At 41.0% G+C, this 66,349-nt stretch overlaps 1 protein-coding gene across 2 annotated transcripts; it reads right to left on the bottom strand.

Annotated features, from left to right (window-relative positions):
* Window positions 1–17,347: 17,347 nt before the first annotated feature.
* RAD23B (RAD23 homolog B, nucleotide excision repair protein) lies at window positions 17,348–51,954 on the bottom strand. 2 transcript variants are annotated; one of them, XM_054053814.1, is made up of 10 exons: window positions 45,476–45,517; window positions 42,365–42,446; window positions 39,621–39,700; window positions 37,319–37,557; window positions 33,752–33,807; window positions 29,811–29,938; window positions 25,003–25,126; window positions 23,652–23,779; window positions 23,064–23,240; window positions 17,348–20,054 (listed from the first exon to the last, which is right to left on the bottom strand). In XM_054053814.1, the coding sequence occupies exons 1-10, from the start codon at window positions 45,500–45,502 to the stop codon at window positions 19,941–19,943; spliced, it is 1,155 nt and encodes a 384-aa protein (XP_053909789.1). In that variant the 5' UTR covers window positions 45,503–45,517; the 3' UTR covers window positions 17,348–19,940. The 2 variants fall into 2 exon arrangements, with proteins under 2 accessions (XP_053909789.1, XP_053909788.1); XM_054053813.1 differs by lacking the exon at window positions 45,476–45,517 and adding an exon at window positions 51,705–51,954 and having other exon boundaries at window positions 17,352–20,054.
* Between the last annotated feature and the right edge of the window lie 14,395 nt (window positions 51,955–66,349).

The raw sequence follows: 66,349 nt of genomic DNA, 5'->3' as shown, positions 1-66,349 counted from the left end.
GTTTAAGTGTTTTGGTTAGTAAGTCATTCGAGTGTCACTTTGCAAAGTCTTTTTGTGTAACCTGGTGTTATTAATTCTGATTTTACTGGACAAATACAAGCTATGGTTTATATTCCTTTCCCACCTGTGTATATCACTCAACGCAGTTGTATTACTCAATTAATACCATTTCAAAGATTGTATTAGAGAAAATAGGCCTTCAAGTTGCACCTGGAAAAAATTCAAACCTGGAAATATTTTGAGTGGAAAATTTTGAATGCCACAATTGAACCCCAGCAAACCAAATTGTAAATAGTAGTTAAAACAACCTACAAAAGCTCCTAAAAACAATCAATTGCGTTAAACTTTATTTGTGTATAACTAATGCAGAACTAAGTCCATTATTTGATCTTCTTAAGGGAGGACAGGGCTTTAACAGCACCTTGTTGTGATGCACAACAAACTTTGGGTGGAATTGAAAAAGCCATTGCTCAGAAAAAAGCCCATAAACGACTTGATGGTCATCCAATATGTATGTTTTTGTTATTCTGTGTCAGGCATTTGCTGATCATAGACTTAAAGGACTGTTTCTTCACTATTCAGTTACATCCTAATGACACTCAACGCTTTGCATTCACTTTACCCACAATCAATAGAGAAGGAGCTGATTTGCGCTTTGAGTGGACAGTATTGCTGCAGGGCATGGAAAATAGCCCCACTTTGTGTCAGTTGTTTGTGGATAATGCTTTAAGGGAAATAAGGCGTGCATGGCCACAAACCATGATCTATCACTATATGGACGATATTCTTTTTGCACAGAACCAGCCATTTACCACTCAACAAGAAAAATATTTGGAGACACAACTAACCACACATAAATTGATTATAGCAACGGAAAAAATTCAGCGTTCCCCTGTTTGGAAATATCTAGGATGGAACATAACGAATTCTCAAGTACAACCACAAAAATTAACCTTTTGCACCTCGCTTACAACAATTAATGATGCTCAACGACTTTTAGGGGACCTGCAATGGTTACGACCTATAGCAGGAATCACCAATGATGAACGAGATGTTTTGAGTCCTCTTTTAAAAGGAACTGATCCAGCACGGAAAATTACTTTAACAATCGAACAACAACAAATGATACAACGCCTTAGTGAAACTCCTGTCGACCGCACAGTGGACCGTATAGATCCCAACTTGCCTGTGGACCTCACAATTCTCCAAGAGCGATCCCAATTTATCAGAGCCCTTACGCAAATAAAGAAAAAGGGGGAGATTAGAGTACTCAAATGGATCTTTACAATGGATGCATCATGATCTGAATGTGGTAACAGACTCCATGTATGTTGCTAATAAAGTGAATCATGTAGAAAATGCTCAAATAAAAGAAATACACAATCAACGCTTGTTTGATTTAATTCGACAACTACAATCAGCTATCCGACAACGAATGTGCCCTTTTTGCATAGTACATACTAGAAGTCATATGTGGACAGAAGGACTTGGAGAAGGAAATTATAGAGCAGATCAACTCGTATCTTTGGCCGCACCACTGAGTGATTTTGTGAAGGCACGAGAAGCGCATAATGCCTTTCACCAAAATGCACGAGGACTACATCGACAATTCAACATTACAATGGAGGAAGCAAAAGGAATTGTTCGCGCCTGCCCTACATGCAGTCATCATGGCCCTGGGTTAGGAATAGGAGTCAATCCTCGGGGATTAAAAGACCTAAATGGATTCCCAGTAAATGGACCAAAGCAGCAATAACTCAAGAAGTCAATGACCAACAGATTGATTCTTCCGATGAAAGAAGACAAGCAGAGGGTCAATGACAAAGTACTGTTGATTGTAAAACCTATTATTGAGAGGTTAAGAGGCTATCAAAAAGAGATTGACGACATAGTTGAGAGTTGCACATCTTTTGAAAATATTATAAATGGGATAGAAGAGATAGCAACATTTAAAGTCAAGGGACCAGCTGAGCAGAACTGTCTTGATTGCAAAAGGCCGCAATGTGTAGCATGGGTAGCCTTACAATGCGGAATGTGTAAAGAAATATTTTGGATAAGGCAAAAATTTTTGAGAGCACTATGGTGTCCAAGTTGTGAATTTAAATTTGTGTTTTATAATTGGCAGAGAGAGCTGCGGAGACAAACTAAATTACCCATGCCCATTTCCCTAACCTTGTTTGAATCACCAGAACAAAAAATATTGGCCTTTTATCTCTTTGAGGCTGAGGCCTGTGTAAGGAGGATTCAGGCCCAGTTTAGTTCAAAAATTTTAACCTATTGTTGCTCCAAGGAGGTAACATTTACAAGACATTCACTATTTGGTCCCATCAAAGGGAACTTGAAAGAAGAATTGTTTAGAGCGATTGCAAAAGGGGGACTGTAATCATGTTTATAAAAATTGATCACGTTGTGTTGTTTGGCGCACTAATAGCTATAGTTTTGGGGATAACACGTTTTAATCAGCCAAGAGACAATATTTGGGTAACCTTTACAAATCAAATAAACCAGTCTTCACTTTGTCTTAGCTTAGGAGGAGTAACTAATCCTTTTCGAACTTGTTTAATAGATCTGCCAGTGTGGAAGTCTGAGAAGTTTTGTGGCTTAGTAAGCAATGAAACATTGTGTGGAAATCTATCTGTGGTTAAGGTTTTAGATGGAGCGATTAATGGAACTCCACCACTTCATGATGCCTATTGGCAGTGTCAATTAATACTGTCACTTAACACCACCTTGCAATCGCCCCCTGAAGAGTTAGACCTTCTTGGGAGTGCTAATGCCAGTCTGTCAGGAAGCAACTCAGGAGGATGGGTTGACTTTACTCCTGTAAGTGACACAGCGCCCCGACCGTGGCTTAAACACAGGGGCGCCTGGGCTACTTTGGACTCTAATTTAGATTGGTTTAGTGTTCTTGACCAAACATTTGATAAATGCAATGCCAGCAAAACTGACACCCCAAAAAGGCTACCGAAAGGCATCTTCTTGATTTGTGGAGATAGAGCATGGAATGGCATACCGGCACAACCACAAGGAGGGCCTTATTATCTTGGCAGACTATCACTGTTTCACCCTAATATATCTTTGATCATGCAGTGGAGCCAAAATATGAACAGGAAAAAACAGAGTGTACATGAACTCGATTGTAGCTCCTTAGGGACTTTGCGGTTTTGGAGTGAATTCAGACAAGTTGCAACTGCAGTACTATTACCCGGAGCAGCAGCTAGAAAAGCAATGCGATTAATCGAGCAGCTAGGTTGTTGGGCAAAAGACGAATTGAACATGACATCGGAAATTCTGGACATGCTCACAAGTGATGTACAAAGCGTCAATCATGCAGTGTTACAAGATAGAGCTGCCATAGATTTTTTGCTTTTGGCGCAAGGCAATGGGTGCGAGGACCTTGAAGGTATGTGCTGCATGAACCTGTCTGATCACTCCACATCTGTACATGCTAAATTAAAAAGGTTACAACAGGGCCTTCACCAACTGAAACAAGAAGATGGATGGGGAGTAGACAATTGGATACAATCAGTATTTGGCTCTTTATCACCTTGGCTCCTCTCTATGATTAAAGAAGCATTGCGTTGGATAGGCCTAATATTGTTGCTTATAGTTGCATTTAAGATAGGCTACAATTGTATTATGCGCAGCATAACAAAAAAATCACAACACTCTGCTTGTTCAAAAAGAAAAAGGGGGAAATGCTGGGAAATGGATTGAGGAATGGTTAAATGAACAAGGACATGATTCAATGGAAAAGCTTTGTGAGACACCTATTGTATAAATGGAAACTTTGTTAAACTCTGAGTGTGGGTATGGACTGAAAGAACAGTAAGCATGCAAGGAGGAACCTAATGCTTCTGGATTTGTTACTGAATTTATTTAATGTGTTATAGGCAGGGTAATTAGTAACTTACTACTGCAGGAGTAAACAGTCAGCTCAGCTTCCACTGAGCATCCTGCTTTGGTAACAGGTCCTGCAAAACAAAAATCAAGGATGGCTGCCACTGTATATCAAAAAACCAAGAACAGCAGCTACTCAGCACCAGTTGTCACAAGAATTGTTGCAGTTTCTGGAGAAAAGCCTGGTCACTGCCATACTCCAGAGATTATTTTAATGATATCCTCCTACCCATCAGAAAGGTTGCAAGGATATACTTCCAGGAACCTTTCAAGCTATCATTCAGCAATGCTGATGGCTATCATTAGATGACCAGTAATAGGTTAACCTCAGAAAACACTGGTCCTTCTCTCTGTAATCTTAGTGGCCCAGTTATGCTGCAAAGTGCCTCGAACGTATCAGTGTAAATGAGAAGAAAATTTGGTCAAAGGGACATATTTTCTACTAAAATAGTCATGTTTATTAAGAAGATGTGCAGTCAGTGTAATTGAATTTTTGTTCTGCTGATTCTTGCATTCTTACCAATACGCTTTAGTCTGTCCTTCATGTGGTTATGACACACTCAGGAACTGTTTATGTGTTTATATATAATAATAATAGTTATTATTATTATACTTTCAACATTCAGAGACTTCAAAGATTCCAGGTGAAATGCTAGGTCTTCACATCTTGGGCCAGGCCTTAATGAGGGACTCTATATTTTGAGGCACAACTAATTGCTAGCATAAGTAATAGCTACAGTGTGCATATTCAAGCACCTCAGAGCAGCCATAAACCAGACAAAATCTTCTACATAAGCCGAGAGCTGGAGGGCTGAGCTGGTTTATGTCATTCCCATAAGAAACGAACAAGTCACTGAGCTGCTCTTCAACTCTGAAAGCTCACTCATAATCACAAAACGGTCTCTGCAACTTTTGAGTCTCACAAATACTAGTCTGTTTAGATTTCTCTTAGATGATGCAACCAGGTCCCTGATATGAAAACTGATAACTAAGAAAGGGAGAGGAGCCCTCAAATGCTTAAACATGGCCACAGCCACCATCACGTGCTGCAGAAGAGTGGCTTTTCTCTACAGGCCTCCTCTCAGCTGTTTGCTGCTGACATTTCGCCTGTTGAGCCAGTGTGTGGTGAAACCTGAGGCTGAGAGACGTCCATATTTCAGAAGAGGAGGCATTCAGAAGAAGCTGTGGAACTGGTTCCCCTTCAGCTCCACTACAACAGACTTTCCCCATGACCTTTTTCAAGCTATTTAATGCTGGGTCTTTGCAGGATAGTTATAGGCTTCAAGAAGAAAAGTGGTGATTGCTGAAACTTTAAAATACCTTTGAAAAATCACACCAGACTGCCATTCGTATCTTATAAATCTGGCCTTTCATCTTTGCAACTTATCCTAACTTATAGATGGGGGCATGCAGAATAATGGAGACACAATTATTTCTCAACCCCACCACACAACAGAGAATTAGAGTACCAGAACAAGACAGAGTAATCTACGGCTGCCTGAAGTGCTCAGACATGACGGGGACAAAGGCCAGAAAACAAAGAACAAAAAGAGATTCTGACCAACAAGTTTCTAGGAAGGAAAGATGAAAGACTCACTCCAACTCCCACTCAAGTGAGTGGGAAGACTCTCATTGACTTTAATGGAAGTTACAGGATGGACTTGTTTGTGTTTACCTTTGTGAAGCAAGGGGCATGGATGCAATCCTGCAGATAGGCCTGGGAATTGTCAGAATCAGATATAAAGAGGGGTTCACTGCAGATGGACGGGGTAGGAACAGGATTTCTAATCTATTTGAAGAGCAAAACTGTACACCTGTAACAAAGCATACCAAGTTGCATACAAAACTTCAGTGGGAAGTAGTGGAAGCAACATCAGTCTCACAGCTTTGGTGGAATCTAGTGCATTTGGCATTCATAGAATCATAGAACAGTTTGGATTGGAAGGGACCATAAAGGACCACCTAATTCCACCCCATCTGCCATGGGCAGACACATCCCACTAGATCAGGCTGCCTAAGGTCCCATCCAACCTGGTCTTGAACACCTCCAGTGATGCGACATTCACAGCTTCCCTGGGCAACTTGTTCCAGTGTCTCACCACTCTAATGGTGAAAAAATTCTTCCTAATGTCTAGTCTAAATTTGCCCCTCTCTAATTTATACCTGTTCCCCCTCATCCTATCCTCACAAGCCTTTATGAATAGCCCCTCTCCAGCTTTCCTGTAGCCCCTCCAGGTACGGAAGGTCATTACAAGATCTCCTTTGAGCCTTCTCTTCTCCAGGCTAAACAAGCCCAACTGTCTCAGCCTGTCCTCATAGCAGAGGTGCTCCAGTCCTCTGACCATCTTTGTAGCCCTCCTCTGGACCCACTCCAACTGCTCCATATCCTTCTTATGTTGAGGATTCCAGAACTGGTCACAATACTCCAGATGAGGTCTCACAAGAGAGGAACAGAGGGGCAGAATCACTTCCCCCGACCTGGTGGCCATGCTTCTTTTGATGCAGCCCACTAATTAAGGTAAATTAGCCAAGATATAATGCCCCTTGATACCTGTGCCCAGAGCTGTGTCTGTAAACCAAGCCACTTGAGACTTCCAAATATAAAGTGCTCCAATAAATACGCTGTACAAACAACCAAGAGTATTAAACAGTTTTGGTTAGCTGTCAGCCCACTGGACAGTTTTATTGGCCTTTCCTCCTTCCACTCCTCTGTCCCAGCCCCACACAACTAGACTGGAATATCATTGGAGAAAGACGGCAGAGGCAGAGAGAGGACGTATCCCTATCAAAGTCAGCAGCAGCGAGCCACATTGCCCCTTGTAAACTTGGCTGTGTTAGTCTGGCATTCTTCAGACACGTGCCTGGGACCAGGAATGTTGCCTGCACGTATAGAAGTTGGCTATCCCTGACTGAGATGAGTAAAATATCTCTGACTGACTAACCAGACCGCATGTACTGACAAGAGTGTCACCAGCCAGAAAGTAATTTCAGCCATTCATTAACACCCGAGAAGCACACACAGCAAAGTAATCCACTATGTGGAGAGTGGAAAAAAAAAAAAAAAAAGGAAAAATAAGAGTGCCATTTATTAGCAAGCAATGAGATTACACTAAGAATTTCTAGAGGACCAGAAACCAGTCTGGCCTTCAGAATGTGGCACTATAAGAGACACTAATGTAGAAGAAAGAGAATGAAAACAGAACAGATCTGCATTTCATTTTGCTGATGTGAGTAGACCCTTCGAAGTCTAAGGGCCTACTTAAATGAATAGCTCAGTATTTGCAAGAGGAGGGCACTAATGTGCACTTTCTTAACATTACTTCATCTGTAATGCCAGTAATTACAAACAAAATGCCTCATATTTAACAAGACCATCTGTCCATACTATCACACTCCTTGTATGAACAGTTACTAGATTGCCATTTCCAAATTAACTACAAAGTGGTGGCTTCTACTTTATTTTAAAGAACACATTTAATGCCCCACATACTGACCTAAGTAAAATGACTCTTTTAATGGTTTTGGTTTGTTTTTTTTTTTTTTCTCCCTTGATGTTAATGGTGTAAATCACCAAACTATCTCTCAGTGACACATTCCCAGCTGGGATGAAGGGATATGAGTCTCCTGACCAGTAAAATTATGATAATTTTATCAGCAGATGCTCTGGCTCTTGCAATATCCTTTGTTGCTCTATTGCAAAAGGCAAATTAATGGCTCTGTTTGTCAGCCCTGTAAACTCTAAACCCTGTCTGATTCTTATTTACACTTAGCCTTCCTAACAGGGCTCTGGCTTTGAAAACAGACCTCCAAGAGAAGTGGAATTTCCAAGAGGGAACCTCAGTCTTTGTTTCAGTTCCTCCTGTTCTGCAAAGGGTCAGGAAAAGATCAGTATGATCTGAACACAACAGCCAGCATAACTTTGCGAGGATGACTGGAACATTCGTAACACACTACTTCATGGACTGCTGACAAAACTTGCAGAAGGGTTAATGGGAGATGTTGAAAAGTTAAAAAAAATGCCCCAAATGTAATTATGCAACACAGATCATTCGATCTTTCAGACTGAAGGACATTGCATCTTTATCAGACACTTTATTATTTTTAAAGGCCTCTTTAAAAAGCTCTACTCAAACAGCAGTTGGGAAAACTCAAGTAGCTATTTGAGATATCTGTCAGCAAATAAACAAATGGCTCAGTAATGGCTGTTCATCCAAAAATTTTGGATGGGCTCAGGCAGTTAATGTGGAGGAAAGTGTCCAAAATAGCACAGAGGGAACTGATGGTGCCAACTTCATATGCCACTGAGGATTTAGGATTCAGTTCCAGGGTTTGGGGTTTTTCCTAAGAGAACCTTGTTTCCTAAGAAGTTGTATCAATGAGATTAATATGTTCAAGTATGTTGTGGTCAGACTTAGCCATCTCAAATCCTTCCACAAACATAATCAACAAATTTGACTGGGACAGAGATTTGCAGCCCCAGAAGTTTAAGCAGCCAAAGACAAATCCATCATACAGAAAAGCAGACTGTAGCGCCAAGTCATTCATAGGCAGCTAGAAATCAAAAAAACTGACAAGAAGAAGAAAAGCTTCATAAACATCTCAATATAGGTAAAAGACCCATGAGGGCTCAATGCATATTAAGTGACACAAACCCACATGTGATCAAGCTTTATTATTTCTGGCACTCCAAGGACTACTTGGTGGGGGATGATTTGTTTTTTTGTTATTTCAACAAGTAAAGACCACTTCCCCAGTTCACTATCAGATCTAAAGCAGTCTAGTACTCAACTACAGCAACCACTTTAGTCAGCTTCTTCAGATAAGAGCAGCGATGATGCAGGCTAACTTAGTTATAGGGGCACAGATTAGGCCACATTATCAGTTAACTTGTTCTTTACCACTAATCTTGTCCTTTGCTGTAGTTACTAAAGATTTACTTCAGGCTAATTTCCAACTATAGCCAAATTTTTTCTTGCCATGAATAATGAGAGTCACTGGTGCTGATGTGATGACAAATGATCCAGCTGCCAAAAATACATACGAGTGGTCCACTTTCAAGAAAGTTTTCCAGGGAAGTGAAGTCTTTCCAAAGACACCAAACTGTCACCAAAATGCCCATGCAATCTGATCTATCATTTGAGCACTGAAAGCCCTCTGCTTTGTATGAACCATAAAGCGTAAACTTACAGTGAAGCTGAGACGTTATTCAAGTGCCCTCATCTACCATGCAGGAAATCCCATCTCATGTTGACAACTACCGTAAACAAGAACGCTCACAGATCAGCTTGTTCCTCACATAAGCAAGATTTCCACAATTATTACTGGAATTATTACCCATTTCTTGTCAGAGTGACTGTTTGAAAGACCATCTCTATACAGGGTCCAAAAGGCAGGGAAAAAAAGGAAAGCAGCTGAAGCTTTTTAACTCATTAATACAATCAAAGAGATGTATAGAGCACAGGCACCATGCAAACAAGCCACTGCTTTACAGCATATAAACTCTAAGAAGCAGACAAGACTATTTTCAGGCTCACAGGTTGGCAGCAAGGAGTAACCCAACAGTGTGAAAGACTTAGTCCTATAGCATCAGAGTGTATCTGGAGTCCTTCACAACATCAAGTAAACTGTTCTCACACCAACATGAGCAGTATCACTGTTTCTCTGTCAGAAAACTCTGTACAACACAATAATGTCTGGTTAGCAGATGGGTCTTCTGTATGTACCGAGTACCCATCCAGTGCATAACTTGTTTCTTTCAGTTACTGCTTTCTTCTCAGTCTGCTCGGGCTCAAATTTGGACAGAGGCTAGGCAGTCAGGCAATCAAAATGCAGACCTACATTCAGGAACGCAGCAGAGTACTCTCTTAGCCTGAATACTTCTTCCTACATCCACCATGGAAAGTTCATTGATTTGTCAAAACATTTCTAGCACTCAGGAATGAGCACAAGAAGTTTATAGGCTCGAGATAGCTTGGACTCTATTCATTAGCAACAGCGACAGGCTTGAAAAGCAAATGCCTTCTTCGCATTTTTTCACAGCTAGAGAGATGCATAATAACTTCAAGACTGTTAATGAGGAGACCTTTTGAAGTGAAATAGTAGACAGACAGTTCCAGCACCTCATTTGGTGGTGTTTCCTGCCCTGTCACTCTGGAACGGGAATTCCTTCTCCCACCCTCAATCTGTTCTTAATTATCTGTTCTTAATTATCAGGTGGCAAATCCTCTGAGAAACTTCCACATGGACAGTGCTTTTCGTATCATCATTTTTCATTGAACAAAGTGCTCCAGTGGCATGGAGACCAAAGCAGTTCAACCTTAAAGGAGCAGGAGACACATTAGCAAGCATCTCGCAAGCAGCAAATACAATAACTGCATGGATGGACAGGAGCTTTCACGTTCTGCCTCCTAAAATTTTTGATATACACACTCTTTTACACCTTGTGGATCGACAGACTGACTCAGGATGAGAAATGCTTCATTCTTCATTGTAGACAGCCGGAGTGTGCAAGTTTGAAAGCATAAAAACTTAAGGAGAAGTCATGACAGAAGTAGTCACTGCACACTAATTAATATGTGGTGAAAGAGTGGTTCTGTTTCTAAATTTTCAGTACCTGCTGTTACAAGAAGTAGGACAGATTTCCAGCTCTTCCCAGCTTACATCCAACTTGTTGACAAAGAAAATGAATTCTATTTAGAAATTCCACTGCGCTACTTCACATGTTGCTAGCTGAACTTAAAGATAACCCCACAAAGTAAATGAATCCATCTTGGCAATCCGCCACAGCAGCCCCACAGATTGTATCAAAGGAAATGACATCTAGCTAGACACCAACCCAGAAGAGAAAATGGGAACAACTAGTATCTGCTGTGTGCATCTGCTTTGTTCCACACTCACCAGAATGATCTGAAAACCCAACACGCTGGGTCACTAGGAAAGAGTATCCTATTTCTTCGAGCAGAACAATCCTGGCACATAATTTTAAAGCACTGCCTGTTACAGTCAACAGGGACTCTGCTACGTGCTTTCCCTTGCCTTCTGACAACTCATCCAAAGGACTGAACAGGCTTTCTCCTTTAGGAAAGCCTGGGAGTCCAAGTCACTGAAATCTGTATGTATTCATGATTTATTCTACTAATTTCTTCCCAACCCAGATCGTTCAGCTGTATGACTGATCTGAAAATAGGAAGGGCTTTCTAGTAAAATTTTCTAAAATTACTTCACTATGCTTTTAGAAACTTCAGGTTCTTACTCATCTGGATGATCTGCTTAAAAAATCTTCACAATTAAGCTTTTTGGGAGGGCTATTGTCTGTAGAAAGTAGATATGTCACCAATACTAACATGTTTCTAGCTGGATGAGGAGAGATGGAAAAGTAAGTCCACCGTGGAAGCAATAATAAATAAATGAATGAGCAAGTGCTTCCACACCGGGTAAAGAAGGTCAGACAATTTTACAGTAAACAATAAAGAGATGCATTGGTCATTTATATTATATACTATTCAAAAGTAATTTTTTTTTTCAATTTACAGTAGATGTCGCACATCATTGGATAAAATTATCATCTAACTACCTGGTTCCACCACTTGCTTTCCTCGCATGATAGAAGCTAAGAAAGAAACAAATTTAAGCCTAATCTAACTTGTGTTGACATCACTAATAATTTTTTGAAGAACTAACAGTATCATCCAAGCTTGCTTTGATAACTTCTACATGGTCTGTTTAAAATACGAAGAGATACAGGATGAAGGTGGCAGAAATGAGTATTCAAATGCTTTTTACCCAGCCTCTACACTTAGAAAAACAAAACAAAACCAAAACCCAAAGGACAACAGCATATTGAAACTGAGGATAAATCTTCACAGAAATAATGTCCCCTCCTGAATGGTAAGGCTGCATGATAAATTACTTAAATCTGAGACACTGGATCAATCGGGGACCTCCATAGGATTGTATGTGCACGCTCAGGGCTTCAACCACTCTCAACTTGAAAATCTCCAATGATGGACAGCACAGCCACCATGGTTCTCGTGTTCCATCATTTGACTTAAATCTTGCTTCATTATAGTATGAACAATGTCCTCCATTATTCAAATTAGTTTAGGCACAGATGATCCCGAAACCCAAAATGACCCTGTGTGAACAGCATATCCATCTGCCAACCATGGCCAACAAGGTTGCCCATGTGAAAAACTGATTCAAATTCCATCTCTTAATGGTTCACAGACGGTGGTCAAAGCCACGCAGCATTTCCACTTTAACCAAAGAAGCATCCTGTAACTGCTACAGGATATTATCTTTTCATGCAGAACAGGAACAACAAGATGACAGAAACTTTGTTACTAGCCTTCACAGGTATTTATTGACAGCAGATGACAGACGACGCTCCAGATTGTCAGGACTCACTTCTAGAGTTCAATGTGCCATACGCTTAGTGATTGATACCTCATGGTCTGCACATATCTACAAGCAGGCCCACAGAATGCTCCCAAACAGAAGTGGAACATCTCAAAATAGTACATAGCAAGAAGAAAAAGTGAGAATCATAGAATGCTTTGGGTTGGAAATGACCTTTACAGGTCACCTAGTCCAAATTAGTGAGGAAAAAATGAAATTAATACAAATTCCACCAATGGAGAGCTCAAGTTTTACACACTTGTAAATGAAAGTTATTGTAGAGTCACAACATAGCCTCATTTGGTTTTTGTTTGTTTTCACAAACCTCAATGCCTCTTTTAACCAAACTCTGATTCCCTGCTCTCCCCTCCTTTTTCACTGGTACTGCTCAAACTTCAAGCCTACAGATTTCAAGTGCTCTAACTTCCACAGCAGTAAAGAACAGCCACCTTCCGTGACTACAACAAACAAGTGGTTTGTGCACAAACAGTATAATCATTATATTCGGAATAGGTCAGATAATTGTTTATGTACAGATCAGAAACATTAACTTGCTAAATATAAGCTTTCAAATCTATTATTTTGAGTTGGGCATAATGGATGTAGTTGAGGCTTCCAGACTTCTTGCATCACAGCAGCTCTGCCTGGGTACTGAACACTGGAAGCCAAAGGAAAAAACTCAACCCTCAATTTTTCCTCTTCCTGCCCCAAGCACAGAGGTGCAAAAGAAAGAGATCACATGCAAGAATGTCTAAATACATTGTAACCCTATAAAAGGAATTTTAAATTTGAAAAAATAATGCAATTCTCTTACCCCAAATACTATTTTTCAAAACAGCAGAACAGTTTTTAATCTGAAACATACGTACATCAGGAAAAAAAAAAAAAAAAAAGACAGTCACAGGCAGACATCATGCATGGAAAGTTTCCATACAGATCATGTAAAGCTGAAAAGTTTGAAAAAACTGATCAGAGGATCTTAGAATAGGGGATGTAAATCAGAATTTCATTTACTGAAGTCAGCTTTCTAAAAAGTCCCAGAATGGCAAATATTTCCAAAATCCTCTTCCAAACTCCTTCACAATCATTCTTTTGTGTGTAAATGTTAGTCCTTTACAGTATAACAGCACATACACAGTATAACAGCACATACTCCAATCAAGCGCAGGACCAAAGTCTAGCTTATTCTCTCAAATTCAAATGACTGTTTCCTACCTCTACACACATGCTCTCTGAAGCTTTATTTACTCTCAGATTTACATACTTGGATTTGGGATAACAGACTCCATTAAGAAGTAGCACACATACTGGTATCATCAGGTTACACTCAAGTTTGCAGAACAAAAGCGACGCTATTTTGAGAATAACAAGTCCAATTCTGACACTGGAAGCTGCATACACATTAGTATGTCTATAAAAATCCTCACATAAACAAGAAAGGTTTCTTCAGGCATCTACCCTCTCTAGTCACCTCATTTGCATATTATTAGACTCTTAAACCCAGGACTTGAACTTTGCATTTTCAGCACAGCTTCACAGATTGCTATAGTAACCTGGCAAACATTTTACCTTCTCCTGCCCCGAATGCAAAAAGAATCACTTTGTCCCTTTCTCCCCTCTTCTCACAGTTGCCCTGTAAGCCAGTCATACAAGAAGCCTGCTCAGCTTTGCATGACCTCTACTCACACTTCTGTAGCCACTGATTTGACAGCTGAACTGCTCATCCATTTCAAACTACCAAGTGTAGCCCAATCCACAACTACAAAATCTGACTGTTAACACAAAGACAAGCAACACAGTGGCTGGGGTTAGAGATGAAGGGACAGCAGGATTAAAACTTAGCAACCTCTACTTCCATGTGATTGAAGCCACCGCATAATGGGGTGACCCTGATACTGTTTCTACTAAAGCAAAGAACTGTACCCCTTTTCAGGGCACTGGAGCGTCTATGAACACATGAAGCTGCAGATTAGCTGAATCTAGTAAAGGGTAAGTATAGAGAAAACTTGGTTTAATTTGTCTCAGTCTTCTAAATGAGACTTGTTTTCATCTCAGCATAAAGCACAACTCCCAAGGAGAAGCTACCTAAGAAGACAGACAAAACTAATCTCCCAGACACGTGTAAAATGTATGCACTATTCCATGCAGGCTATGAAGATGATGTAACAGCCAAGTAGTGAGTGTTTTTCCAGCTGGAATGACTAAGATGATGACAAGCTTGAAGTTTCTCCACCTGCAAATGACAGTCATGCAAATAACATCTTATGACAAAGACAACTATTTATGTAGGCACAGTTCAATCACTTCAAAATAAGACATTCAAAAGGTATTATTAGGGCATGTTAAGCCTTATTAACGTATAATACAGCACACTAAAACCACCACAAACTCCAGCACTGCAACCATGAAAAAAGACTGCAGCATCAGTGTCTTCAATTTCAAAATTGTAATACTAAGATGGCAGAATTCTGCCCTTGCACTAGAAGCCCCATTAGTGAAACCTATTTTTCTTGCCACACTAGCTTCCACCAGGGTATTTCTCTCTCACCAAAACCACCACCTTATGCCTGCCTCCTGATGGCACGAACACCAGATACAGTGCATCAAACGCACAACTTCAACTTCAGCCTCACTTTGCGTCACAATGCTAAAGTGACACAACTTTTTCCCAAAAAAGGCTCAGGTCTTATTCACTTAAAGAAGAAGTCTGTGACCACCTCAGTACTCGTGACTTGCATTCTTAGCTTTCAACTAGCCTCTTCTTTAAGCACTGTAGAGAATACTGTGACAAAGGTGACTCTTTAAAGAGCCTGCAAAGCAACAGATAATTTCCAACAACTCTGAAGCAAAGCAAATTCTGAACTGACTTCAGAACACAAGGCTACTCTCGTTGCTAGCAGCAGCAGCAAAGCCACCACTGAATACTACTTACATGTCTCTCTCGTAGACAGTCATGCCAAACAACTGCATTCCGCAATAATAGCTCTTCATTCCACTATCCTACACCTATCACTCTTCTTCACAGCAAACTGAGAATAAATGTTTTAGGAATGTGCATTTGCCACCAGTTTTGATCAGTAACCTAGGCACTGCACACACACTTTAACTAGGTGTAGAAAATGGTCTTTTGTGTATTTTACCTCCTTAATATTTGTGAACCCGTGAGCCAGTTACTTCAAATTCTGGGAACTGTGAAAGCTAATACAGCTACATATTCTTAATTTGCAAGAACTTAATTTCTTACTGCAGCTCAAAAAAATGTTGATTCATAGCCATATTTCATATATTCTAATAGCTTCTCATATTAACCCTGATGCTCCTCTGAGACTGAGTATTCCTAGTTTTTGCGGCAGCTTCCCACAGGCCACAGTTTACAGTTTAAGAAATGTACTCATGGGTCATGAATTACATTTTCACTCGAGACATAATCCCACCATAAACAGTTGTCCAAATGAACTTTGCAGCATAGCTCCATCGGTATGCTGCATAATCCTGCCATTTACCAAAAGTGAATTTGATATTTTACATGGAGATACAAATAAAGCAAACATCATTATTACAATGAAATGCACACTGAAGGTGGACGACTCATTTCTCTCACTTGAAAGTACAAAGCCTACTTGAAGAGGCTGAAAGAGCAGATCAGGCCTTAATGTAAATCACAGCGAGAAGTAAAAATTAAATTCTTTTTTTTCTTCACCTTTAAGCAGAAGAATCTCAGTGCTGTTAACACTACCCAAGAACTAAATGTTGTCTGTGTGATTTATGTCAAGGTACAAACTGCCTTGTTTCTTTCTATTGCTCTCCTCTTATTTTAACTTACTGCTCTGGGTTAGAGCTGTTTTTAGAAGCAAACTGCTAGACTAAAGATCTATTGGCTGAAACAGAACCCACCACTTCTTTGACTTTGAAGTCTCCTTGAATATAAATGTTTATCTGATTCCCGATTTCTTGATAGATCAAACTGTTGTTTATCTAGACATTTAGTTCGTTACCTAACTCCCAATTTGGTCATGCCACAACCACTCCATTCCTCTGAACCTGCAACATACCCTGTAACTCTTTCAGGCATACTTTTTCACAAACACCTCTTCCAGATGCAGACTCTTCCTCTCAACCTAACCACCCTAAAGAGGAAAAGTCCATCCTAGGTATTCACCACTCTGTTTGTTTTTTTTATTCCACATAGAAGACTGACCATTTCCTTATTCAACACCTCAACTGCTGCCTCTGAAATCTTGTTCTTCTCTTCCCAAATAGGAGCTCATAGCACTCAGTTTGCATCTTACATACCTCCTCCAACAGTGAAGGGGAAAGGAAAAGGAGATTTAGGGTAAAGACAAGGGACGGGGGAGGGAAGAGCATGCTTAATTCAAACATATAATCAAAAATACGTACCTAGATTTAGAAGATCTTGAAAAATTCTACAGATCCATAGACACTTGGGAGACATTGCCTCCTCTTTTCATTTGTAGCTGCTGCAATTTTTCTGAGTCAAATGCTTCACATTACAAGGACAGCAATGAATCCCTCCCCGGGATGGCAAACAGATCTGCCTCAAACACTATTTGAGAACTTGGCTTTGTAACCCCCCCCATTTCACACACTGATGTGTATTCTGAAAGTAAAGTTCAACCTGACACTTCAAAATCAGAGCTACAGTTTGACTTCATGAGTGATTACCTCTCATTCCCAAACAGTTCTCTTAGCGTGGTAAGAAAAAAGCACCTCTTTTGGGTTTCAGCTAGATTCGTAAAAGGATAACAGAGAAGGTTAATTAATGAACCATAGCATTAAAATACAGGTGTATAGAGGACAGAAAACAGACAACTATAGAATTAATACAAGTTCAGAGTAATTATTTAATTCCAATTGTGCATCATAAATAGCTTTTCACTAAGCAGATACTTAGAAGCTTTACAACAAAAGTAAGGACTCCACTACCAAAATCTAGGAAGAAATACTTGTTTTTCCTCACTACTGTTCACAAAACCCCAAGGAGACTGCTCCCCAAATCCCTAAGAGATCTGCAGCAAAGAAGCTTAAAAGCACTCTATGTAGACAGTTCCTGGTAGTACTTGGTAGAAGATGAGGGACAGCACATGCAGGCAACTTTTTCAGCTTATTTAGGTCACACTTACCTTCTCAGCACCACACAAGTTCCACACCTTCTTGCCTTTTGGCTGAAACTACAAAAAGGTGTATGATTCTCCCTGGCAAGTATCCCACTATTCAACAGGTATGTTTTTGCTAGCATGTAAGGTCAAACACCTGTCATTCATCAGCAGTCATAAAAACACTGTTCCACTGCTAAAAAATGCGAACTGAATTACTCGTAAGGCTTCCGCCACAGCAGCTATAAACCCTCCCTAGTAGACAGCAGACAAGTTACAAATAACCAAAAGTATTAGCTTTTTTAGAAAGATCAAGCTGAATGGTCTTTAATTCAAACAGATTTATAATAAGCAAACATTTCAGAACAAAAATTGGAGGGAACAGACTGAGACACCCACATTCTTCCTTTACTCTCCATCACCCTAAAGAAGGAATGGTTACTTCTGATACCAGTTTGATCAGTACGGAAGACTCACACAAATTAGAAGTTTTTGTCTTAGTTAGGTACTTGCTATGTAGTAAAGGACATTCAATGAGTCCTTTTATCAATTCAGCATTTTTCAAGTACCTGGCAGCTGGCCCTTTACAGGTAACAAATAGCCCCTTTTTTGCCTGCAGGGTGTTAAATCAAAATCCATCTCTTCCAGTCCATAAATACACTGACACTCTTATTTAGCTGAAGTCTACTGGCTGACTTTGGTGTTAAAATTCCCTTCTCTAAAATGAAAGCAGCATGAAAGATATTTTCCATTTAGCAATATCACACCTTCTACTGACAGATTTGGATTGTGCTACTGATGATTTAGATGCTATACACCTATGAAATTTTAAAAGAATAAAATCTAAACAATTGAATTACACATTATCTAGAAAATCACCATAAACATGTAAGGATAGAAAGAAAAAGGCTTTAATACATTTCACTATTTTGTGCAGATAATCATTTAACAGACTATAGCCAAACAATGAAGAAACAAAATACAAATAGAAATGTTTCAGTCTTTCTCGCTCTTTTTTCTCAGAAACTTAACTTGTACTTTGAACTTAAGTAGTAATTAAAGACACTGATACACAAACTAAGCAGAAAATCATTCTTTAGTTGTACCACTGAATCATTAACATCATTAGTGGTAAAACAGCTCAGTGTTGTAGTACTAATAATATTTTATTGGCTACTGTAAAGATAAATTTATAATTCACATAATTGGAGTACAAAAGTAAAAACTCAAAACATCCCCAAGCTCTGTTCAGGAAGTGCTACATACGATAGTTTTAGATGAAATTAGAATTTGTTTTCATTGTTAGCATTGCAATAACGGGCAAAATTGTCTAAAGGTCAATGTATATTAAAAGGAAGATTGTTACATTTTATGATGACAAAACAAATAACAAACAGGTACCAAGTTGTAATATTAAAAACTCTATATAATCAGAGCTTATTTTCAATAAAAACATATGCGTGCAGATTCTTCTTCGTTGGAGTAATTTCATTACTTGCTTGATATCTCAAGTTATCAACTCCTCTTCCTCATCAAGTGAATTAATCCAAAAAAAGTCCCTACTGAACAGAAACAGCTTCAACATTACAACCATTACAAGAGTAAAAGAACACCAATGTCTTCACATGTTTACAGCTGTACTGTAAAAGCTGGTTCAATGGCAGGAAGGTGAAATTTTATTTGGTCAAGTCTCATTGCAGTGGACAAAAATGAAGCTTGCACTTTGTTTGCTGGCAGAAAAGCTTACTGAATTCGCAAGAGCGCATATAACAAAACCAAACATGCAATCTATTGGTTTTAAAACTTTTACTGCAATATAACATTGAAAAGAAATTAGATATGTATCAATCTTCTCCACAAGAAAAAACGTAAACAGTAGAATAATTTTACCTGTATGTATGTAACTTCTCAGATAATTTGAGGGGGCAAAAGAGGGAGTGGTACTTTTAACTGAAATGGGGTTTCATTTTGGAAAAAAAACCCAACCCTGATTTACTGCAACTTTGAACAAAATACTGTGCTTCTTGTACCACTTTATCAATCTGAAAAAGCAAAATAACTACCCATATCTTGGCATTCATGTTTATGTTTGCTCAGATCTTTCAGGTTTCACAAAGCTGCTATCCAGTGTTGCCATGAAATATAAACTGTAGAACCTAGATAGCATGGGCTACTTGCAATACCAATGTCAAGTAAAAAGAAATGTGAAGCAGGGCATTACAATATATTTTTTTGCAACAAGCACAGTAAGAATGAAAACCTAAAAAAATTTACCTACAGTTTATAGAAGAAACTAATTAACTGCAGAAGCTGATTTTTAGTTGTATATTAATTTACACTGTGTGATTTTCTGCATCTGCTAATTTAAAACAGACATCTTTGCTGCTTTCTCTTCTATATTCTCTTCTCTCCACTTCCCCATACACCATACACCAAGTATTATGAATATAAGCTGAAATATCCCCGACAATCCAGTGAATAAAGTTAGTGTAATGCACTGGTGTGAGGTGTGAAATAAAAAAATGTCTCTCAATCTTCATCAAAGTTCTGTTGTAGAAGAAAGTTGGCAGCCAAGTTTTCATTCTTCTCACAAGCAAAATACGCCTGTATCACAAGTCCTTCAGGAAATCCTAATGCCTTTAACTGAAGAAAAGAAACACATTTAGGAAGCGCATTTTGTACATTAAGCTTCTTAGTATGTCTACTATCTTGAGATGCCACTTAAGCAGTTACTGCCTTCTTGAAACAAACATTGCTGCCTAGCTCAATACAGCCTTTAATGAGCAAGGAATATGAAGGTGTTGCTTCTGCCTTTACCATATAGAATTCTCATTTGGAAATGTGATTTGGACAAGACTGATGGAACACCATAAACCCATGACACTTCTCTTTCCCTGCCACAGTAAATTACAGACTGGGGTGACAGTAATATCAGGACACATTCCACTGCTGCAGAAAAAAACCCCAATGCCTGTTATAAACTATTAATCATACAAAGCTCAGTTTTTTTTAATAAAAGTTGCCTGAAGCAGAAGGTCCCAGAGTGTGATCAGTGGCAGGTAGCCCAACACATCACGTTAAGCCACACTTATACTTGTTTCAACTGGACTTTCACTTTTTAAAGGAATGACTATACATCGCAGCCATGAGAAGTAAATAATCTGTTTCTTAGTCAAGGAACTAATTAATGTCTGGGACACAGTGACAACAGGGGATGAGAACAGTAGAGAAGAGCTTATTACTATGCCTAGGGAAATGGGGTTCTCTTGCATGTAAAGACATTCAGCAAACCGATCTTTGTTTTAACCAAAGGCAAGTACATACAACCATGTGGAGATGTTCTTAAAATCCTCACAGCACCAACAAGCCCTTTTACATATAGGGCAGATCAAATCTCTGTAAGAAATTATGTCCTATTACCCCTTATCAACCATTCTTAGCTTTAGTTTCATCCTTATAAACAGTGTGAATGTGCCAGTTGTAGTACTAAGATACTTAAGTTTTGAGGTGTGTCTTTCATGAAAGGAGGAGCAGCATACTGCTCTCTGTCAGGTTGTGGAACATTTTGTAGAGGTAATGCACTACTGCATAAAATGGATTTGGAAGGAAATACAGCGACCAAAAGGGTGACCTGTCAAGATGTACACAGGCACACAGTTTTGTTAGTCTAATTTTACCAAACTGTCAGTTTCCTTCAGATCTAGAGAAATGACATGGAATCATAGAATCACAGATTATTTTGGGTTGGAAGGGACCTTAAAGATCACCTAGTTCCAACCCCCATGCCATGGCATGGACACCTCCCACTAGACCAGGTAAATATAGTTTTTTGATATCTCATTTTAAAGCCATCTCTTCTGCAAAAAGATAGCCTTGGTTACAAAAGAAACACACTGTGAGAACCCACTCATCCTAAGAGAAGACATGATAATGAGTTGGGGCAGGACCACCTAATTCCACCCCATCTGCCATGGGCAGACACATCCCACTAGATCAGGCTGCCCAAGACCCCATCCAACCTGGCCTTGAACACCTCCAGGGATGGAGCAGCCAAAACTTCCCTGGGCAACATATGCCAGTGTCTCACCAGTCTCATGATGAAGAAATTCTTCCTAATGTCTAGTCTAAATCTGCCCCAGAACCCAGCCCTGTTTCCAGCCTCTTTGTGAGGCAAAGTGCCACAGCACTACACCTTGGCTACCAGTTTCCAGCTCTTCATTTAGCAAGATGCTCATGCTGTCACCACAGCATCATCTGTTCCAGAACTGGACACAGTATTCCAGAGGAGGTCTCTCCAGAGGAATAGAGGGGCAGAATCACTTCCCTCGACCTGCTGGCCACGCTTCTTTTGATGCAGCCCAGGATACAGTCGGCCTTCTGGGCTGCGAGCGTACACTGCCAGCTCATGTTGAGCTTCTCATTGACCAGCACCCCCAAGCCCTTCTCTGTAGGGCTGCTCTCAATCACATCATCTCCCATGGCGTATTGAAAATGGGGATTGCCCTGACCCAGGTGCAGGACCTTGCATTTCACCTTGTTGAGCCTCGTGAGGTTCACACAGGCCCACTTCTCCAGTCTGTCCAGATCTCTCTGGATGACATCCCATCATTCTAGTGTGGCAACTACATGACTCAGCTTGGTGTCATCTGCAAAGTTGCTGAGGGTGCACTCAATCTCGCTGTCAATATCATTGATAAAGATATTAAAAGAGGATCGGTCCCAATATGGACCTCCGAGGGACACCACTCATCATGGATCTCCATCTGGACTTTGAGCCACTGACCACTACTCTTTGAATACGACCATCCAACCAGTTTCTTATCCACTGTACTGTCCACCCATCAAATCCATATCACTCCGATTTAGAGAGAAGGATGTTGTGGGGGACCAGGACACCTGTATTAGAATTCTTCTTTTCTGATGATTTTTACATAACCTTTTGTTTTGCAGCTGAAAAAGACTGTCTTTGACATAGAAAACAATAACACAGTATAACGTAAGTCTTTGCAATCTAAGAAAAACCTCAGAGGCTTTGCTATCTTCACAAATCCATATATAGTCTGTTTTACACATAGTATTTATGAATGCAATATACTGCCCCCCAGTGTATTCTTACAGACATGTTTACCTGTATTTTTAGAAAGCTGTAATTAACTAATTCTCCTGGACAGACAAATAAATTAGTTAAGTAGCAACTTCAACTAATCTACTTAACTAGGAGAGCTCTTTACTATCCACTATCCAAGTACTTCGCAAACACTCCTCATGCAGACACACCTTCATACCTGGAAACCTATCACAGCATGATCTAGAACAGTACCACCTCATGCTTTTGCAAGAGAAATTACTGCCCAAGTTCCTATTCCCGAGGGAAACACATTCAATCAATAATTACAGAAGGCCTTATATCACTTAAAAACTTTGCATCTTCTAAGTAAGACAGTCAACAGATTTTAGACTCAGTGGCAAGCAAGAAGAGATGCGATCCGGAACAAGACTACAACAGCTATGAAATAACAAGCGTGCGATATCAAAAATTATGCAGAACTACTGAGCGTAAATAAAGTTTAAGTTAATGCATGTCTTAAGCATGCACCAGAGTAAATACCCTACAACAACAGCTAAGCAACATTTCCAAAAAGAAAGGCTTACCCTTTCTATAGCTTCTTTTTCCTGAGGTGTTACTTGAATGTAGTTCATGTGGCCATTTCCAGCTTCAGCCACTCCTCCAGTGCCAGCACCATCATCACTGCCACTTAAACCTTGGCGGGACTCTAGAACTGGCTCATTCAGCATATGAATAAAGTGTTCCTGGTGTTGGCTTATTTGCTGTGACGCAAAGGAGAATAAAATAAATATACTGAAATAAAGCATGTTTAAGCCTGCCTACAGGCAAGTAAGAACACTTACTTTCATTGAATTAAGTAGTCAAAAGAATATGTAAAAATCACATACAGAAAAATTATTAAATCCAACCATGAGAAATGCAATTTCATGTTTCAGTTCAGTTGCAGTGACCCTTCCGTCTTCTTGATGCCCTTTTGCATCTCTAGTCATAAAAAGAACTCAGACTCATTTCTAATATCATAAAAAATACGTTCAATACATACGTTTGCTGACAAGCAAACAAAAGAATATTGTAACTTCTATTAACACACTATCTCAGTTAACATAAACATACCAGTTTCTTGTAAAGCTAAATCAAAATTAGCAGCATCATTTTGTTGTTTCAGGATTCACCTGCAGCAGTTGAGGGTTTTCCCGTCCAATCTGCTGTAGCAATGCTGGCAACAGAGAAGGATTTTGTTGAATAATTTGTCTCATCTGCTGGAACTGAGGCTGATTTCGTAAAAACTCAAGTGGATGTCCTGAAAAATCAATGAGATAACATGTTTTTTAAAAAGTTACCAAGACTCTTAATAAAATACATACCTACACTGTAATTGTAGATAGAAAAGACATTGACATGGACAATATACCATTCACCAAAGAACAGAAGAGCTTTCTTCCTCACAGTAACTTATTCTAGCTTCAAGCAAGAGTTCTTTATACTAAGGTTAAACAATACACTTTCTTTTCAACCAGCATTCTCTTAAGATCCAACAGCCTTGTCTCCTTGATCACCAGACCTTTCCTCTTTACGTCTCATCTCTGAGTAACTTCATTCAGACACCTACCCAGTCTATTGTCTTGTCTCTACGCCTACAACAGAGTTCCCTAGCTCCTGCAACAGGGCAGGAGTCTTTGAGTTCCCATAAATCCAATACTGTTAGTTACTGCTTTGAATGCAGCAGTGTCAGAAGTGCTCTGTAACACCCCATTCTCCCCATTCTCTCCTTATGGACAACGTGAGACTAACCCTATAGCTCAGGAACCAAGACTGGGAGGGGAGAGAAAAAGAGATGGTTACAGAGCACATTCTAGCCTGTCACAGTGAGACAAGGCTCAATTTGATTGCTTCACTCAGTACAGGCTGATATGTGCTCAAATTCAGACATTTTCTTACTCTCAGTTGGAAAATGTTGGTGTGCAGAAGTGTACAGCAAGTTAAAATCAAGACAACATGCCAGTCCACAACACTTTGTCCCTAAAGTTTTTCTTAGCTATTAACATCACTGTCCTTAAGCACCCCTCTGTTCGCCAGACCTGCCTCCCTGCAACTTCTGCCTCTTGCCAAAGATCAAGTTGGGTCCCTCAATGGCACCCATTTTTTTGTTGGTAGAAGATGCGAAAGCTAAAATGGAGATTCTCAACAGCCTTTCAGAAAATGATTCGTGGAATTGCATACAACATTGGCAGCGTTGTATGCAGCCATGTCAACTCACAAGGAAACTATTTTGAAGAAAACTGTAGTTGATTTTTTGAATTTGTTAAATAAAAAGAGTTAGAGACTTCATGCTTTACTCCAGGTATATCCCATGCAACAAGCCATTCGTTCCAAGCAAGTACCACACTTAAGGAATTTCCATGTTACAGGTCTTATCCAATTCACTTTGACCAGTTCACAAGCACCAAAAACTAAAATTCATTGATGCAGAGAATGCCTGAGCACCTGTGTTTATGACGTCCTCTCTAATATAACCCATCTTACCTCCTAATGAACTAGTAGTTGTAGGTATAGTTGCTACTGCTGCTGCCACTGCTGAAGACTGAGAGGGACCAGTGCTTGCTGCTTGAGGGGGTTCAGCCACAGTCTGATTATCTCCTGGTATACCCTAAAGCCACAGATGACATAATTACCTACAGAACACTTAAGTGTATTTTTTTTACTGCAGTTATTACATAGTTTTCAGAACAAAGGCAAAAAAAAATTATTACTTTCACTGCAAATACGAAGTAAGATGATGTGGAAGGTATGCATTAACAACTGGATGAGAACACTGTGAAAAGAGTAATTTATTTTTTGACAAGAAATATATGGCATTTGTATAGTGCGGTAGTAAAGTATGCAATGCATCAATTAAAATATATTTTATTCCATAAACAAACACTTGCTTTGAATCCTGTTGTAAGATATTTGACGATGAAAAAGTTTTTAACTAAATAGACTTAGAATATGTTACAGCGTTATGAAAATAAAGTAACGTGACAGCAACAGAACTGTGGTACACAATGCTAACGGTGAGATTACAGATGGCATACAGTCTGGTAAGAAACTGAAGAGATACAAGAGCATGGGTTTTTGGATCGCTTTCCTCAATACAACAGTGTGACAACTGTTATTTATGGTATGTCAAGTATGAAAAGGCCTGTAATGTTATCAAATATCAGCAGCTAAAAACTAACTTGTATTTTGCTTATTTTCCACTTTCAAACAACTTTACAAAGGAACTAATGGCTCAGGGGGATGAAACTGGCAAATCTAAGAGAAAAATTATAGTAAATTAGAATGTGGGTTATACAAGTGAGATAGAACTTACCCTACAACCATTGGAACTCTTCAACCTTCCTGCCCTAACCATGCCTTCCCCATCCATACTGAACTCCTGCACTAAATTTATCCTTTCCATCCTTCTACCTGAAGCCTATAAACTTAAGCAGCCTGGCATGGGACAGGCACCAGGAAAAGATTTCTGTAAGACTACAAGCCCAAAAGAGGCGGACTCCAGAGAGCAGTAATAGTGGAAGGAGCTATGTTAAACTCAGCCTTAAAAGGGGAACACTATACAACATCCTCTTCGTAACATACCTGTGCAGCAGAAGTTCGCCATTAGAACAATCGAGTATGTCAAAACAGAAACTGCGTAAACAAGGAGGACCACTGAAGGAGAGATTTACTGAGTAAGCCAGCTTGCTTTGCATGCTTGCTAACAACTTTGCCTTTGATGAGGAGCTAAAAGACTGATAAAAAGGGAACAACACATCCCAGAAGGTGCATAAAGCTGGTGATTGCCAAAGTCAGCACAAATCTGTGGAAACTAGAGGCAAGATAAAGGTGGCAGTGGGAAATTGTGCCCACTGACTCAATTCCAGACCAAAAGGACTTGTCACCCTCCACCCACAAGGAACATGCATCATAATTTACACAGCAAGCAAGGCTGACTTAAATACATTTAGCCAATAATATATGATATCCTATAATCTGCAAGTGCAATTTTGGGTAGGCTTATACTAACCATGTAACAAGATAAATACATCGTAATGTCTTCAAGTGATGCATTAGCTTTGTAGAACACCACCTAGCATTCACCTCTGCGCAGACATGAATTAAATGAATACTTTGACTCTGTGCTTTGACTGGCATTTCACATACCAAGTAAACAAACCCAATTTTGGGACATCGCTACCACTCAGTTTCCAGGACATCACAAAATTCTGTTTTCCCACAGTATTCCAGCACATTTGGTCCAGATAATTCTGAGAAGGCAGCAGCAGTGTTATAACTGAATATATTTAATCTCCCTCAAATGAAGAGGATATCTTTCTGTTTGGGAACCACAAAATATAAGAAACAGGGTGGATGGAAATAATCATAGAACCTCAGTGTAACCAGACAATGAAGATGCTGGGCAAACCCATCATATATATATCACAATGTAGAATAAAAATTTTGCTATAGCACATTCTTCACAAAACACTTTCATCACTACAGCTGAACAAAAAGGACAAATACACAGTTCATATGAAGGCCACATCTAGGAAGGGAATACTAGACGGTGCTCCAGGCAAAACTTTGCCGTACATGTGAGATAAGGAGCACATAAAGGTAGAAATCACCTAATCATCAAACCCACATTTAAGCCCTTCAGCGTCAAAAATGCAAGTTTTTCCTGTCACACACTTCATTATCATCATATGGCTTCATCACCTTGCTACATATCCCTCCCTCCACAGAGGGGGAAGAGAATTCCACTCATGACAATTCTGAGGCAATTCTTTCTTATCAGTGACTTACAGAGCATTCCTTAAGTATCTTTTCCCATCAAATAAGTAATTCTTGGGAATTTAAGTATCATTAGGAACATGGGTTAATCTTATGAAATTACCGGTTGATTTCACCTATTCAACAGGCATATATTGTCATTGCAGTCTGTGTCCAGATCAAACAGCAAACACTTAAGCCTTAGACGTGGTTCCCCACATCCTTCTCTCTCAATTGGACAGATGGATTTGATGGGTGCACTGTTTGGTGGATAAGGAATTGGTTACATCTTCATATTCAGAGAGCATGGTCAATGGCTCAAAGTCCAGATGGAGTTCCGTCACAACTGGTATCCCTCAGGGGTGCCTATTGGGACCAGTACAGTTTAATATTTTTATCAATGACACAGACAGCAAGATCAAGTGCACCCTCAGCAAGTTTGCAGATGACAGTAAGCTGAGTGGTGCAGTTGCCACAGTGGAAGAACAGGATATCATTCCAGAGGACCTGGACAAAGCTGGAGAAGTGGGCCTGTATGAGCCTCATGAGGTTCAACACGGCCAAGTGCAAGGTCCTACATCTGTGCTGGGGCAACACACAGTTTCAGTACAAGATGGGGGACAGTGTGATTGAGAGCAGCCGTGAGCAGAAGGACTTGGGGATGTTGATTGATAAGAAGCTCGATGTGACCTGGCCAAAGGCACTCTCAGCCCAGGCGGCCAACCGTATCCTGGGCTGCATCAAAAGAAGTGTGGCCAGCAGGCCGAGGGAGGTGGTTCTGCCGCTCACCTATGCTCTTGTGAAACCCCACCTTAAGTACTGTGCCCAGTTCTGGAATCCTCAATGCAAGAAGGATATGGAATGCTGGAATGGGTCCAGAGGAGGGCCACAGAGATGATCAGCGGGCTGGAGCACCTCTGCTGTGAGGACTGACTGAGAGAGCTGGGGTTGTCATTCAGCCAGGAGAAGAGAAGGCTCCAAGGAGACCTCATAAGTGGCCTTCCAGTACCTGAAGGGGCCTAAAAGAAAGCTGGGGAGAGACTTTTTACAAAGGCATGTAGTGAAACAATGAGGGGGAATGGCTTTAAACTGAAAGGGGGAAGATTTAAATCAGACATTAGGAAGAAATTCTTCACGATGAGGATGGTGAGGCACTGGAACAGGTTGCCCAGGGAAGTTGTGGATGCCCCCTCCCTGGATGTGTACAAGGCCAGGCTGGGTGGACCTTAAACAACCTGATCTGGTGAAAGGGGTCCTTGCGCATGGCAGAGAGGTTGGAACTGGATAATCTTTAAAGTCCCTTCCAACCCAAACCATTCTACGATTCTATGATCCTATGATTCTTACTTAAGCTTGAATTATCACTCTTGAAATAACTGAGACTGTGTATAATTGTAACCAGTCAAGACTAGTGAGATGTACCTTGTTCATACAGATATCCAACAGAATAAAGCACGATACCAATTCACATACAGTTAATTTTGAATGTCAACATTGTTGGACAGCAAAAAGGCTATTTTTGCCTTATGGTAGATTAAACAACTGCTTACTGTTTAACTGAGCACTAGAACAATTTTTAGTTGACAGCATTGTCCACATAATAATCACATTAGGCCCAGCTCAAGGACTGTGCACACTTAGAACAAAAGAGTTCCAGCTGGAAGGTATCTACAATGATCACCTAGTCCAACTGCCTGACCACTCCAGGGCTGACCAAAAGCTAAAGATTATTGTTAAGGACATTGTCCAAAAATGTCTCTCAAACACTGAGAGGCATGGAGCATTAACCACCTCTGCAGGGAGCCTGTTGGAGTGCTTGACCATCCACTTGGTAAAGAAGCATTTCTTAAAAGCTTCCAAAATAAGAGGCTCCAACTAACAGTCTGTTTGTTGCAGTAAAGACAGGACTCCTTCCTACTTAAGGGTTAGGAAATCCTTGGGTCAAAAAGAGATCTGACTTTAAATGCCTGTACATGCCTGGAGTAACGAAAAAGAAATAGTGCCTTTTGGAATCGAGACCTCCTTCCATGACCACGGTTCAAGGACGAAGGACTACACCTTCATCAATTATCAAGTGAGATATTGTTCCTTCTCCAAAACACTGCTGAACTTAAAAACACCAGTTGAACTGGAACTTAAAAAAATGCCTTTGTGATGTTATAAGTACTAATACAAAAATACAGCTAATGCTATTGCATTGTCAAACAAAATCATTTCTTGAGATAGATATTGGCAGCTAAAACTATCACTGTAACTTGAAATACTTTACATAAATATCCATACAAACCAGTAAAGAATAAAAGCAAGGAAATTGTAGAGGTAGCTAGGCATGACTTTGATATTTCCTCTAACATATTCTGACCCTCAAAATATGAATTTCAGACTCGCACATGCTCTGCTTAGAGATATTGTTCCTCTATGATTAGTCTAACTGATTGGATATTATTAAAAGAAGTAAATCAAAGTTAAAATTATTCTTTTCTGAGAACAAAATAAAAAGTTAAAAGAACAGAGTGCATGTAAAATAAACTGCTTACCATTAAAAGGTATTCCACTGCTCTGTCAGGATTGTTGAAGCTGGCTCTCAGTGCTGCAATTACTTGCTCTCGTTCATAGCCCATTGACATGATCTCAGTCACCATATTCTCATAGGACTGACCAGTCACTAGAAGTAATATGATCACCATTTTAAAGGAATCAAGCAAAAGAAAGCACAGAAAAGTTTCAATGGATAAATTTCAATTCTACCAAATTTGAGTTGTTCATTGAAGACTAAAAAATAGCTGACATTAAACTTGCCGTGGTTCTGTTTCTTTAACTCCAAATACATTCTGGTGGTTTTATTATGCATTTGACTAGTAGAATGGCAGAAGATAATGAACACAACGCACACTTCTATTGGAAAAAAGCAGCACTTGTGATACTTCTGTACTCAAAAATGAAATAATATTCCCTTTCAATGCTTTCATCTAAGGTCAAAGGCATCCTCAGAGCTAATACTAAATTCCCAATGTAATGAAGAAAAGTATCCTACAGCATAAGTTTAGAAACTAAACTTTCTAGGCAGAAATCTGCCTGTTAAACTGTTAGCCATTGAGGTTTTCTTAAATAAAGACTTCACATTATGCTATGGTTAGATAACAAACAGTGATGACCGGTCAAGTTACAACTGTATATTGCTACCTGTTTGTGATGATGACAAGTCATTTAATCAACTTAGCATGGACCAACTCAAATCAGGCAGGAGACTTAAAAGTTATATCTATGAAAGTCATCAAAGACCTCAATGAGGGTTCAGGAGAGCAATCTTTGTCATTCAATTAATGGATGTTTGACTAGACATACATCACATCAAATTCCTCATCTCTTAGAGCATCAGTGGACTAAAAGTGGCCCACACCTGTAGCCATCAACAGAAAAGAGTACAAACACTACAGAAGAAGCAATTTAAGGACAATTGATCATTACACTAATGGTATAATAAGGAAAATTATTATCTCTTTTCATAACCCATTTTATCTCCCTTCCTTAAAAGCAGACAGCAGATTTAACAATTAAAAAAAAGTAACTATTACATTACAAATTGTTATTGAGTGACATCTCACAAGTTACCTTTCTCTGCAAAACCAGAAAAAAAACCCAAACCCAGGCATTAAAATACCATTTCCTTCCTTGGATAAAGGTATTCCTGATCTCAGTGGAACCCTCCTACTGACTCTGTAACATCATGAAGTTAGTGGCAGAACAGTTAAATAATTAACAATTACCACAAAAAAGAAAACTCCAAAACTAAAACCAAACAACACTAAAACAAACAAAAAAACCCCAAACCCCAGATTAAAAAAAAGTAGAGGAAATAAATACTGCTAGAGCAGCTCTGCTAAGGCACCTCAGTCACAATTAAAAGAACCAAAGAAAATATAATGTTTTATTCCCTTAGAGAGAACCACGCTGCTTGATTTTTAAAGAATGCTTCTAATAATCAGTGGATGTATGATGTAGGGCAATATACTCAAGAATAAATAATAAAACATCCCTAGCCCAAGGACACTTGCACAATTATCTATAAAGATAAGTAATGGATTTGCAACCCTTGACTGATTTGAGTATTTTTTTTTCGAACTTCAAAATAATAGTGCCAACCAGATTTTAAGGAATGGGAAGTTCATGTCTTCACACACAACTACAAGATCAGTCATTGTAAATCTACCTTAACTTTTTCAAAGACATAAGAAAAATAAATCACCTCAACTTCACTCTACAGATACATATTTCTGTATCCATCTTCAAAGAGGCAAAAAAGCCAAGCCAACAATTATCTCAACACAGCGATTTTAATACCCTTACTTCTCATATTCTTTCTTAAGCAGCACTAGCTTTCCCTTAGTATTTCTGTCAAACTAATCAAGGTAAACAGAAAACACAACACTTGGATTTAATTAGCTGCTACTTAAAACATTTCTGTAGTGCTCTTTCAATATAACCTAGCTAGAGACTAGAACAGCGTGAGAGCTTTAGTACAGAAAAGAAAGATGCAGGATGGTTGACTTCCTTTGGACAAACTTCTATATAAGCCATAATTAAAAGCCAAAGAAGGAAATAGAATTACTGCAAATTCAGGCACATTTACTCCATATATAGTCTACTTACACATATTGTGCAAAAGTAAGACCAATAATTATAATCCAGGCATTCAACACAAGCAATGTCATGATACAGTCAAGCCTATTTCTACACAGTGCTACTGGGAATGTTTTTGAGGTCAATGCTGAATTGATTCTTTTCTTTGTTTTTGTCTTTCAAATAACATTTTAAAGCTGGATTAACTTTCAAATTCAGTTCATCATATTCCTGACAACATATCTTGTCCCATGCCCTAAAGGGAGGTACAGCTGCTTCAGTGAAAGCCATGGTTTCACAGGAACTGCGCATAGCACATAAAACCATGTCAGTTTTCAGTTAACGTATCTAACTGAAACCAAAACAAACAGAAAGCAATCCTGTTTTTAAACCAAAGTCAATTATTTTCTGATGGTGAGCAGCCACTGTAAGGATATGCTTAGGGTCCAACTTAGGATGTAAAAATATACTCCATGAATTCACGCAAGTGAACTCCTTTTACAGGAGTTTCTAAAGAAAAATAACCACAGAGTTCTTTGCCTACTGCCTTTGAATATTTTTTGGAATATAATTCTTAAAGTATGCTTATCCAGGAAATTACATTCGATGCCTGCTATTTTCCAAACTGCTAGGGACATGTGAGTTTACTGTACTGCACATCAAAGAAACTTCACATAAAAGGGATAGTAAGGTACTGTTTTCCTGCTACACTGAAAGGGGACTTCCCATCTCCCCCAGTTCTGAAGACAATGGAACCAAGACCACTAGCTCAAACTTCTTAGTCACTACTGTTAACGTGAGTGTTTGTGATGACCACATATCAGCCACTAGGGTATAAGGAATCATCAATGAAGCCCGCAGTATCTTCGATAGCAGCAGTCACTTTAAAAATGTAACAGAACTCGACCATTTGTCTCCTACATTATTTCTTAGATATTTTGGCTTACATATTTCTTGAGCTCAAAACAGTATGTTGTAACATAAGACTGATGCATTGAATCTGGCAGCTACCACCAATACACGTAAAACAATACTTCTGCTCCTAAATGATCTTGGGCTGCTTAATCACAACACCTGCTTCCAATACATCCACAGAGCCCTACAGAAAAATGTAAGTAAAACTCTATAATCATTCTAGCTTTTTGTACCAAGTTAGAACTTAATGTTTACAGAGATAAGACAAAATAAAAAAATCCACCTCGACCCTTAATTTGCTACAGTCTAAAAAAAAAAAAAACCACTCCAAAAACTTTAAGTAGGAGTAAGAAGTTGTGGGTTGACTAGTCACTTCCCAGCTACCAGAATCAGAGTAAATGAGGAGCAGAACTCGTTATTTTTCTACCCTGTTTATTCCATTGAGAAACAAAAACCTTTAAACCATCTAAGTCTATGGAGGCATTCACTTCTCAACGCAGACAGCAGATTTGGTGAATTTATCTAATTCCAAAGCATCAAAAGACAATGCTGTCAAAGCTGGAACAAGTAAATAATAAAGGCAGTTATTTTGAGACCTGCACAATGGAAAGCAAAAGTGTGAAGAAAAGCATATGCATATTTATGTCCTGTCTTCTATCTGAGACACTTCAAACTGAATAGCTAGAAGAGAAATTAAGGCAAATGGGGTAAAAAGCCACGAATGATACGGACCTTCCTTTTACATAATGAAAGTATATGAAGCAAAATATTCTTCAGTATAAAGTTCTTGATGCTAGTTCTAAGACACCAAGTTCAGGTCTTAGAGAAGAGTACTTTGGTTACAATTTCAACAATGACAGAAGAGAACGTCAGTATCTGCTAATCCATCATTTGTTTCTGCTGCACCAAAATAACGTCTACATTAAAAAAACACTCCACTTACCAAGTGCACTTATAGCATCCTCAAAAAGATTTGATCGAGATGTATCACCTGTTGTACTGTAAGATGAAGACAAGTGCAATGGTAATTACAAAACTCTGGAAAACTTCCTGTTTTTCAAAAAAAAAAAAGCAGCAGCAGCTGTAAATCTATTAACCCCTTTTGTTTCTAAAAACCCAACAAAGCTTTCCAAAGAGCTCCCTCTTGGTCCTAAAGTGAGACCAGCTTTTACAAACTCACAATGCAACCATTCTTAACGCTTAAAGGCCAACGTTTTCCCCTACCCCACAATAGTTTGGCTCTTACCCATCTGCTAAGGGATTAGCCATCTGCTTGCTTGAATGCTTTAAAGGGCAACAGAACAAGGTGGATTTTTCAAAAGCACACAGCAGTTTCCCTAACTGATTCCCCACAGTCACTGGTTTGACCTCGATGAGGACACAAGGAGGTCGGTGGCAAGCGCTTATTAAAATCTCAGCATCCTGCTTTCCTAGGAAAGTAAACAGCTAACATTTGCAATTACTCCATCTCAAGTTATCAAAATCGATAAATTACAGGATTAAAGGCTCACCTCCATGGACAGCAACGAACACAGAAGCACAACACCAGGCACACGAACTCCAGTTAACTCAGTCAGTGCCAAGGGTGCACCTTTCCTGGCTTCTCCTAGGGCTTCAACTTAGAGCATCAGCCCCTTGGTCTCAGGGTGATACCCCAATGGCTCAACAAGAGCGAATCTCCAGGTTTCCTTATAGATCCAGGGTATTACTGCCTACAGGGTGCTGCAAATCACTGTGGGTTGCCAGGAATTAGCATTTGGGGATAGTGAAATACTTATTATGGGATATCTAGAGAAAAAAAACAAAGGCAGGGAAACGGAAGCATCAAGGCACCTGGCAGATGAAAAGCAGGGGTAAAGACAGCGAAAAGAGGAGAAAAAGGGCCAGTCACATATAAACAGCACTTGCCTGGCCATGCCCTTCACCTTATTGCTAGTTCATTCTTTCTTCTAATGAAATTCCATTACTATTTTTCATGGTGGAGTGGGGGTCTCTCTATTCTACATGCATACGTGTTTATGGAAGTTTAAGTGCCCACAACTGGACAAGGAACCATGAGTCTCAGTGGTCCACACATGGGTGGAGCCAGCAACTGCACAGAACAGGCACTGTGGAAGTCTCAGTGACAGTAGCTGGAGAAGGGGCTACAAGGGCTCATGCGCCAGGGGTGTTGGCAACTCAAGAGACTAAAGTGCACGCGTACTCTGTGTGGATGCCATACTCTGTGTGGCCTGTGTGAAATCACCAGCAAGCATCAAGCTTGACTATAATAAGTAGGGCAAGGGGCTTGAGAACTGGTTATTGAATGGCTGTTATGTCAGAGCTGACTGCTGGAGTGACCAGAGGGTCTGAAAGAAGAGCTGCTGGCAAGAGTTTAATGCTAGGGGTCAGCTACTGATAGGCCTCAATCAGCTAGCAGAGAGACTTTTTCGTGTGTCCATGAATAAGGCTGCTGTGAGACAAGAAGGTCTAAGGAGTAGCTTCAGGGTTTACCCCATGTCTACAGCCAGTTCCTGGACGAATCTTCTAGGTGAATGCACGTGTGGATGCATGTGAAGGGAACTGAGTCCAAGTACCAGCAACTGCAGCAGGGTTGCATGGTTCAGGCAGTCACACGCCCAGTTACCAAAAACTTGGGATACTGGGAGATCTAGGGGCCAACTATTAGAATAGACTGCCCTAAGGCCAGCTACTGGAGAAATTAGTCTTATTCATTTGTATGTTGGCACACGTGTTTTGCACTAGTGAGCTTTGGCCCTAGAAGCCAGAAGGGAACAGGATGCAACTGCTGGTGCTGTATGTTTGCTGTATGTTTTTTATTGCCTGTGTTGACGCATATAGCCAGCCATATATATAGGTATATACTCATTGTGTGTATATACCAGGAATACATGTTCAATTTTTATATTTGAAAGACCTGGAGTCATGAAGCTCCAGCCGTTCTGCATCTATCAGGCTACCAGAGTAGGCAAATCCTATCAGCAAGTGAAAGATCATGAAATCTGGATCAGTTTTCAGAAGGTGCCATTAAAAATGTGACAAGGCATTTACAGAGATGCATTTTTTAATGTAGAAACGGACTGTTCCAACAAGAATGCTTCACTAGTATCTATCACTCATAAGATTTACAACTGAAAAAGATCAAAAGCAAAACAGGACATCAGCTTGCCTGGCCACGGCTCAAAAAATCTTTACCAGCCTTAGTAATTTAATCTCTAAAGCAAATCAGTACTTACTGAAATCAAGGCAGGTGATAACTACTATGTATTTGTTAAATAAATTATTCTCCTATTTCTTATGTATGTACACCGAAGCTCCCTTACTGCAGTTTTATAACACTAAAATCTGTACATGGAAAACAGTAACACAGTTTCAGTGTTACAGATTTAATTTAACCTTTGAACCTGCTAGACAAACTGAGCAGCAAAAAACCCCATCCGTTAGCATAAAAACATTGCAAGTAATTTGACTGATAAATGAAGCTTAATTTGTATTCCATTTTTAAAAGATGTCAATTTCTCAGAACTCCAAAATCAAATTATCAATTAGGCTATTTAATGCAAGAAAGCTGTGATGTTATTTTCAAGATAATAGGCAATTTTAAGTTTAGTTTCCTTATAATTAAACCAATATTTGATGGTGTTTAAATACAACCAATTCAGAAATTAATGTCTTGTGCAACAGTATTCATAAATAACGCAAAAATAATTGAAAATCAATGTATGAAACATGAAGGCTTAATGCTACTGTAGCACTTCAAGTGTCATTAAATTACAGTAAACATTTTTATCCCATGCAATACTTAAACAAATTAAAGTGAGCAAAAAAAGGCCACAGTAAACAACAGGGATGATACTTCTAACTCCCATTTGATTTTCTTAAACATAGAAAGGTTAAAAGCTATCCCAACTCCCACAATTACCTGCAGATGGTCCAACGAACATTCAGAACAAAAGCTTTTAGTTTTGAGACATTACATGATTAAGAGCAATACTACCTCCTAAATTTTGGAAGAAAATGTTTTTTTTCCAGAAACTGAGAGACTCTTACAGCAATAAAGGACAACTGGTTCAAATCTAATCAACATGATTCAAAACACCATCAGAGTTCTATAACAGGACAGGACAAATCCCTCTCAAGCCTTTAAGAACTTCATGAACAACTGATGCCCACGCAGGTGAATATCCTCAGTCTGAAAAGAAACTTGTGTCACAGCCACTCTGAAATGCCCAATGGTAGCACAAGTCCTGCGTCATTTAGCTCTCCACTACATGCATTTAGTCTCAAGACCATACTTCCCACAGAAGAAGGTGTAAGCGTGAAGGGGAACTTCTTACCATCAGTAGTGTTATACTTGAGTCACAGACTGAAGTTATTTAAAAAAAGAAGAAAAATTAAGTAGAACAGAGAAAATGACTGGACTAACACCGTAATGAAAACTTCAACTTAAAGTCAATACTAGAAGCAACAGAAAGGGACAGAGAAGGCATTTTTGGAGGTTCATTCATACCTGTCAGTTGATGATGGGCTGCTAGCAGCTGGCTCAGGTGGTTTTTCTGCTGGCTTCTCCTCTTTAGGAGCACTCAAAGGCACAGATTCACAAGCAACTCCATCTGGTTCTGGAGGTACAGGAGCTTGCATAGGGACAGCAGCAGGGATTAGTGCAGTCACTGGTGTAGGAGCTGCAGTTGTTGAGCAAGTAGCAGTAGCAGCATTTGACTGCTGAGCTGCTCCAAATGCTGCTTTGGGCTATAGAGGGACAACAGAATTCAGAAACAGCACAAAGCTCCTAAATCAATGCTTTCTATACTCAACACATTGATTATGTTTTGTTAAGATCATTTGTGTTTGACGTTGCTGCCTCAACATCAAGCGTAACATTAAACCACTGCAAGATATTATACCTATAATGCCTTTTACGGCGCTTAAACAGGCAACCAGTAAGTGTCACTGAAGTACTTTGATGCCTAAGTAGTCACACTATTTGAGCATGAAGTGAAACACAAAGATATGATCTAAACATTTATAGACTACAACACTATAAATGTGAAAACACACTTGTGTTTTGCAGAAGTGCATTTTTCAGAAGAAACTAAAACAGTTTTCAAAGGGCATCTGACAAGCGTAACAGGCGTAGGTTTTCTCACCCCTCAAATTTGGGAAAAAAGTCATTAAGATAGAAATCACATTTCATTATGAATATTATTTGCTGGAAAACTAGATGTTAAAACATTTAAACTTAACCTGCAATACTTTTTATTAATTCATGCATTCTTCACGTTCAAAGCACTACATGAATAACATTTATCTTGAGTTCTCTAGTGAGCACCAAAAATCCAAGATAATCAAGGACTACCAAATATATAGCAACAAATTCAGAGTTCGCAACATTTGTGTATAATTATGATTTAATCTTCATATCTCTGTTGGAAACATGAATTCTGCTTGTAACGTACAGAATTATGGTTTTGAAAGCTGTCTCAGTGCAGTCCCTCAGCTATGAATATTCTTAAGGACTGACAAGGCTGACCCCCATCTCTGCCTTACCAAGAGAAACAGCTGAACTTTAAGAAAACACAATTACTTAAATGTGAATGTCTTTCAGACAATGTTTGCTTAAACAAGGAAAAACGTATTTCCTTCTTTTGTCTGAAAGGGAAGAAGAGGTTGAGAATGAGGAGCTTCCAACATGAGGAACATTTTAAGAAGCATTGAAAGAAAAAACACTGAAACACATCTGAGCATCAGACAAAGTTAGTGGTCATGCTCACATGATAGGGCAAGTCTTATCCAAGAAGAATTGAGGAAAGGGAACTGAGCTTAAAGACTAAACAGAAAGACCATAACATTGAAGAACTGCTCGGCTCCAAACCAGGAGCTTCAATATAAGAAGGTATTGCATTTAGCACCTCATCTCATAAGCCTGTGTTTCTTCCGACATAAACAAAATGAAAGCCATACTGTGAAATCCCATCCGCACCTGTTTTCTTGTACTGATAAATGCCTCTTCTCCAGGCAAACCACAGACTAGAACGCTCCTTTGTTCAGGCAGACAGTAATAACAGTAAACTTCAAACACAGAATCTGATGAGCCAACACCAGACAGAAATGAGGGATACATGAATATTGTTTTTCATTGTCAGAAGGAGGGTCTCTAACTCCAGCATTTACTTCATATCTCAAGACAAAGATTAAGTCAGTTTTATTCAGATCCCAAGGGAGCCTAAGGATCTAGGGAATGCCTAGAAAGTTAGTGGCTTGATTCCCAGCAGCAATCTGGCGACCGGTTAAGAGGAGAGATATTTCAAATACATTAGACAGTCATTCCCCTTTGCCATTGCAGTCCTTCAAAACTCACAGATTTGTTGATTGGCATATGTATCCTTTCCCAATGGGTTTAAGCTGTTGAGCTTGACAAAAGAAAGACACGTGAGTTTTGAAAAACAACACTGCAAGACTAGAAGAGTCCTGTATAGAGGATTTAGTAAAAAATTACCTAGGTTCCCTTCTTCCTTTTAATAGTATCACTGGAAAAAATAGAGAGACAAGAAAGAAGGAACAGTAAAATTCAGCTACTGGCAATTTTTTTCTCTGATGTAAACATTCAGAACAGTAACAACAATCAGCATAGGCAAATGAGCTGTGAAGCAATGTTTTGTATCCACCCACACAAGAATTTATTCTTACTGTTCACTAAGACATTCACATGATCAAATTCCTTGTTTTGAGGATAGGCACATACAATTATCACAACAAAACAAAAAAAGTATGAAATTAATGCAATTTCCTTTTAAAAAATAAGGACTACTCACTTTTGTCACCATAACCACCACAAAGTTCTTCTCATCTATTTTGTAGTCTTTAAGAGCAGTATCATCATTAAGGATTTTACCTGGCAAATTAAACACAAACAAATTAGGAAGTTAGTTAACACATCATTAGACGATCTTGGGATTCTCTCATAGAAACAGTATTTAAAAAAAACCTCACAACATAAAAACATTTCTTATGCAGATTTATAAACAACAATGCTAAAAAAAAAGTGGTTTGGCTATTCAACTTTGGCAGTATGCCTACAAGTAATTCTCCTATGTTGTCCACGGTACCGGTTAGCTTGAAGGCTGTTGCCCTAAACGTTGAAGATGCCTCAAATCATTTAAACCAGAAGCATTAAATCTGGAGAAAGATTTACAGGATCTTCAACACAGACACAATTAATGTAGAGGAAAGTCTTCAGCATACAATAAGCTTAACAACCTGTGCCTGCTCACACACTCTAGACATAGTAAGGAAGTTCCTTCCTGCTCATCTTTAGTTTGCCCTTCAGACGCAGTAAACTATCTCAAGTTCCTCACCACATACTAGTTTATCTGCATTAGATAATTTCATGACTTTGCAACTTCAATGATTTTTTCCTTAAAAGAAGGCTAAAGCGTTAGAAAAAGCTAGAAGATTCTGTATCCTTCTACCTCGACAGAAGAATGAAAAACAAAGATCAAACAAAACCAGAAACATTTCTTTGTTATACTCTGGCAAAGCAGATTTGCCTCACGCCTACAGGAGCTCAGAAACACATTAAACCACAGATTTTTTTTGTTTTAGGATAAGCTTATTTAGTGGCAGTACCACAACGCAGAAAATTGGCTGTATTTCAGTGAGTTTCATAGCACCTACTTCTACAGGATTTCAGAAAATAGTTTACAATTTTAATCAATTCAATATGAAGATGTGCAAAGATCCACTTCTCTACTTCAAGAGGAAAATACACATTTTCAAAACAGTTCTCACTGCTAGTGGAATACAGCACCTACCAGTAACCAACAGGACACATCCCCATCCTGGTGACTGCAAGGAAATCAAGCAATGTGTACTCATTATGGCACTTGGAACACAAAAGTGGTAGCACTGCCCTACTCTCTACTAGTTCCACCAGTCTTGCAGGTCAAATGCTCAAGAATATATTATAAGCTCTGTAGGACCAGTAATACCTGTAGCAGATGGTGCAGCATTTGACTCAACCTACACAGGTTTACTTAAAATCTTCTGGTTTATTGGCACTCTGGGAAATGGATTGCCCAATGTATATAGGCAGACATGCTATTTTCTCAGGACACACCACTCTCAGGGTTTCTAGATTTTACCTTAGTACAGATGACAACACAACAGATCTACCTCATCGCTGATTAGCATAACTCTTCTAAAAGAAAAAAATTACAAACATTTTGTAATAACAAACGGTACACTTTTAATCAGGTTCAGCTGGGATATCACTCTGCCTTACCAAACTCTAAATTCTAGAGTTTGGTAAGTTAACTGCAAATTCTAAAGCTCATTTTAATTAAAGGAAAAATGTCATCAATACACCCTTGCTTGTCCAGGAAAAAAATATAATCAGTCTTTGGATGGTCTTTTATTCTAAAACTTTTCCCCTACAATTCCTACTACTTGTGAGTATTATACAATGCTGCAGATAAATTCTGCCTTCTGAAAATACTCAAGTCACATTTTATGATCTCATGTAACCCTTAAAAATTAATTTTTTAATTACAGAAATATTATCATGAGCATCATGCATTTATACACATTGCACAAGACCTTCTGCCTTGTTCATAAATCTTTATTATGCACACAACTTTTACCTTTATGTTCTTGATGTACATTCCCTTCACTGAAGTACAAGAGACATAAAACTTGCTAAGAAATATATTCCTGAGAAGTCCATACAAACACAGAGAGACTCTCAAGTACCCTTCCTATTAGCATCCTCCTATTATGAACGTGAAGTGGAAAATCAATACTGTTTACAAACCAGTACAATGAAGAAGTGAAAAGACCATCAAAGTTTCTTCCAAGCACGGTTTTAGAGGGAAGAGCACTAGAGGAGTACTGGAATAGAACTGTTAAAGTTCTAACATGAATGAGGACAAAAAACTGGATCTGTGTACTAGTGCCAGAATGAACCAGCCAGGTAGGAAACAGTAAAAAAATATTGACAAAATGTTCAAACTAGGTCATGTCTTTACCTAACATGCGCCTGCTTTCTGCTAGCACGCAATATACACTTCTAATGACAGAGCTTGGAAGTACTGAAAGTACCTTGGTATAGCAGGTATATGGTGGTGGGTTTCTCTTGTTAATACAAAAGAAATAACCTGATACTTAATTCTCTGAGGTACATACAGGAGCACTTCAGCTATACGCAGCAGAAACTGAACAAAAGACAGACTAACTCAGAACACGTGATGTGATCTACTTACATTCTGATTTCTTGTAACAAAAGTTGCTACTTCTTCACTTACCATACCCTATCTAGGACTAAAGCTGTTAGCACATCACGCTATAAAAGTGAAGATAACAGACATACATGTATCAAAACCTGAAAAATTCTGATTAAAAATCAAAAGTTCCCTTTGACAACAAGGTTTGTTGTTGGTTTTGGTTTTTTTAACCTGTTTCCATTTAAGTACATAATCTTTAGAAGACTTCATATTCATGTCAAAGAAGAACATTAAAAAAAAGGCAGACTCAGAGAGAGTATCTTCAGAATATCCATTACCTGCATAAATCAGTTTTTGCCCAGCTACTGGAAAAGCATCTCTCCCCCTTTCTGATTCAATCTTCTCTTTCAGTGCCTTCACCTATAGCACAGAAACAGTCTTAATGAAAAAAATTAAGTTTCACAATGCAAACCTTATTAAGCACTCTTTGTTCTAAGTTACAAATACTACGAAGTAGTTTTCTGTCTTATCTTATGTCAAGTACATCAGTCTTCCAAAGACATCAATGTAACCATCTGCAGAGCAATGTGTTCCCTTCCTAACCGATCTATTATGCCTAATCAAATTAGATAAGTAGTTTCTCCATGAGAAGATCAAGTAGGAGTTTACAAGTGAAAAATTGACACATTTGGGCTGAAAAAGTGCTTTTATCTACTAACACATCTTTCCTCCCTGTTCTTTCTGTGAGTGCAGGGTGTACACATGCTATAGACAGCTGACAGGATTCTTTATCATTATGATTCTTCAGGGATTGCCTTTTTTTTGGTAAGGTCACCATGACATTCAATGCAACTCAGTGGAATGACTTGGAAGCCCTGACATGCAGAGAATTGTGCAAACAGTCCAATAGTTAATTTTGCATAATTAGTTAGGCACTTTTGCCCCTCCTCTGTAGTAGGTAGCAATTTTGAGCCTACTCATGAAAATGTTTTCTCTTATTAACTTGCTTATGCATATCACTTAACATACAGTCCATGCTTTCAGAACACCATATACAATAGCTCAAATATTGCTGTGTTAGTTATTGCATATCAGAACACCCATATCATGCAGACAAACTGCATCATGCTATCCTAAGGAGATAAGGGATGTTTCTGTAGAAGTACTTCTGTACTGATACACTTGAATCATCTTTTAAGACAAATTGCCTGAATACAAACTTATTACTACAAACTAACAACATCTTCTGAAGTTTTCAAGCATATGGAAACGCGTTTTATCTTGACAACATAATCAGACTGGCAACTGCTTGTGCCACAGTGAACTGTGGTATTACCATTTTTTTTGTTAATTTTTAAAGCTGTAGCTCATTGTTAGGGTTGTTTGAGCAGTAAATGCATTGAAACAGTATTTTCAGGTGCTAAATGGTAAACATTTACCGAGAAGTTCTGTGACGCTCAGCATAATTAAAATTCATCATCCAATTCACTTGACAGTCATGCTTCCTGGCTTCACTTTATTCTTCCGTTAACGATGTCTTAAATCTTTATGTTACCCTTCCCCTTTACCTTCATTGGTCCCCTCACTTCTTCCTTCTCTTCCCTCAAATTTTATTTGTGTTTCTTTATCAATCTCTTTATCAGGCTCATCCTTTCAGTTTGGATAATTGGTCCAAAAGGAACAAATCAAATTTTTAACTGGAAATCAAATTTTCAAATGGAACTCCACATCTTCAGCAGTACACATAAAAAGGAATTTTGTTTTACCAGGCTTCATGGTCCAGCACAGGAAGCCTGCAGAACCAAATCTCTTCTTTAAGCTTATCTGTGATGTAGGTGATTAAATCACTAGCCACACAGTGTATACAGAACACAAGTGTATACAGAACACAAGATAAGCCTTGCCTAGATGGCACTATACCAAATTAAGAAGCCAACCCTTTTTTTTCCTCAGCTGATGGAATAAAGATGCTCTTGTTATTCTTATTGCACATGCCATCCCAGCAGCCATCAAAGCATTAGAATCAGTCGCCAGCCAGTTGCTTTTCTACAGCAAAAGAAGCAGCAGCTCTCTACTATACATCAATCTTCAGCCAGGGTCAAACTGTTACTCATAATAATAAGTTGCTGATAGCATCATCACTCTCTTGCATTTCTGTAAATTAAGTCTGTAACAGTGTTTCCTTGAAAACTTAATCTCTAATTTATGAATTTGCCCTCAATTATTATTTAAGGTTGGAAGTTACTCTCCTTACCACCGGACAGTCTCCTTAGGTCACAAATAGGCCATCAAGCAGTTTTTCCTGAACTTTAATGTATTACAGACTTTGGTCAACTCCAGTTAAGCATCCTCCACCAACTAGGGCAAATTTACCCCCTGAAACATTTTGAAAGCCTGTTCAAACGTCTACTTTTTAGCACACTACTTACCTATTCATATGTTTATGCATTTGCACTAACTTTTCAAAGATGATGTCTAAAAGCTTCCTTCATTCACAGTCACCATATTTGTCATAGATTTGTAACAAATATTGTAATGTGCTGAGTGGGTATAATCTATTTTGAGGGAGAAAATTAAGTTGTTTCATGTGCACCGCACTCAATCAAATGCCTCCTTTGTCTTCCTCATGTTTTAGTGTGTGAGTTTTATTCCAGACTACAGTCTTTTTCCTACCATGACCAAAAACAAAATCTGTTTTTGCAAATGAAAAATAGTTGAACAACTACACGGGGTACCTTAGGTCAAGACACACTAAACATACTTCTTAACTACTACGCAATTACTGGATCATGCAAATAACACTGACAGTAAAATTCTAACAATCCATTTGCCTTTGGTGTCCACTTTGTGTGCAGTCCTTCTCCATACTACAATGTAATTAATATACTGCAAGTGACCTGGGGCACTGCTGTCGTCCAAAACCTTTTGTTTAAGTCTGTGGCAAGCAACAGGGCTGTGCTTACATCCCTTTGGCAGGTGGCACTCCTTTCCAGGCATAGGTAAACTGTAGTCTATACTACTCGGCTACGGGAATTGAGAAAAAAATGTGTTTATTATGACATTGGCTGAACAACAAGCAGTATTCATAGAATTATAGATTAGTTTGGGTCACTTGCTCTTGGTGAAGCTACGTCGTCTGTCTTGACTCACATCCTTGTCCTCCAGGTGCCTTAACATAACTTCTAGGAGAACCTGTTCCATGATTTTCGCAGGGACAGAGGTGAGGCTGACACATTAGTAGTTTCCAGTGCCTTTCTTCCTATTCTTTTTAAAAACGCGTGTCATGTTTCTCCTTTGCCAGTCAGCGTCAGCCTTGTGAAGATTCAAGAGATGCCCACGCACTACAGCTGTAGAATCCCCCTTATACAGTCAAAAAACACCTTTTGGCTCACAATCCTGACAACACTTATTAATATTGTGGTTTAGGTGAGAACAGATTAAACACGTACATTAATTACTGGGCTATAAGTCTCCATGTGAAGGAGTCTGGTATTTATTGCCTTGCTGAAGTAGCTCTTGTTAATGCAAATAACACTATGAAGTTATGTGAAAGCCCTTGAGACAGGACCTGGGCTGTCCTCTTCCGAGAGCACCCAGCTCTGCTCCGACCTCTGGTGCCCTGGCTGCGGAGGGAGATGAGGTGGATCTACGAGGGAAACAGGAGGGAAGCAGCAAGCAGCACGGAGGATCATCTTGTCATGGCTGTGCGTCTTTGGCCCGGATGAGGAAGCCCTGACCCTGATGCTGCAGGCTGTCTTGGGCAGGGACATGGGCAGCTTTGTGCGGCAGCTGATCGACACCACGCTGGCCTGCTGCCGCCAGGAGCTCCAACAGCAGATGGGCCTGAGGAACACCCCTGCCACTGCCCCCAGTGCTGCTGCTGCCCAGGCGGGGTCTCCTGCCCCCACTGCAGCCCCTGCTGTCAGCCCCGACACATCCGAGGCAGAAGAGCTCCCCAGCACCTCATCAGCTGCCCTCCAAGGGAGTCCCGGCAGCCTCCTCTACGCACCCATTCCTGCCAACGGGGAGCAAGAAACGCCACGGGAGGAACCAGAGGAGGCTGGAGCAGGACCCTCCACTCCCAGCCGCGACAGTGAACGCTCCCTTGGGGGGCCCCAGCGAGCCCAGAAGAGGAAAGCCAGCGGCTCCAAGGCCACTTCACTGCTAAACAAGAGGCCACCTCGGTGGCAACACTAAGAGGCTGCCCGACCAGATGCCAAAATTGGACTCGGACCAACAGCTGGAGCACCCACCAGGCCGTGGATTTTGCTGTAGGGATTATGTTGCAGTCTAGAAATTTCCAAGAATACAATGAAAACACTTTCAAAAGGTTTGCCCGTATCAACCTCCCGCAAAATTTTTTGAATATTATATTAAAGCACTCACTCATTCACAGAAAATATTCCTGAACATGTGAAAGCTTAACCTTCTTCAGCCAAGAATTAGAACAACTTCCCTTGCTTGAGAATTCTAACTCTAACCATGAAACAGAGAAAAAATGTGAGGCAAAGTACTAGAAAAAAACACAGTTATTGAAATGAATTACCAGAGAACTTTACTTGAAAATACTACAGTCTGCAAAGAAAGTATAAAAATAATGAAAGAAAAGCAAATGCTCCCTGACACTCCTATGCTGATATCTCCAAAGCTACTCTTTTTTGCAGAGTCATCTATGAAAGCTGAAGCAGCACAGACAAGCCCTTCCAAGTCACACCTCCTATCATGGTGCAACTACATACACTCACCAATAAATCCTAGCAGATGCAAAAGCAACAGATAAATCCACTAGAAGAAGAGAGATATCGGCTGTAAAATCAAAACAGCCTTACAGAAAAAAAACAGGACTTGAGACAGTAAAACATCTTTAATCTCTAAGGATATGTCTAGATTTTGAACAGGATCACGACAGCATTTTTCCTCTAACCATTAAGATTATTAACTCTCGGGGAAGTATAAAAACAATCCTCTTACTAGCAGCTAATACAGCATTAAACTGAACTGAAACACATATACAAAGGAGGTTGTCAGAGTTAAGTTCATACTTCTTCACAGGTTACAAGCCTCAAAGTCAGACTTTACTGTTCCACACAGGAAGATTCTCTGCCTCTTGCAACTGTTCCTAAAGGTAATTCTTCAGCCAAATGCAATAAACCACAAATTCTACAGAACTATAATAAAATGACCAAAACTGAATCTAGTGTTTTTACATCTTCTTGTAACACACACATAAAAAGCAATTTCTTATGAGAGAAATGTACTACTACTACTTACAACTCATTCACTTGCACATAGAATTGTGTTAACCCTTACATTCACTAATGCTGCTACATCAAGAGGTGTTTTTCCAACAGAAAGCCATAGTTTATCAGGAGGGCTCTAAGAAATATGACCAATAGCTTTTACAGCAACCCACTGTTTGTTTCCATTTGTCTTTCATAGCCAGAAACAAGACACAAAGACAGAATAAGAACTGATGCAAAGTATGCTTTAAAACTACATAGGCTTTCAATACTTTTCTCCTTTGTTTTATTGGATTCTTTAGTACAGCTCTCAATATAAGTAAACCTAATAAAATTTTGTTACAAAACCAAAATGTTTATTATGTGTTTTCTGATTTGTAGGCACAAGTCCTGTGCTATGACACTGTCTTTTGCAAAATGAGTGTAGCATCTTTTTCCCTGCAGTATACCTGTTTTTTCTAGAAAAATGTAATATATGCCAAACTTCACTTTTTCCTTAATACATACCCTTTGGAACTTGGTTAATTTTTGCTGGAGCACGTTCCCTAAGTATTTAATACTGCTTTGGTTTGTGCCGAACCTAAATTTCTAAACTTAAAAACCAGGAGCTTCCTGCCCTAAAGGGACATAACATGAGCATCCAAAAATCCACACACACTTTTAACAATAAAGCAGAAACAATATAAGGATGCACCAGAACATACTGAAGTTCAAACTCCCAAAATTAAGTGTCCCATTGAAACAATGTTAAACAAACACTCCACTGTGTTCCAACCTTATGGCGTAACACTGAAATTTGAAAATCTCTATCACCTGACACAGATTGTGCCGAAATGACTACTGACATCCTGAATATTCGTTGCACTTCCCTGCACTTTGACAATCGGGTTTTTAGGTTAACAGCACAGGGAAGCTGAACAAGAAACAAGACAGACTTGCTTTCAACTTGTATTTCACTTTCAAAGAAAGTCAGGGAAGTCTGATGAATTTTTTAAAACCCTATTTCATGTCTACATAGTGACAACTATAACAGAAGCACTCAATTTAGAAGCCTACAATGTCATCACTATCATATCAAATGAGATGTGCCATGTGCCCTCACAGGTCTGCATCAGTTTCAGACAGGCCTTACTACTAGGTCCTAACACAATTACAGTCAACAACACAAACAGTAGATAAAAGCACACCTATCATTTATCCCAGTTAAACGCAAATGCTGATATAATGAACTGCCCCACTCAAAACAGAAATGCTTACAAGTGGTAGATCCACCCCTCTACAGAGCTTGAGGAGCACAACATTGATTATTATGTTTTGCTTCTCCAGAAGTTGTTAGCCCAAAACTTAAAAAAAAATCAGCCATGCCTGCAAGAACTTCTCCATTTGCTAATAGGCTTTCTCAAATAATATGCTCTGAGGCCAGATCTCCTCAACTTTTTCAGTCAGTCAAAATATTTGACAGCATTCATCTAGCACTTTCATAACCAAGAATATTCCGTGCTTTAGGTCTAATTTTATTCAGTTAAAATACTCACTGTGCCAATACTTTAAAACACAACTATTATGAAAAGCATGGTTTGTATTTTAAAATTCAACTGCCTGACTAAGCAGAAAAAAAGAAATAAATCAGTTGCTTATGTAAAAGCTGTAAAAAGCCCAATTAGTTATTATGAACTGTGTTGCTTCAGATTCTCACTGAAATGTTTAAGTATTCCTTACTATTAACGACAGCTTTCAGTTACAAGCATAAACTCTTGATAGAATACTACTTCGCTCTGTAACATCTAACCCTCTTCAGATTAATTTTGTATTAGGAATAAGGGGAGAAACTACTAGAATCAGAAATCAATTTCAGAGGACAAGAATCCAATTCCAGAGCAATGGGTTTCCTGGGCCTATCACAAGTAGGTGATTTTTGGCCTTGTCACAGTGTAGGGCACAGCTCCAAGCAAACAAGCCTACCTCTACCACAGAAACTCAAACGTATAGTTCAAATACGATACGTTCAAATACTAAAAGTAATGTTTCCCAAACTCTGCAAAACACAGACATTTGTTTCAAGATGTTAGAATGTTAACCTAAGACACCGGTGCACTCAGGTAAAATTAGTATCTTTCAAAATCAGACTGAGAACTTTTAAACAGACTTGTGAAACACTTCCTTAACAGAAACACTTCACAGCACCTTCCGATTTTAAGAAGTTTGGTTTCTGACTAAAGGCTCAAGTGTTCTCCTCTTTTTATGTTCTATGATTTACAACACTTTCAACAAGAATTTCTTTGTAATTTTCTAAAAACTTGACCAAGGAAATTTAAATACATTTTTCACCTCTAGAGCTACTCAGATGAAGGCTTTACCTTGTCACTTTAAAACCAAGACTTTTCCTCTATCTCATCACCCACTCCTTGCTAAAACCTAAAGCAATGAGGATCATGAGAAGCATTTCATTCAGTTACTGAGGTACTGTAGCAAGTGCAATTAGAAACAGAAAGCGCAGTCTAATTTCCCATAATCCAACTTCCAGCTAACGCATTTTGCTGTCTCATAAGCTGGCGAGGGTTTTGACTGGCAAAATTCCTTCAGTCCTCACCTTGATTTTACTTCCTAGGACCTTACTGAATACAGAGAATACGTGAAAAGATGAGAGCTTTCCTCTGTAACAAGTACAGACTAAGACTTAAAATCCTTGAACATTACTAACACATGCTTCAGCTAGAGACTTGCCATCTCCCTCTGCCACACTCTTCAACTAAATGAACTCTTTGTCAGACTTTTAACTGTCATCCTTTATTCTTCCTAAAATGGAAGCAGAAAAGGATAAACCAACAGACTTTAGAAAAGTAGATGCAATGTTCCACAGTTTCCAGAGTTGCACTGACAACAAGTAACGTGAAATGCTGCTGCCAACACTTCTAGACTCTAAACTCCCCAAATCTTTCACAAGGAGGCCGCAAGGATGTTTGGACTCGGCTATCAGCAGCAACCACCCACCCTCGGGCAAGCAAGAAGGCAACTGACAACCGTGCAAACTCATGTAAGGCTCTTTTTCTCATCTCAGACCGCTGTATTTCCCCAGGGATTTTCAGCAGACTCACACGTACCAAGAGAATCATGGAATAGTTAGGGTTGGAAGGGACCTTAAAGCCCATGAAGTTCCAACCCCCCTGCCATGGGCAGGGATGCCTCCCCACCAGACCAGGCTGCCCAAGGCCCCATCCAACCTAGCCTTGAACACCTTCAGGGATGGGGCAGCCTGAATTTCTCTGGGGAACCTGTGCCAGGGCCTCACCACTCTCATGGTGGAGAAATTCTTCCTCATGTCCAGTCTAAATCTGCCCCTCTCCAGTTTATACCCATTCCGCCTCATCCTATCACTACAAGCCTTTGTAAACAGTCCCTCCCCTAACTTCTTGTAGCCCCTTCAGGTACTGGAGGGTCACTATAAGGCCTCCTCAAAGCCTTCTCCAGGCTGAACAACCCTAACTCTCTCAGCCTGTCCTCATATGGGAGGTGCTCCAGCCCTCCAACCCAAAAACTGACCAGAACTGTAATGTGCCCTCTCATCCCTCCTAGCCTTACAAGCACAAAGATGCGCAGACACTGCAACGTGACAGCAAGTGAGACCATCTCTGATGGACCTTACCACACAGAATAACAGAATCATCAAATAGTTAGGGTTGGAAGAGACCTTAAAGATCATAGAATCATAGAATAGTTAGGGTTGAAAGAGAACTTAAAGATCATCCAGTTTCAACCCCCTGCCATGGGCAGGGATACCCCCCATTAGATCAGACTGCCCAAGGCCCCATCCAACGTGGCCTCGGAACACCTCCAGGGATGGGGCAGCCACAACCTCCCTTGGTTGGATCACCCAGTTCCAACCCCCATATCCCATTACCTCCTCTGCTGGAGACACCAAGTCGCCCTGCAGCGCTCAGCAGAACCTCACCCGTACTCCCTCCCCTTCCAGGCGCACTTTGGTCCCCGCAGCTCACCCTGTACCCAAAGTAAAGCCCCCCGCAACCCTCGCCCTCACCCAACACAGCAGACGCCTACCTGAGCGTTTAGGGATGCCCCTGAGAGCAAACCCCTCAAGCACACACCTCAACCCAACAACTCTCACAATATTTCCTTCCCAGGCTGGAACGCGCAGGGAGCGAATACCCCAACGAGCTCCTGACCCACTCCCCGCCTAAGAGTACCGCGGCTTTGCCCCGCGAGCTCCCGGCAGAACCACGCTCTGCCTCGCCCGGCGCCCCGGCTCCGCTCTCCCAGGGCGCAGCCGCCTTCCCTTCAACCTCCCGGAATTTCCCGCGGGCCGACATAGCCCCTTTCCTCCCGCGAGAGCCCTAGACAAGGGGTGTCGCCGTGTGTCCCCCGGCCCGGGAGGGGAAGGAATGCGGCGCCCCTCTCCCCCCTCCCTCCTCCCCTCCCGCACCGTCTCCTCGGGGTCGACGTCGATGCGGAAGGTTTGCTGCTGCAGCGTTTTCAGCGTGATCCGCATGGCGGCTGCAGGGCCGACCGCGGCGGCCGCGCTCCCGCGTCCCTGGCAGCGAAAAGGGGGGCGGAGGAGGAGGAGAAGAAGAAGGAGGAGAAAAAGGAGGAGGAGCAGCGGCGGCTACGAGGAGCAGCGACGACTGCGGCGGGGGAAGGGAAGGCCGCCACCTGACCGTGCGAGGCCACGTGACCACGCGCGCGCCCGCTACCGCACTCCCGACCCCGGCGTGGGCTCGCGCGCCGCCCGCTCCGCGCATGCGCACTTCGAGAGGCTGGGCTAGTAAAGAGTTTGAGGCGTGTTGATGGGAGTGTTGATTCATACGGGGGGCGGGCGGCTTGGAGCGAGGAGCACTGGGCGTGGGGGCAGCGCTTGGTGCCCAAAATGCCCGGAAATAAACTCACCAAGAATCGTTTTGGAGCTTTATCAGGGCTAGGCAGCTCCGTTCACCGTCTGCGGCCAAACAGGACTGGGGACTCCGCTCACTGCATATCCATACTTTTTCCCAGAAATCTTATGCATCTTCTGTCACTTTCCAAGGGCTAATTTTAATGTTGTTATGAACTTCACAACAGTTCTCTTTCTAATGGTGGTGCAGTTGTCACACTAGGATGGCGGGATGTCATCCAGAAGGACCTGGTCAAGCAGGAGAAGTGGGCCTGTGAGAACCTCATGAGGCTCAACAAGGCCAAGTGTGATGTCCTGCACCCGGGTCAGGGCAATCCCTGTTTTCAGTACACGATGAGGGATGATGTGACTGGCAGCAGCCCTGTGGAGAAGGACTTGGAGGTGCTGGGTGATGAGAAGCTCGACATGAGCCGGCAATGTGCGCTCACAACCCAGAAGGCCAAGCATATCCTGGGCTGCATCAGAAGAAGCATGGCCAGCATGTCGAGAGAGGTGATTCTGCCCCTCTGTTCCTCTCTTGTGAGACCTCTTCTGGAGTATTGTGTCCAGTTTTGGAATCCTCAACATAAAAAGTATATGAAGCTGTTGAAACTGGTCCAGAGGAGGGCTAGAAGGATCATCAGAGGTCTGGAACACCTCCCATATGAGGACAGGCTGAGAGAGTTGGGTTTATTTAGTCTGGAGAAGAGAAGGCTCCGACGAGATTTTATATCAACCTTCTAGTACCTGAAAGGGGCTACAAGACTGGAGAGGGACTGTTGACAAAGGCTTGTGGTGAGAGGACAAGGCGGAATGGGTATAAACTGGAGAGGTGCAGATTTAGGCTAAACGTAAGGAAGAATTTCTTCACCATGAGTGTGGTGAGGCACTGGCACAGGTTGCCCAGGGAGGTTGTAGCTGTCCCATCCATGGAGGTGTTCAAGGCCAGGCTGGATGGGGTCTTGGGCAGCCTGATCTAGTGGGATGTGTCTGCCCATGGCAGATGGGGTGGAACTAGGTGGTCCTGCCCCAACTCATTATCATCTCTTCTCTTAGGATGTGTGGGTTCTCACAGTGTGTTTCTTTTGTAACCAAGGCTATCTTTTTGCAGAAGAGGATGGTGACTGTCCTGTTGAACAGTTGAGATTGTTACAGGTGGTTAAGGAGACCCTCCCATCGAGTCACAAAGTCAACAGTTTATGACTAAAGGGTTATGTGTGTATGTGCTTCTACGTGTTTTTGCCACAAGTCAGAATCCCATCACATGTGAGAATCTCCTTAGAGACTTGTACGCGTAGCATTAATAAGTGCGGTTCGCAGCCCAAACTGGGCAGCCGCTTGCAGCAATACAATTGTCGGAGACAATTTCACAATGCTGGAGGCATTAAGTAGTTTAATTCAAGTGACAGATTAAATGAAATTTGGGATTGCCTTGATTCACTGCTGTGTTAGTGCTTAAACACTTACAGCCGGTTAACAGCATGTAAAGCAAGTAACAATAAAAAACTAAAGTTAGTAGTTATTTTCCCAATGAGACATCTGACAGAGTTGGAGGTGCGTGGTTCTCATCAAGACATTTCTTCTTGATGGAGGAAGAGAAGTCCGGGCCCATTGACCTGTCTATCAGGTAAGGTGGTCATTTTTCATTTCCTAGAAAAGGGGTTTTCAAGGTATCGATTTTATACCTTTTGAAAACACGTTGGCACTTCTTGGTGAGGTGGGACTCAGTCAACTAGTATATGTTGATTGGCCCTTGGCAAGGCTGCTTGTGTTGTCAGAAACTGGGACTTGCCTTCAAGACATGGAGATTTGGGGATGTTTCTACTCTTAACTGAAGCAACCTTTGTCTCACTGCAGGTGTCACTTGATTTAATATGAGTGTGAAACCACCACCCAATCTACGTGTTTGGCCAGATGCACTTGTCCGTTGCTGGTCTTTCCCTCTTGCCAGTCACTTTCTTTTGCAAAAGCATACTCTTTGCCATCCACAAGGCCTAGCAAGTCTACTATACCACAGTGATCTTAGACTAACTTAGTACTGCTATGTAATTAAACCTCAAATTTCTTAGTATTGTGTAATGCCTTGAGAAGTTCTACTCTGCCACGTTGTCAAGGTAATGTTTGTGACAAAAAAATATGTGTTAACTCATTAAACTTGGCTTCTTAACAGTTTCTTATCGGCAGAGCAGAGCAGGAGCCCGCAGGCTGCGTTGTAATACAAAGGGGAGTGGAAGACACCTCTCCCTGCAGGATTGTATGAATGTGTAAGTATTGTTCACATGGCTGGTGGTGCTACCTCTGTTAGCATCCACCTCAGGCTCTGACAGACACCTGCTAGACAGCCAAAGCCTCTTAAGGCTTTCACAACCAGAAGGAAACTGCTGACTGTTGCTTGTAGGAATCCAGCATTCTTGGCAGCACGGAATAATTTGCTTGCATTGCATGGAGAGGCCTTGAAAAAAAAAACCAAAACACAAAAAGAAAAGAGTCATGAGATAAAATATCGCTTAGGTTTTTTTTTTGCATGGGTGATTACAGCTTAAAATACGCTGCTTGTTCATTTTCACTGTTGCCTAATGCCAGATCTAGTTCTGTACTGTACAGATAAAAGGATTTTTTTTTATATAATTTTCATTCATCAGTTCAGTGTGTGTAAGTGCTGAGTTTCACACACAAATAAAAGTAACCGAGGGGTTGTGTGAGTTTCACTACCCTTTTCTGCTCCGAATATGTTAAATGTGAACTACTTATTCTGATTTTTGTGGTTGCCGGTTACGGTATTACACTGCCTCTGGTGGGGCGAGAGTTTGTTTACATGGTGGCTGTTCATCTCAGTTGTTAGGGCTTCTAAAAGCCTCAACATAGCTGGGGATGAGCTCCAAGGACTGTGAACAGCTACGAATGAAGTTTTTCCTGATAATTTGTTTGAACTTCAAGCTAATAGAATAAGGGGGGAAAAAAGACATGATTTTTTCTTCCCTGTAGTGTGCTACAGGAGCTTATGACAATACACTGTATGGGGCCTAAATTAAATAGACAAGTTCTTGGTATTTCCTCTAGTACAGCCACCTTCACCCTCATAAAATAGTTTATGGCAGAGCTTGACTCTCCAGGTCTATTTTCAGGCTGCATCCCATCAGCTGCAGAGTTGAGGGTTGGGTTTTTTCACAGAGTACTCTAATTTTTTGGTTTCATAGTACTTCTCCTTGACAGCCAGTGCTGGCAGGTTTTTTTCATTTTGCGTCTGAAGTATTTTGGGTAATTGCCCTGTGTTCAGACTGCAGTATCACACTTCATGACTTCATTTACAACAGTGTGTACGCTGACTTGGCGAGTGCACAAACCTCTTCTGTACCAACAGAAAAACTTAAATTGACTTAAAAGAGGTGTGAAATGAAGCCCAAAAGTTAGAGATTTTGATGCATACAACAAATGCATACAACAATTACTGGTTTGGGTTTTTTTTTCCCCCCAGAACTCCTGGATTTTCATTTCCAAGTAACTTGATCTCCCTGGCACAGTTACTCGAACTTCATGACACCTAGGCTTTCTACTGCTCAACTCTTTTCAGTTGCAAATGATTCCCTGCAACTACAGCCTCCTAAATGGCAGTGTATGTTTTCATGTTCTGCAAGTTATTGGGTGAAGCCATTGATTACAGTAGGCTCTTGCAGAGGAGGGGGGAAACACAATGAAACCAAAATGTGGTAGGAAAGATCACTGGAAGGTATAAATGAATCCGGTACACCTTTCCTTTCCCTGCAGCCAGGTTTCCTTACATAACAACGTTTCTGGAATCTGGAGAGGTGTGCGCGTTTTAACGACTCAGAGACAGGGATATAAGTCAGTGCTGTCATCTTTCTAACAGAGTTACCCGGTGCTTAGGCACCTCCTAGTAGTTTGGCTTAGAATGTGTGTACCTGCTATGGAGCCTACAGTAGCTACCAGCTGGCGTCTTTTTCCTTCGTCTCCCTCGGTAATGCTGCATTTAAGGAAAGGAGAGTCTGGCAACCAAGACAATAAAGAGGTGTGATGCAAGCTTGTTCATGTACAGCGAGTGTGCAAGGACCTGATTCTCTCAGCTGTTGGCAGCCCTGTAAGAGCTGTTATTGGTAGCAGACCACCATCCTTAGCTATCTATCTTTGTGAGGCCAGAGGAGCAGGGTCTGTTGTGCTTGTTGACTTGTTTTGAGAGCTTTCTTTGTGAAAACAAGCTTTATAAGGATGTCATATGTTATGATGTGCAGTTCATGGAGAAGGTAATAACAAAGGCTTTGAAAACATAGGTGTGGGCTAGAAGAGCATCCCTAGGTTATGAAGAGTTCACTAGCAGTCAGTTACTTGTCATGGAAAGAATACAGGATTGAGGTCTGAGAAAAATCTATATCATAAAAACAAGGAAGAAGCTGAGCAAGAAAATTGTTGAGCAGGAGTGTAATATGCCTAACAGCCTGGGAAAGTAAAACCTGCAAGCCTTGCCCTTCATGAAGTCCAACGAGCAGAGGCCTAAGGCTAAGAGCTGGCTTAGAGAGTCAAACATTTTAGGATAAGATCTCATAACTGAGTGAATTTTCTGACTACAAATACTGATTCAAGCTGTGAGCATGCTGCTGGCTTTGAGGATCCTGACTGTTAGAGACCCTTAGACCCAACAGCATTGTCCAGGGCTGTGCAAAACAAGATCAGTGTGTACATATCAGCATGCTTTCACCTCGGATTAGGTGAGTTTTGCCTCTTCACCAAAAAAAAATCCTTATGTGTGTTACTACAGTTTTTCTAGTTACTTTTGCTAATAGGCCCTGAGGATTCTATGGCAAACATCAAGGAAAACACTTGCATCAGTCAGTGCTCGTGGTAAGTCAGTACATTCAATCTCTGCACTAACTTCTAATAAGTGCCTGCACCCTGTTGCCTGGGTGACCCCACTGTCTTAGATATCCATATGCTATTAAGGCTGCCAATCATGATTAGCATTACCATAATTTTTACAAGCACTACCCACATATTAGAACTGATGGCAGATAAAAAGTATGAAGGTCATCCTCACCCCAAAGAACTGACAATGTAAGGAAGCAAGGAATGAAAAGGTGCTTGCAAGAGAGCTGAGCTTTCATAGCAGGAATTATGTTTCTGAGCTTTTGAAGGCAAATGCTGACTTTTCAAAAGCAAGTGAGAAGCGACAAGAATAGTAGCATGGCCTGCACAAGGCCCAGAAGGTGGAGAAAGTAGCTCACATTGGCTATGCTGAACTGAGGCGGGGGCATTTTGTAAAGGGCAGTACTCTGTGTGGGTGCCTGTGAGGCTGGATACCACCAGATGAGCAGTAGCAGGGATATGGGAGGTAAAAGCAAGGTTTTGAACTTGTGATGGTGGTTAGGAAGAGCTGTTACTTAAGTAGATGTGTGGAAAGACTCCAGAAGGGCAGGAGGGGCTTTGGATGCAATGGAGCAACATGGGTTATGGAGAGATGAGAGAAAGCAGTAGGTAGATTAACTGGCAGGTGATCACATGAAGAGCTTTCCTTACCCTTAATAAAAGGCAACATTCACGATGACTGACCTATCCCAGAAAAATACTTTGAAAGCATGAATTTTCCACTGGCAGTTGACATTAAATGGACATGAATTGGTGTGAGGTGTCCTAAGATGTAGTGTTTGTTTTTCCATTACGGCGAGGTTTTCCATTGGGTTGACTGGTCTCTCTTCCACGTGCCTTTATGCAAAGCTCCCATTTGCTTTCTCTGTAAAACATATTAGCAGAGAACACGAATGCACCTTTTGGCAAGGCTGAACCAGCTGCAAGCCTGTCTCTGGACTAGACAAATCAGTACTTAAATTCCAGTTTGCTGTAACTGATACAGTGTAAATTAATTCACCCTTAATCTAATTCTGTGTGCATTCAGGAGCTTTATCTGTCTCCTGTTGGCAGCATTATTTCTTTCACTAAAGGAATAATTCAGAGCTTTTCTTGAGTTCTGAAACTGTTACCAACCTTCCACAGTAGTTCTTGTTTATTGCACAAGGCAGCCCTGAAGCAGGTTCACACTGTGTTTGCCACGATATTAAAAGCAGCTGCTCAGGCTAATCAACTTATAGACTGTGAGGTATTAGGTAGTGACCCTGGGAGCAGTAGTGACTTGCAGCAAAGCAGTTGTAACCACTTCAGCCACTACCAGCAGCAGGCTGAAAAGGGTCTAGATGTTAGTATTTGTTGGCTTTATCAGTGACCTCTCATGTCGGAATGCCTCAAGGTCTGAAAAAAAGTCATCAAAAGGAACTGGAGCCTTCACACTCAGAGAAATCTCAAGCCGAAGCAGTGGTATTTCCTTGGATGAGAGAAATGATTGCGTGCATTTTCAGCACCACACCCAGAAATATTCCCATTAGAGTTTCCATCAGCACTCAGACATCATGGATGTTAGCACGGGAGTGTGGACAGAAGCACCTGATGTCAGTATGAGATCAAAGTGAAACCCAGCCTTTAGTGATAAAGGAGACAGATTTCTTTTAAGTAGGGATTTGCACTTGGGATCTTTTATTTTGAGAGCAATTGCTTTTTTGTTGTTAACCTTTTAGCTTGATTGACACTCAAACAGCTGCCAAGAATACTGAGAATTCGCTACACAAGAACAGCATGGCAAGTGCTTTAGACTATCATGTTGGCAGACTTATCTATTTATTGCACTAGATTTGTGAGTGTAGGAATTGGGTTAGGAATATATCCCATCTGTTAAACCAATACCAGGAATGGGGAAACCCACAAAATTTTTCTCAGCTGACTCTAATGGGTACATTTTCCTTAAATATATCATAAATTTTCTAATTCAATAGCAAAACATTTGATATTTTTTTCTTTCTGTGTACAGAGATTTAAGTGCAGCAACTATAGACAGTACATGAACTTCCTAATTTGAAAACACTGCTAAAACTTTTTACCCCACTTGCTGAGGAAACAAGGGAAAAGATGTGAGGAGAGGAATCTCAATTCAGGGAGTGGCTGCAAGACATGCTGCTTCCAAGAGCTATTCCTAGATAATTGCTTCCAGTGCAGTGCCTGCAGTTTGAATCCAGCCCCTTCATAAGTTTGTTTGTTTGTTTGTTTATAGGCTCTCTTGCAGTCATATCAGTGTCATTTTCCTACTTCAGAATGTGAGGTTTGCCAGGAAAGGCCATATGGGAGCTTGTAGATGGTTACTAGGCTGCATACTGCATGTTGCCCAAAGCGTTTTAAAGCAAAGGAGATCATCTAGGCTTGTAACAGTCATGGGTAGTGGCTCTGGAAGCTTCGCTTATCAGTGTCAATGAGTGGAAGAGGCTGTTGACTGGGAACCAGAATTAAACTTTGTAAATCTGTGTAAAGGCTACTTGTTATTGAGGAGAAGAAAGTATTAAATTATGTATGCATCAAGAGAGTTTATTTGGAGAAGCACAGATATTTTCAACCATGAAAAGTTTCATTATTTAATCACTGGTTTCTTTGGAGAGCTAGACAGTTGAAAGGAAAGGGAATGAAAGTGCTTTGGGTTTGACAATTGTCATTATGTGTCTCTGAGGACCATTATCTGAAGGCAGGGTGTGTTAGCAAGAAGGACTGTTGATGCGCTAGTGGGATTTTGCACTGTTTCAGAGTGCAGACCCTTTGACAATTATTTTAATGTTTAATACTTGTCTAAGCTTTTGTCCTGTCTTTGTTCCTGCCTGTGCTGTAACAAAGAGCACAAATGGAAGCCAGGGGGTGCATATAGGTCTTCTATAATTCTGCAGAGCTGCTATGTATAGGCCACTAATCTGAAAGCTTCCAAAACAATGCAAATTATTGCATGAGACATTCGAACAGCAAATAACACAGTCAGCTGAGGAAGCCCATTGCTTGCTTCTGCGATTCGACAGTGTTGTGGTGAGAGTCTTCTTAACTTTAGGGCTGGACCGAGCAGTTGTAGGATGGATTGCCAAGTGCACTATGAACTTAGAAATACAATGTGTGAACCTCTGGCATAGAAGTCTGGAGGATGGGGATAAGGATTTCAGACCTACTTCTCTTCCTTTCCCTGAGCTTAACATGCCTCTAATACAAAAACATAGAGAGTGACAGAGAGAGGGAGAACCAGAGACAGTTAGCCTTTAGATCACACTCCGACTAGGTATGCTTGAAGCAGTCACAAGCCGTTTCCTTCCCTTTCCACATTCATTTGATGCTCTCTCAGCCTACAATGCAGTCAGCTGGGAAAGCCCATTGCTTGCTTCTGTGATTTGACAGTGTTGCGGTGAGAGTCTTCCTAACTTACTTCAGGGCTGGACCGAGCAGTTGCGGGATGGATTGCCAAGTGTGCAATGAAAAGCTCCTAGGCAGGCGACATCAGAAATTGGCAGCAGTTAATCTGGAACATTGATTCCAAGAACAATATTGATCTGAATAGTGAATCAAATCCTACAGGTCTGACTGGGCCTACTAAGAGCAAATTAGATCCGTTTATTTTTGTGTGTGTCAATAACCGAATTATAGTCATCAATGTGGTTGCCTGAAAGTATTTTAATTTAATCAAAATGCAGTTAAAACTCATTTAAACAAGTTTGGCCTCAGTTGTACTGCCACGCACACGACTAATCTTCTTCAGCGTGAAGTGAGAATTTAGACACCAAAACAGATCTTTCTGTAGAGACTTGGCTACGGATTTATGCATGACTTGATTTCGTGTGTGCAATTCCCAACACTTTGCATTTTATACTGGCGGCCAAATAAAAGATAACAATGTGGTATGCTCTGAAGCTTTGGTCGCAGTGTTCCTAGCTTGTACAGGTCACCTGCTATGGAGTAATGTAGCTGCAGCGGTACACTGCTGTCCTAACTTATGCATAACCTGACAGCTGGAGAACGCGAGCCCTCGGGATTCATCAAGAATTCACTTGTATGTGTAACTACTTTGTTGTTGTACAACCGTTGTCTAAATCAGTACCAACTCCTAGGTCACAGAGACCACAGAAATGTTATTTGAAGGTGACAGAGAACAGACAGCCCAGGAAGGTTGTGGAGTCTCCTTCTCTGGAGATATTGAAAACCCGCCTGGACATGTTCCTGGGCAACCTGCTGCAGGTGAACCTGCTTTAGCAGGAGGATTGGAGAGATGACCTACAGAGGTTCCTTCCAACATCTACCATCCTGTGATTCTGAGATTACAGTATTCAGGGACCACCGTTTTCCACAGTAGCAATGCCAAATACTCAATGTCCTCGTTGAATCCTTATAAATATCTGTTCATCAAAAACGTCTGTGCCCAAAGTGTAAATAAGTCCCATTAGAACATCATGAGGTCTACGGTTTCCTTCAGTGAGACTGAATTCAGCTTCTGCTGTCCTCCGTAAAGCAGGAGTCACTGTTAAATTGCCTATGAGTTACCGTTTTCCACACATACAATTAACACTCCAGTGGCAGTACCCACGTGCTGGGGCTGCAGCACGGCTGGGGCAAGTGCAATGGGTGAGGATCACCCACAGTGATGTCATGGAGTGAGGGGTTCCCTTCTTTCCCAGCAGACGATTGTGACCCGTGCCCCTTGGTGCTTATACCCAGGCACCGAGTTCCACCCAGACGGCTCCTGCCCTCAGTCCAGCCGAGCAGTTGTCGAGGCTGGAGTGTTGTTGTCGTGCTCGTGTCCAACGGCACAGCTACTGGAGGACCTTGCTCAGCCCAACCAGCTAAAGGCTGGCAGGGCACACAGGAGACGTGCCTGCAGCAGCAGAGGTGAGCTGTGTGGGGAAACCTCGCCCTGGGGAGCTGGGAGAGTTCCCTTCTGGAGGAACCTGGGCATTTCCTCCACCCCTACCTTGGCCAGCCCATGACCAAGGTCTCTCATCCTTTTCCAGCGTGACACCCACTGCTGCAGCGCCAGTGAGAGGCGGCTGTTGAGCATCTCCAGCTCCCCCCAGCCCACCGCAGCAAGCATGGCCACGGAGGCAGTTGACCGCTGTCCAATATGTCTGGACAGCTTGGATGATGCTGCCTATGCGATGCCGTGCCTGCATCAGTTTTGCTACACGTGCATCCTGCGCTGGGCTGAAACCAACACCAGGTGCCCCCTCTGCAGAGGGAGGCTGACCTCCATCTTGCACTCGGTGCAGTCGGACGACAGCTTTGAGGAACAAGTCATCCCACCACCTCTGGAACCATCGGTTGTCGTCCACCCAACACGGGCAGCTCCTGGCCAGCCAGCTGCCCACCATCGTCCAGCAGCATCCCAGCCATCAGCTGCGGGGCCGCTGCCCAGCGTGCCAGGGGGCGGCCTCCAACCCAGCACCTGGGCTGTCCTCTTCCGACAGCACCCAGCTCTGCTCCGACCTCTGGTGCCCTGGCTGCGGAGGGAGATGAGGCGGATCTACGAGAGAAACAGGAGGGAAGCAGCGGCAGCACGAAGGATCATCTTGTCGTGGCTGTGCGTCTTTGGCCCGGATGAGGAAGCCCTGACCCTGATGCTGCAGGCTGTCTTGGGCAGGGACATGGGCAGCTTTGTGCGGCAGCTGATCGACACCACGCTGGCCTGCTGCCGCCAGGAGCTCCAACAGCAGATGGGCCTGAGGAACACCCCTGCCACCCAGGAGCGGGAAGGTAGCCCTGCAGCTCCCGCCAGTGCTGCTGCTGCCCAGGCGGGGTCTCCTGCCCCCACTGCAGCCCCTGCTGTCAGCCCCGACACATCCGAGGCAGAAGAGCTCCCCAACACCTCGTCAGCTGCCCTCCAAGGGGGTCCCGGCAGCCCCCTCTACGCACCCATTCCTGCCAACGGGGAGCAAGAAACGCCACGGGAGGAACCAGAGGAGGCTGGAGCAGGACCCTCCACTCCCAGCCGGGGCAGTGAACGCTCCCCTAGGGTGCCCCGGGGAGCCCGGAAGAGGAAAGCCAGCGGCTCCAAGGCCACTTCACCTCCAAACAAGAGGCCATCCCGGCGGCAACACTAAGAGACTGCCCCACCAGATGGCAAAAATGGAGTCGGACCAACAGCTCGAACACCCACCAGGCCCTGGATCTTGCCAAAGGGATGATGTTGCAGTCCCTGCTGCTTACATCTATATACCTCCTCCCAGTTCCCAGGTTCCCATAGTTTTCGATATCGGCAATAAACTTTGAGCTGATCTGTAAGTTTCTGCATAGTGTTTCTGCTTTACAGTCATCAGAGGAAATTTCCAGTGAGTTGTGTCCAGACAGCACTCCCTGAGTTTGAGAAACAACTGGCTTCCAATCAAACAATCCCCTGGTGTCATTACACTGCAACTCTTCTTCACATAACGTGTTCCGTGGTTGCTTATACTGCAATGGAAGTAATCCCATTATTACCATTGTCATTTTTCTAATGACAATTTTCTAATTATTTCTACAATGACATTGAGTCAAATGAATACTGTTTCTGCTGTGCAAAGGGCAGCAGCAGAATATCCAGAATTTTTGATGGCTCTCAGTACTTGAGGCTATTTTTCTTTGACCATAATGGAAGGTGGCACAGCCTAGACTATGCTAGCAAGCACAGGTTTTGGATTGCTTAAAATTACTTGGAATAATTGATATAGTTATTTCTGTGCGCTCTGTAACACTCATGAGGATACACAAACACATAGACACACACACATCACTGCTCTGTAATTCTACCTTTCCTTGTACATTGTTGTCATTTTTCAGCAAGGCATTCACAAATATTCCCATGCTAACTGCCACAGCCAAGTGTTAAATGCTATTAGGACAGCAGACTCCCTGGGCCTTGCTTCTTCAGTTGACTGGGAATCATTCTGGGTGATACTTGTGATACTAGTACTTGATCAATGGCATTTCACATTGAGAGGCAGAAGAGTAAAAATTGTCATAGCCCTCCACAGGGTTATGCTTCTTAGAAGAGACAGGGCTTTCATGATTCCAACTGAGGTACCTGAGACTGACAGTTCACATGTATTACACGCTTTTGCTCAACGCACTCAAGATGCAGTAAATCACTTACACCTGCTGGTAAGACAGGACAGAGTATGTGCCCCGTGTGTGGAAGCCCAACAGTTTTTAGCCATGGCTATTCAGTACAGTAGATACCATCGGAATTATCGCCATCCCACCCTTCGCCAGCTTCCTGGTCATCGTCCTCATGTATCATCCACAGTAGATACTGTACTGAATCACACGTGATAGCTGCAGCTGGTTGCCATGGCTCAAGCAATGCTCTGGTCTCATCAGAGATTTCCAACAGTGCAACTTTTAATTTCCAGCTGACAAAAAAGAGAGAGCAAAGGATCATCCCTAAAGCTCCATGATGAGGACTGCAATGGAGAAGAACTGTCTTTTAGCTAGAAGATTCATGTCTGCATGCCACACAGAAAACAATGACAGAAGTTGATGTTGGTCACACCAACAGTAAGAATGCAATTTTAATACTTGAAAGTGAGGTTTTTGTCAATCTTTAGATGCAAATATTGACTGTATTGGGTTAGGTCATGCCTCAACATATATTCCTCAAGTATCTGATGGCTACTCCAGAGAGAAGATTCCCAAATCTTACTGCTTATCTCATTTTTCTCTCCCAAGTGACGTTGCCATTTGCTCTCTGAACTGGAAGCATCCCAGGAGTCTTACTCTTTTCCATATGTTACAGTGCTTAAAGCTCATCAGTGTTAAAGTCTAAAATTGCAGAGCAGAAGTCTGGAATCCAGTTAAATAGACTAAAAATCTCACTCTTGTGGGTTGTCGAAGGACATAAAATTCTTCAGGACTCTTTTATGTCTGGAGTTTGATTCTTCATCCTCTGTGGTTTACAACTAGGGATGTAAATCTTAAACCATCTGTCCTTGTAGTTTTGTTGTAGTTGCTTCTTATGTCTCTCTTCTTTGAAGAGTAGGTCCTCTTACATAAAGCTAGACTTAACTGCCAAGTTTAGGGCCCAGGCTGAGAGGTTACTGTCTTGCAGGGAATCTTGCTGGAGAAACTTTATCAAAGCATATGAAGTTGATGCCTTTCCTGACATGGTCATTCTCTCTTTGCATAGAATCAGGATATCAGTTTACTGTTTTACATCTTCATTTATTAATCTTTCTTGCATTTTCTGGAGAGCTGCACAGTCCCAAGAAGGATTTGTTTCCTAATTCTGAGTTTATCTTGTCAGCTGTGAGTAATTCTGGGGACAGCCCGGAAGTACCACTTAGAAGGATCAGGCTCATTGCATTCGTTTTACCCATCCAGCAGATGGCATCGAAGCTCTAGACTAGTTCATCCTTCCTCACACTGTAGGGTCCTGCAAATATTCTTTCTTAAAGAAGTGATGCTACCTCTAAATCGTATTGCTTCCTGATGTTTAATTTCACAGTGGTGGCCCGGTTTATGTATAGCATTCAAGAACTTATGAATATTTAGTTCAAAATAATTGCTTATATGCATTAATAACAAGGTAATCAAAAGCATGTTGTAACTGTATATATATGCTATTATTAATAAATTCAGTTGCATAGTCATACATTTATTTAGTTGTATCCAATTCCTATACTTCTACTCAGGAGAAAGGTATTTGTAATTATCTCTTCTGTTCTGACAAGAATTAAGATGTAACTGTCACAGATAGAAATTTACAAAACTTTGGTTTATCAGCAATTTAGAATGTATTAAAGTAAGATTGCAAACTTCCGATTAACACTTAATTGTCAATTGATTAGCAAAGGGTTTAAATATTCAGTGTATGCGTTACAGTCAAATTGATCAGCAACTTAATCAGATTTGAAAATAATGACATTCACTCCTGTTTACCACATGGTGTGGTAAGTATTTATGCAAGCACAGAGATAGAAAATACATGTGCATACAAAAATATATAAATATTTAGTCATAGGAGAAGTGCAGGTCATGACAGGTAGAGACAGGTGAGCATGGAAATTCCCCTCTTCTGATGGGAGAGGATACTCGCACTTAATGCACCAGCATTCCTGAAAGGTGATGGTTGGATTTCAAAGGGGTTGACTTCACCTAAGGCATTTTCATTTGCTGTGTAAGCAAATGAGATGGTGCACTACACCTGAGAGGCGTCCCAGCTCAGGGGTAGATTACTGGTCTAAACCTGTTGTGGTCCAGAAGATCTCAAAGGGCCTTCTATCTAATCAAGTACTTACAGGGTTTCAAGATAATTGACTTTCATCAGCTATTTGAATATTCATTTGATGCTTTAATAGTCACTTTGGCTGTACTTGGAAGAT

Source organism: Cuculus canorus, chromosome Z (assembly GCF_017976375.1).
Source record: "Cuculus canorus isolate bCucCan1 chromosome Z, bCucCan1.pri, whole genome shotgun sequence".
Lineage (NCBI taxonomy): Eukaryota > Metazoa > Chordata > Aves > Cuculiformes > Cuculidae > Cuculus > Cuculus canorus.
The sequence above is the reverse complement of the archived record's forward strand: the minus strand, read 5'-3'. Positions and strand labels throughout refer to the sequence as shown.

Excerpts from the sequence above, each read along its gene's own strand:
- RAD23B (XM_054053813.1), bottom strand. The coding sequence starts at position 51,770 with ATGCGGATCACGCTGAAAACGCTGCAGCAGCAAACCTTCCGCATCGAC. Across the intron at positions 42,447-51,704 it reads ACGTCGACCCCGAGGAGACG|GTGAAGGCACTGAAAGAGAA; the intron begins GTGCGGGAGGGG and ends TCTGTGCTATAG. Across the intron at positions 29,939-33,751 it reads GGATGCTATAAGTGCACTTG|TGACTGGTCAGTCCTATGAG; the intron begins GTAAGTGGAGTG and ends TATTACTTCTAG.